This window comes from Triticum urartu, chromosome 4, assembly GCF_003073215.2.
Source record: "Triticum urartu cultivar G1812 chromosome 4, Tu2.1, whole genome shotgun sequence".
NCBI classification, from domain to species: Eukaryota; Viridiplantae; Streptophyta; class Magnoliopsida; order Poales; family Poaceae; genus Triticum; species Triticum urartu.
This window is the reverse complement of record NC_053025.1, coordinates 444,139,039-444,211,127: the sequence shown is the minus strand read 5'-3', so window position 1 is coordinate 444,211,127 and position 72,089 is coordinate 444,139,039.

Genomic DNA, 72,089 nt, shown 5'->3' with positions numbered 1-72,089 from the left:
AGAAAATATTTTTCAGGATCCCGTTTACGAGATCTATTCGGTGCGTCTTTTTCGATCAAAACTGTAAATTTAGTAGTTTAACCACTTTTTTGGGATTTACTAGACATGCTCTTAGAGCGTCTTCAGAAACAATCCCTAAACAAGGCACATATATAATTTTTTGGCTCTACATGTAAAAAAATGTCTCAGGCAGAGACCCTGTACGAGGCTATATATATAATATAATATAATGCTCTATTTGTTCCTAAATATAAGTTTTTTTAAATATCTAAAAAGACCTATATTTAGGAACGAAGGGAGTAGAAGGTATCAAAATTTTAACTGGGACGAAAAGTGTACTTTTGTTCACGAACTCAAATGCATCTTGAAGAGCAGTAAAACTTAGAAAACCAAATAAAAAATGATGATTTTGTTGGCATCAAATATTGGCTAGCTGTATACATATGTGCAATTTTTCATGAATAAAAAACACTTCTAAACATTCTGGGGAAAAACAAAAAGCAATGCTCCAAAATGCATTCAAAAAATATTTTTTTTGGAGAATCAGTTTTTACCCAGAGCATTTAGAAATGTTTTTCTTCACGAGAACGTGCACGTATGTAGACCAATTTATCTATTTGCTGCCAAAAAACAGATTTTTATGTTTTGTTTGCTTTTATATTTTGTTGTTCATGAAGGAGCATTCGACCTTGCTCACGAGCAGAAACTCAGTGTCCCACAGCGAGCCCCTTATCCTAATGGTGGAGAAGGAGGCCCCTTTCCACCGTTGCCAACTGCAGGAAGAAATTTCAGGTGCATGCACAGCCGCCCTCGCCCTCACCTTTCGACAATGCTGACGCTAGCAGCCCTCTCCGGCATTCCCTTGCAACTCCTCATAGTTGTGCCGCCCTCAGAAACACCTCTGCCCCTTGCACCTTCTCGCAATGGTTGTGTTGACGCTCAAAAGTGGCACAAGGAATAAAATAGTAAGGATCACATGGATTGGCTCGAACCCATAGGAACATGAGATCAATTTAAAGATTGGAGCTCACCATTGGATATCCCTCTCTGAGAAGATCAAGAATGATATAAGTGTAGTCCAAATAGGAGATCGGACGTAGAAGTCATGATAGGTTCATAGGGGTATGTGTAGAAATCAAATTATGGCACAATGAAACACCCCGGGAATCATGCAACAGTAATTTCTCTCTAATGGTGGCCATGTCATCATGGTTACTATGCAAATGGCCACTTGTCTAAAATCAAAGTAAATTTCAGATTTAAATTTCAAGTCAAATATTTATTTATTCAAAGTATAAAACTAAATTGTTCAAATTTTAGTATAAATTCCCCTGATCATTTAACATGTTGAACCTTGACTCACCAATTAATCCCTAGAAAATTAATAAATGCTCCAACAACAAATAAAATGCCCTTTTCAAAATAAACAATTATATAAACTTTTCCAAATAAAAATGAAACCTTGTGTGTAGCATCCAAAATATTCCATTTGAATTATATGTAAGATATCGTGTAGAACTAAATTGGTTTGGACACTGAGATAAATAGAAAGTAGTAGCTATCTTTTTACAGAAAAGTAAAAAACTAAAATTGCACTGTGCACATTTGGCCCACTATGAACAGGAGCTAGCCAGCCCAACCCACTTGGCCTATCCCTAACTTCCAGCTATAGAGGCACAGTCAGTGCGTGGCAGCCATCCGGCGGCGCCATGGCCGGATGGCCGACGCCTGGCTCTACGGGGCGCCTGGGAGGGGATAAGGGCATCTCCCTCGACCCCGAACGAACCTCCAGCCACTTCTCCCCCTCCTTTTGCCCCCCTCTCTTGAACTAGAGCTCGGGCGAACCGCAGCCACCACGACCGACCTCGCCCGTGCGCTCTTCGTCGTCCCCGCGCTCTAGGAGGTTGTCCACGAGCTCCGTCGTCGAACGCTACGCCCCCTACGCCAACGGACACGAGCTGGCCTCCACCAAAGTGCCAGAACGTCGTCTTCTTCAACCTCCGTCCACCTCAGATCACCGGAGCTTCACCGCTCCGTTCGTCGCCTCCCCTGTGCTACAAAGCCGTCAAGGGCTTTTCTTAGCCACGCGGTGAGCCGTCGTCCGCCCTCCTCTTCCCTCTACTCGTTTCACCGCCGTAGGTCGTTGTTCGCGCTGCCCGGTCTTCATCCAGTGGCCGCGGTCACCGCGACCGTGACCGCGTCCAGCCATGCGTCGCCGCTCGCCTACCTGTGCTCCTCACGGTCCTGTGTCCCGGCTCGTGCTTGCCCGCGTCATGTGCGCCCCACCATGCTCGGAGCCCGTGTGCTCGCTGTTGCGCCCGTGCCCACACACCCGCTGCATCAGCTCGTTTAATTAACCTTTTAAGTTTAATTAACCTGCTAACTAAACTAGGTTAAAGTGCTATTAGCTATTATGTGTATGACAGGGGGGCCCACCCCCTGTTAACCAGTCAAACGTTGACTGGTCAACTGGGACCCCCTGGACCCTTTGGTCAGCCCCTGGGTGCACTCTGGGTGCACTGCACCGGGTGCACTTAGCGTTTTTGCTTCTTTTTTTAATTTTGAATTAATATAAATTCAAGAAAATAGTTAAAACTTTGGAAATTCATATAAAATAAACCGTAAGTTGGATGAAAAAGTTATGTATATGAAAGTTGCTCAGAAAAATCCAACGAATTCGAATGCGTGGACCGTTCATCTGTCACATGCCCTTAGCATGCTGAACATGAAACTTTCCCTCTCTTTTTCTTTGTCCGGAAAACGCCGAACACCGGAAAACCTCTTCGGATGTTTTCCCTCTCCGTTTGCAACGCGTAGTACTGCGTTAGAACACCCCTAGTTCTGCTTTTCATCATGTCATGCTTAGTGGTACCTATGTTTGCTCTGTATTTACCATTTCTTCCCCCTGTTCTCTCCGGTAGACCTCGAGACCGATGATGCCTCCGTGATCGACTACATCACCAACGACCGTTCCTTTGCAGCAGAGCTTCCAGGCAAGCCCCCCTTTGATCATCCCGATATCGCCCATTCCATTCTCTCATGCTTACATTAGATTTTGCTACTGTTATTGTTTGCTCCTATTCTGATGCATAGCCTGTTTATTGTAACATGTTGTTGTTACCTACTTTCTTATCCTAAACTGTTTAGTATAGGTTGGGTAGAGACCCATCAGAGACCCCCACTTTGTCCCGACTGCCCCGCTGGATTATCAGAAGACCCGATCAACGGGATCAAAGACCAGGCCCCTGCACCGCACATCACTTTCCCCTTAGTTGCTCGACACTACTGGGTTAATATCGCGTGCCGAGGGTGAGACCTCTACAACACTTCTGATGTTAACCCTGTAGTGTAGATATTCGGTCATGGTCATCGAGGGTGATTCCGCCTTAACCACTTCCGATACGACTCTGTCGTGCAACCCCTCAAGTGTGAACCTCGGGGGTGGTTCCGCTTACGTTCACCTTGATGATTACATCGAGTGGAATTCACCGGGGGTGATTCCTCGGGTTTTCCCCTTGGTGTTAGACAGACAGTTACTATGGTTACTATGACTGTACACTGAACCATGTTACTAAAGACGGGTCGGCCCTGAGGGGTACCCGCGCGAGCTTAATAGCGAGTGATGTGGAGTCGGGTTGACCTGGAAGGTGCCCGCGACATACTTGCGAGGCGTGGCCGGGCATTCTTATCCCTTGCCGTAAGTACTCGAGATGGGGCAACAGGGTCACATCTTTCGTGAGTCTCTGCTCATGACCGCACTACCAACACACTAACGGTTTGGATATTTGATCTGAGGGGCCTCTGGCCTGATAGCACTAACCATCACGTGAGCATAGTATGGACGTTCTGCGTCGTATGCATCAGCCGAAGCTTAATAGACGCCAGCGACTGAGCGCCGTGCGCCGGGTTGGACTGGTAAGCTCCTGCCTTTTTAAGGAGGTAGCTAGGTCTGCTCACCGGCCGCCCACGCAACGTGCAGGAGTTCCCGGGCGATGGCCCAAGACCCCTGGGGGCATAGGCTTAGTCTGGCGTGCTGACCTCTCTATTAAGCCTAGGTCGGGTTGTGGCGTATTGTTTGGCCGAGGCCGGGCATGACCCAGGAAAGTGTGTCCGGCCGAGTTAATCGAGCGTGGTGGGTAAGTTGGTGCACCCCTGTAGGAAAGAAAACATCTATCGATAGTCTGTCCTACGGTAACGGAGACTTGGAGTTGTATCCCGGTCGATACAACTAGAACTGGATACGTGAGATGAGACATGGATATGAGAAATGGATAGTATGGCTCTGGTATTGCTTTCTCGCAGGGAGTCGAGAAAGGATCTCTGGTCGAGGTTGATAACACTACTATTACTTTACTTTATACTACTCTACTCCCTCCAATTGCTGCAAGATGGTGGTTTCCAGAAGATACTAGTCTTCGATAGGACTAGCTTCTCCCCCTCTTATTCTGGCGTTTCTACAACCCAGTTCACATATACAGCCTTCCTTTGATAATGTTGCATATGTAGTGTAGATCCTTGCTTGCGAGTACTTTGGATGAGTACTCACGGTTGCTTTGCTCCCCCTTTTCCCCCCTTTCTTCTTCTTTCCGGTTGATGCAACCAGATGTCGAAGCCCAGGAGCCAGACGACACCACTGATGACTACTACTACCCCGAGGGTGCCTACTACTATGTGATGGCCACTGATGACCTGGAGTAGTTAGGAGGCTCCCAGGCAGGAGGCCTTGCCTTTTCGATCAATGTTGCTTTTGTGCTAGCCTTCTTAAGGCAAAACTTGTCTAACTTATGTCTGTACTCAGATATTGTTGCTTCCACTGGCTCTTGTGTTTTCGAGATTATGTATTCGAGCCCTCGAGGCCCCTAGCTTGTAATATAAAGTTTGTATTATTTTTATTTGTGTCTAGAGTTGTGTTGTGATATCTTCCCGTGAGTCCTTGATCTTGATCGTACACATTTGCGTGTATAATTAGTGTACGATTGAATCGAGGGCGTCACAAGTTGGTATCAGAGCCGACTGCCTGTAGGTAGCCCCCTTTCCAACTCCTTGGCCGAAGTTGAGTCTAGTCACTACAAAAAGAAACTTGTACTAACATGGTTGTGTGTCTTACGGGCCCACGTCGCCATTGGGTGGTATTGGGATCTTTTATTCCTCTTCTTTACTCTGGGATTCTGATCTCTCTTCTACTCGGCTTAAAGATTTTACTAACTCTGACATTAGGTTCTCGTAACCACTTCACCCCGGAGATCCCCTTCACCACAGTTGATCGCCTGCTTCGCCAGAAGATTCCGAGGTTACTCTACGATGTTCTCCCGAGGCACTTGTACCCACTGCCTTTGCAAATTCCCTACCACTGTTATATCCTTATTGATAACTGCATACACATGCCATTCTTACATTCAATCCCATTGATCTTGTTATTACAAGATGCCCCGAACTGCTCTCCGTTGTTTCGAGAATCCTTTGAGCTTATTGCCTTGCAGTTCCTTGTCGCCTGAATACACTTGCAAATTAATCCTCACACATATCGAGGATTTGTTTCTCCCCAGTTGTTCATGTGCTTTACAAAATTCTTCGAAATGCTATTCGATCTTTCATGAATCCTCATCAGCCTTTTGCTCTTGAAATACTTGTCTGCTTGCATTATGGTTGCGTTCCATATGTCTAGCAATGTTCATTGGCATCTTTTGCCATTGTCAGTTTGAGCCTTTGATTCGGTATGTTTGCGAATGCCCGCAATCATCAGTTGATCCTTATAAATTATCCTTCTGGCTCAGGCGTCATTCCGGACATGAGCTGGTTCTCGGCAAATCAACCCTTGACTGATTGTCCATCAAAGTTTATTCAACTTACTTATCTTTTGATCAGAGCATCTGCTTTTGATTCTGCGATACGGAAATCACAATTCCTTTATAGTTAGACTTTGAATTATTCAGTTGTTTCTTAATCCAACGCCTTGCACTATTTCTTCTTCTGGTTGAGTACCGATACTCACATCAGATCTATTGTGGATCGCTAGATCCTTTGATGGATTATTATCCGACAGTGTCATTCATATTTAATCAACTTGTGAGTTCTTCCCTGATACATAATCCCTTTGGTAAATTGTATCCCCTACTTTTGCTCTGCTTCCGAGCTTGAGTTAATTACCTGTGAAGTTTTGGCATATGTTCCTAAGATGCCCCAATGGGTTGAACCAATGCCTTCTCTAACTTGTATGACCCCGAAAGATTTCATGGGTCATACTCATCTGGTATTTGACCAGGTAAAACTTCCAACACTAATGCCATTTCCAAAACGAGAAGTGAATGTAAGTTGTGCTTTGGAGAAGTGGGAGTCGACCTTGAACCTTGTGTTCATGCCCATGGACCCGATGTGGAACTTATCATGGAATCTTCTTGTAAAAATAATAATAATCCCCTTGTTATAAGTTCATATTGTATCTATGTTTGGTCCTTTGCAATCGTGGTTTCGACCATATTGTTCCTCTTTGATCCCATTTCTTGGACAAGTTAAAGTACTTGTCTTCTGCAGACCATTTCACCTGTCAAGCATCTATTCTACTCCACCTTTGAGTATTACCCTATGGTATCTCGAGAATAACAAAGAACCGTGTTGCTTCCTATGAGTCTTCATCTAGTATTACGTCTCATCGATTTCAGATTTCCTCGGGTTCTGAGTTACTAGTCACTCGAGGACACCGATAAGTGAATCGATTCCACACCCCGATTAAAAAAACTTGAAGTAATTTTTGTTGCTTACAAGTTTAACAATCCTTCAAGTCATTCCTAGCCTACTCGACTATATCATTATCGTGCTAATTTTAACTGTGCTACCTGGTCCTTACTCCCGGAGCACAACTTTTCGATGATGAGCAAAGCTTACGTCGATCTTCCTCATCTTATCATTCCACCTTGAACAACAAGCTTGAATCCGAGCTTGTGTCATATCCGTGGTTACAATAGCCTTCGCTTCATCATTCCTTTTGCTTGATGTCGTTGCTGCTCGATGGCATGTTCATAAAGCCTCTCGACAAATTTTGTCGTGATCACCATCAATATACTGCCTTGTTCTAAGATATCAATCGAATTCTTGAGGAGAAATACCATCCTTGCCCGTCGATGATTCGTGTTGTCATCGACACCATCCTTGACTTCCTGCCAATATAGTCTTGGTCATGTTTTGATTATATCTTACATTCCCTAACATTCTTGGAATTGTTCCTTTATACTTCTTGTGACCTTCAGATTCAATCTTGCTTGAAACACCATGGCAATGCTATCCCGAAGCATGTCTGTGGTACTCCGATCATCAAAAGAGAACATTGGAAGCACAATGCTAAATGTTACTTGATCTATTATCCAAACACTATTGTATGGGTAATATCATAATTCTTCGCTCGCCCCTTTATGTAAATGCTTTTGCACTTAATGCCCTATCATGTATATCATGTTCCACCTTTCCTTGGGAAGAATATACTCCCAATTCTTGTGTGAAACACATTTTCCTTTCCATTGTTCTGTTAAGTTTGATAGACACATTTTCCTTTCTGTTGGTCTGTTTAATCTGATAATTTCATTTTTCCTTTCCATTGGTTGTTTAACCTTTCTTGTGGTCTATATGACCTGAGAAATATTAATTCTCTTCCTATGAAAACACCTCGGCTACAACTCTGTCAGTGTGACCCTGTTATTATTGTTGATGACATTCTGGTAACCATCGATGGACGAGAACTTTGCCTAATGGTCCGCCTCGTTCAAACGAGCAGGAAAATGGTTCTCTTGGTCCCTCGCACTTGGTACCAATGTTGATGCCAACATAACTGGCAGACTGTCCTATGACATATCATATCCGTGCAAGATGCCGCCGCTCTCCCTACTCTGAACACACAAGGTGGGCCCATAACCCATAGTTCCACATGATTGAAATCTGACTCTCCTGTACATCCTTGTTTCCAAAGTTATTCCTCACGCTTGGCTTTGTAGGTAATTCACGAGCCACCTTCCTTGAGATGATCTATTCTAGTTTTAGCCAATACCTATTCCGTTGCTCTGAACCCCTCTCACACTCCGTTTCAGGCATCGAACGATTGTCTATCTGCTTGAAACTTCTTATTGTGCCTACTTATGTTGCTCTTGATGTTTTTCTTAAGTTCAATTCCAGAGATACTTCCTGTCACATTCACTAAACAATCTACCAGATAATCAACCTTATTAGGTCCGTTCTTCCGAAGTTAACCCTTATCCCTTCGTGAGTACGGTGAAGATCCGGAAGGAAGAACGACAACTTCTTCATGATGCATTTATGCAGAGAAATGAAGACATCAATATATTGGACCGACCTCTTCGAGAAGAGCAACCAAGACCGAGAAGATCCGTTAGAATTTCATAACCAGAACTTTCCCCCTTACTCCACCTTTTAAATCTCGGGACGAGATTTCTTATAGTGGAGGAGATTTGTAACACTCCGGGAATCATGCAACAGTAATCTCCCTCTAATGGTGGCCATGTCATCATGATTACTATGCAAATGGCCACTTGTCCAAAATCAAAGTAAAATTCAAATTTAAATTGCAAGTCAAATATTTATTTATTCAAACTATAAAACTAAAATGTTCAAATTTTAGTATAAATTCCCCTGATCATTTAACATGTTGAACCAACATCATTTGACTCACCAATTAATCCCTAGAAAATTAATAAATGCTCCAACAACAAATAAAATGCCCTTTTCAAAATAAACAATTATATAAACTTTTCCAAATAAAAATGAAACCTCGTGTGTAGCATCCAAAATATTCCATTTGAATTATATGTAAGATATCATGTAGAACTAAATTGGTTTGGACACTGAGATAAATAGAAAACAGTAGCTATCTTTTTACAGAAAAGTAAGAAACTGAAATTGCACTGTGCACATTTGGCCCACTGTGAACAGGAGCTAGCCAGCCCAACCCACTTGGCCTATCCCTAACTTCCAGCTACAGAGGCACAGCCTGTGCGTGGCAGCCATCCGGCGGCGCCATGGCCGGATGGCCGACGCCTGGCTCTACAGGGGCGCCTAGGAGGGGATAAGGGTGTCTCCCTCGACCCCGAGGGAACCCCCAGCCACTTCTCCCCCTCCTTTCGCCCCCTCTCTTGAACTCGAGCTCGGCCGAACCGCAGCCACCATGAACGACCTCGCCCGCGCGCTCTTCGTCGTCCCCGCGCCCTAGGAGGTTGTCCACGAGCTCCGTCGTCGAACGCTACGCCCCCTACTCCAAAGGACACGAGCTGGCCTCCACCACAGCGCCAGAACGCCGTCTTCTTCAACCTTCGTCCGCCTCGGATCACCGGAGCTTCACCGCTCCGTTCGTCGCCTCCCCTGCGCTACAAAGCCGTCAAGGGCTTTCTTAGCCGCGCGGTGAGCCGCTGTCCGTCCTCCTCTTCCCTCTCCTCGTTTCACTGCCGTAGGCCGTCGTTCGCGCTACCCGGTCTTCGTCCAGTGGCCGCGGTCACCGCAACCGTGACCGCGTCCAGCCCCGCGTCGCCGCTCGCCTACCTGTGCTCCTCGCGGTCCCGTGCCCCGGTTCGTGCTTGCCCGCGTCATGTGCGCCACGCCACGCTCGGAGCCCGTGTGCTCGCTGCTGCGCCCGTTCCCACACACCCGCCGCATCAGCTCGTCGCCGTCGCCGGTGTAGTCCACTACTGCACGGACCAGGACCACCACTGGACTCGCCGCACTCCAGGCTTTCGTAGTCCCCCATCCGCGAGTCCTCTCGTCGCCGGAAACGATCTGTCGGAGCACCTTCGTCGCGTCGGGAGGTCGCCGGAGTGCACCGCGCCTGCGTGCCCTGCCGCCCCCAGCCGCGCCAGCCATGCCCTGCCACACCCCGCGCGCCCGAGTTCCCCCGCGCACGCCTGCAGGCTCCAGTCACGCCCTGCTGCTTCCTGCTCCTACCCGCTCCTGCTTCCTGCCGCGGCTCTCTGCAGCTGCTGCCGCTATCTGCTACTGCCGCTGCTGCGCTACTCTGCTTCGCTGCCCCGCGCCGCGCTCCCCTTTCCTAACCCCGCCACCCTACTCCGGTTGTCGACCACGCGGGCCCTGGCCACCGGCGCCGACGCCCGGCTTTTCCTCGTCGCCCTGCCGGGCTATGCCCGCACCCCTGGGGCTCCGCCCCGTTTCGCCCACGCCCCGCTAAGGCCTATGGGCCACTGCGCAGTATGCCCCACCAATCCTTTTTTTAAAAATAGATTAAAAAATATATGTAAAAATATAATATAATATAATTAATTAATTGTTTACTTAATCTTGTTTAATTAACTTTTTAAGTTTAATTAACCTGCTAATTAAACTAGGTTAAAGTGCTATTAGCTATTATGTGTATGACAGAGGGCCCCACCCTCTATTGACCAGTTAAACGTTGACTGGTCAACTGGGACCCCCTGGACCCTTTGGTCAGCCCCTGGGTGCACTCTGGGTGCATTGCACCGGGTGCACTTAGCGTTTTTGCTTCTTTTTTTAAATTTTTGAATTAATATAAATTTCAGAAAATAGTTAAAACTTTGCAAATTCATATAAAATAAACCGTAAGTCGGATGAGAAAGTTTTATATATGAAAATTGCTCAAAAAAATCCAACGAATTCGAATACGCAGACCATTCATCTGTCACATGCCCCTAGCATACTGAACATGGAACTTTCCCTCTCTTTTCCTTTGTCCGGAAAACGCCAAGCACCGAAAAACCTCTTCAGATGTTTTCCCTCTCCGTCTGCAACGCGCAGTACTGCGTTAGAACACCCTAGTTCTGCTTTTCGTCATGTCATGCTTAGTGGTACCTCTGTTTGCTCTATATTTACTGTTTCTTCCCCCTGTTCTCTCTGGTAGACCTCGAGACCGATGATGCCTCCGTGATCGACTACGTCACCGACGATCGTTCCTTTGCAGCAGAGCTTCCAGGCAAGCCCCCCCTTTGATCATTCCGATATCGCCCATTCCATTCTCTCATGCTTGCATTAGATTTTGCTACTGTTATTGTTTGCTCCTATTCTGATGCATAGCCTGTTTATTGTAACCTGTTGTTGTTACCTACCTACTTATCCTAAACTGTTTAGTATAAGTTGGGTAGAGACCCATCAGAGACCCCCCACTTTGTCCCGACTGCCCCGCTGGATTATCAGAAGACCCGATCAACGGGGTCGAAGACCAGGCCCCGACATCGCACATCACTTTCCCCTTAGTTGCTCGACACTACTGGGTTAATATCGCGTGCCGAGGGTGAGACCTCTACATCCCTTCTGATGTTAACCCTGTAGTGTAGCTATTCGTCCGTGGTCATCGAGGGTGATTCCGCCTTAACCACTTCCGATACGACTCTGTCGTGCAGCCCCTCAAGTGTGAACCTCGGGGGTGGTTCCTCTTACGTTCACCTTGATGATTACATCGAGTGGAATTCACCGGGGGTGATTCCTCGGGTTTTCCCCTTGGTGTTAGACACACAATTACTATGGTTACTATGACTGTACACTGAACCATGTTACTAAAAACGGGTCGACCCTGAGGGGTACCCGCGCGAGCTTAATAGCGAGTGATGTGGAGTCGGGTTGACCTGGAAGGTGCCCGCGAGATACTTACGAGGCGTGGCCGGGCATTCTTAGCCCTTGCCACAAGTACTCGAGACGGGGCGACGGGGTCACATATTTCGTGAGTCTCTGCTCATGACCGCACTACCAACACACTAACGGTTTGGATATTTGATCCGAGGGGCCTCTGGCCTGATAGCACTAACGATCAGGTGGGCATAGTATGGGCGTTTTGCGTCGTATGCGTCAGCCGAAGCTTAATAGATGTCAGCGACTGAGCGGCGCGCGCCGGGTTGGACTGGTAAGCTCCTACCTTTTTAAGGAGGTATCTAGGTCTGCTCACCGGCCGCCCACGCAACGTGCAGGAGTTCCCGGGGCGATGGCCTAAGACCCCTGGGGGCATAGGCTTAGTCCCGCGTGCTGACCTCTCTATTAAGCCTAGGTCGGGTTGCGGCGTATTGTTTGGTCAAGACCGGGCATGAACCAGGAAAGTGTGTCCGGCCGGAGTTAATCAAGCGTGGCGGGTAAGTTGGTGCACCCCTGCAGGGAGGAAAACATCTATTGATAGCCTGTCCTACGGTAACAGACACTTGGAGTTGTATCCCGATCGATACAACTAGAACTGGATACTTGAGATGAGGCATGGATATGAGAAATGGATAGTATGGCTCTGGGATTGCTTTCTCGTAGGGAGTCGAGAAAGGATCTCTGGCCGAGGTTGATTACACTACTACTACTTTACTTTATACTACTCTACTCCCTCCTGTTGCTGCAAGATGGTGGTTTCCAGAAGATGCTAGTCTTCGATAGGACTAGCTTTTCCTCCTCTTATTCTGGCATTTCTGCAACCCAGTCCACATATACAACCTTCCTTTGATAATGTTGCATATGTAGTGTAGATCCTTGCTTGCGAGTACTTTGGATGAGTACTCACGGTTGCTTTGCTCCCCCTTTCCCCCCTTTCTTCTTCTTTCCAGTTGATGCAACCATATGTCGGAGCCCTGGAGCCAGACGACACCACTGATGACTACTACTACCCCGAGGGTGCCTACTACTACGTGATGGCCGCTGACGACCTGAAGTAGTTAGGAGGCTCCCAGGCAGGAGGCCTTGCCTTTTTGATCAATGTTGCTTTAATGCTAGTCTTGTTAAGGCAAAACTTGTCTAACTTATGTCTGTACTCGGATATTGTTGCTTCTGCTGGCTCTTGTGTTTTTGAGCTTATGTATTCGAGCCCTCGAGGCCCCTGGCTTGTAATATAGAGCTTGTATTATTTTAATTTGTGTCTAGAGTTGTGTTGTGATATCTTCTCGTGAGTCCTTGATCTTGATTGTACACATTTGCGTGTATGATTAGTGTACGATTGAATCGAGGGCGTCACACACAACACAAAACGTAATTAAATATTGCCTTAGATGGAAATGTGCTCCACATGAAAGTTGTTTGTATCATTGAAACAAACAACTTTAAATTTTTTGGTCATATTCATCCAAGATCGTATGCAACTTCTAAAACCAAAACAATCCGACCTAATGCTTAACATGAGATTATCTTTTAATAGTCTTGTATTACTAGCAAGACTAGCAAGGTGACGCCCTTGTTAGAATCGTTGTGGACACACGTGAAGTTTTATTTGTGTTGCAGCGCATTCAACTTTTGCAGGATACCGGTACCTTCACAAATTGATACCTAGTTTTTCAGTGAGGGAATTTTGTTGCATACTACAAAATCCTACGCTAGGGAGCCTAGGTGAGTTTATACTCAGTAGCAAGAGGCATGCCGTTCCTGGCAAACAAATAAGCACGTAGAGGCAACATATGGTGAGCAAAGACAATATATCGGGAAAAAGACAGAGGGGAACCAAACCTGAACCTCATCTAACAGGACGAACAAACATCGTGCATCCTGATACGTCTCCAACGTATCTATAAATTTTGTTTGTTCCATGCTATTATATTATCAACCTTGAATGTTTTATATGCATTTATATGCTATTTTATATGATTTTTGGGACTAACCTATTAACCTAGAGCCCAGTGCCAGTTTCTGTTTTTTTCCTTGTTTTAGAGTATCGCAGAAAAGGAAAATCAAACGGAGTCCAATTGACCTGAAACTTCACGGAACTTATTTTTGGAAGGAAAGCAACCTGAGAGACTTGGAGTCCACGTAAGGGACGCAACGAGGAAGCCACGAGGTAGGGGGCACGCCCACTCCCCTGGGCGCGCCCTCCACCCTCGTGGGCCCCTCGTGGATCCCATGACGTACTTCTTCCGCCTATATATCTCCATATACCATAAAACGATCGGGGAGCACAATAGATCGGGAGTTCCGCCGCCAGAAGCCTCTATAGCCACCGAAAACCAATCTAGACCCGTTCCGGCACCCTGCCGGAGGGGGAATCCCTCTCCGGTGGCCATCTTCATCATCCCGGTGCTCTCCGTGACGAGGAGGGAGTAGTTCTCCCTCGGGGCTGAGGGTATGTACCAGTAGCTATGTGTTTGATCTCTCTCTCTCTCTCGTGTTCTTGAGGTGATACGATCTTGATGTATCGCGAGCTTTGCTTTTATAGTTGGATCTTATGATGTTTTCTCCCCCCCTCTACTCTCTTGTAATGGATTGAGTTTCCCCTTTGAAGTTATCTTATCGGATTGAGTCTTTAAAGATTTGAGAACACTTGATGTATGTCTTATCGTGCGTATCTGTGGTGACAATGGGATATCACGTGTTTCACTTGATGTATGTTTTGGTGATCAACTTGCGGGTTCCGCCCATGAACCTATGCATAGGGGTTGGCACACGTTTTCGTCATGATTCTCCGGTATAAACTTTGGGGAACTCTTTGAGGTTCTATGTGTTGGTTGAATAGATGGATTTGAGATTGTGTGATGCATATCGTATAATCATACCCACAGATACTTGAGGTGACATTGGAGTATCTAGGTGACATTAGGGTTTTGGTTGATTTGTATCTTAAGGTGTTATTCTAGTACGAACTATAGGGCTGTTTGTGACACTTATAGGAATAGCCCAACGGATTGATTGGAAAGAATAACTTTGAGGTGGTTTCGTACCCTACCATAATCTCTTCGTTCGTTCTCCGCTATTAGTGACTTTGGAGTGACTCTTTGTTGCATGTTGAGGGATAGTTATGTGATCCAATTATGTTATTATTGTTGAGAGGACTTGCACTAGTTAAAGTATGAACCGTAGGCCTTGTTTCAACACATTGCAATACCGTTTACGCTCACTTTTATCATTAGTTACCTTGCTGTTTTTATATTTTCAGATTACAAAAACCTTTATCTACCATCCATATACCACTTGTATTACCATCTCTTCGCCGAACTAGTGCACCTATACAATTTACCATTGTATTGGGTGTGTTGGGGACATAAGAGACTCTTTGTTATTTGGTTGCAGGGTTGCTTGAGAGAGACCATCTTCATCCCACGCCTCCTACGGATTGATAAACCTTAGGTCATCCACTTGAGGGAAATTTGCTACTGTCCTACAAACCTCTGCACTTGGAGGCCCAACAACGTCTACAAGAAGAAGGTTGTGTAGTAGACATCGAGCTCTTTTCTGGCGCCGTTGCCGGGGAGGTTAGCGCTTGAAGGTATATATTTAGATCTTGCAATCGAATCTTTTTGTTTCTTGTTTTAGCACTAGTTTAGTTTATAAAAGAAAACTACAAAAAAATATGGAATTGAGTTTACCTCATACGCTTCATCTTTTTAATATCTTTCATGAGTATGATGGAAAGGAAAATTGTGCTAAAGTGTTAGAAGAAGAATGCATTAAAATGTTTGGCACTAAATATTTGAATGATGAGCATGATTGCAATGTTGTTAGTATGAATTCCTTGAATATCCATGATGCTATATGCAAAGCCACAAGCTTGGGGAAGCTATGTTTGATGAAGATGATATTTTTTGTCCCCCAAGCTTTGATGAGCAAATTTATTATGATGAGAGCATGCCCCCTATTTATGATTATTATTGTGATGACTTGTATGCTATAAATATTAATGATATTCATGAAACTTGTTATCATGATTTTAGTTTTCAATTGGATTATGCCTCACATGATAATTATTTTGTTGAGTTTGCTCCCACTACTATTCATGAGAAGAACTTTGCTTATGTGGAGAGTAATAAAAATTCTATGCTTATGCATCATGAAAATAATGCTTTATGTGATAGCTATATTGTTGAATTCATTCATGATGCTATTGAAATTTATTATGAGGGAGGAATATATTCTTGTAGTAATTGCAATAATATCAAGTTTCCTCTCTGTGTGCTTAAAATTTTGAAGTTATATTTGTTTTGCTTTCCTATGCAAGTTGATTCTTGTTCCCACAAGTTGTTTGCTCACAAAATCCCTATGCATAGGAAGTGGGTTAGACTTAAATGTTCTATTCATATTCTTCATGATGCTCTCTCTTATGTTTCAATTCTTATCTTTTATGTGAGCATCATTGAAATCATCGTGCCTAGCTAGAGGCGTTAAACGATAGCGCTTGTTGGGAGGCAACCCAACTTTATTTTTATTCCTTGATTTTTGTTCTTGTTTAGTAATAAATAATTCATCTAGCCTCTGTTTAGATGTGGTTTTATGCTTTTAATTAGTGTTTGTGCCAAGTAGAACCTTTGGGAAGACTTGGGGAAAGTCTTGTTGATCTTGCTGTAAAAAACAGAAACTTTAGCGCTCACGAGATTAGCTGCCATTTTTTATTGGAGGGTGCTATTTAGTTAATTATTTTTGAATATGATTAATAGAAAAATTCCTCACGTCCAGCAATTTATTTGAGAATTTTATGAGTTCCAGAAGTATACGTTTGATCCATATTACTACATACTGTTCTGTTTTTGACAGATTCTGTTTTCGATGTGTTGTTTGCTTATTTTGATGAATCTATAAGTAGTATCGGAGGGTATGAACCATAGAGAAGTTGGAATACAGTAGATATTACACCAATATGAATTTAGAATGAGTCCACAACATTACGTAAGTGGTGATTTATTTTCTTATACTAACGGAGCTTACGAGTTTTCTGTTAAGTTTTGTGTTGTGAAGTTTTCAAGTTTTGGGTAAAGATTCGATGGACTATGGAATAAGGAGTGGAAAGAGCCTAAACTTGGGGATTCCCAAGGCATCCCAAGGTAATATTCAAGGACAACCAATAGCCTAAGCTTGGGGATGCCCCGGAAGGCATCCCCTCTTTCGTCTTCGTTCATCGGTAACTTTACTTGGAGCTATATTTTTATTTACCACATGATATGTGTTTTGCTTGGAGCGTCATTTTATTTTATTTAGTTTTGCTTGCTGTTTGAATAAAATACCAAGATCTGAAATTTTTAAATGTTAGAGAGTCTTCATATAGTTGCATAATTATTCGACTACTCATTGATCTTCACTTATATCTTTCGGAGTAGTTTGTTGTTGCTCTAGTGCTTCACTTATATCTTTTTAGAGCACGGTGGTGGTTTTATTTTATAGAAATTAATGAACTCCCATGCTTCACTTATATCATTTTGAGAGTCTTTATAACAGCATGGTAGTTTGCTTTGGTTATGCAACTAGTCCTAATATGATGTGCATCCAAGAGGGATATAATAAAAACTTTCATATAAAGTGCATTGAATACTATGAGAAGTTTGATACTTGATAATTGTTTTGAGATATGAAGATGGTGATATTAGAGTCATGCTAGTTGAGTAATTGTGAATTTGAGAAATACTTGTGTTGAAGTTTGTGATTCCCGTAGCATGCACGTATGGTGAACCGTTATGTGATGAAGTCGGAGCATGATTTATTTATTGATTGCCTTCCTTATGAGTGGAGGTCGGGGACGAGCGATGGTCTTTTCCTACCAATCTATCCCCCTAGGAGCATGCGCGTAGTACTTTGTTTCGATAACTAATAGATTTTTGCAATAAGTATGTGAGTTCTTTATGACTAATGTTGAGTCCATGGATTATACGCACTCTCACCCTTCCACCATTGCTAGCCTCTCTAGTACCGCGCAACTTTCGCCGGTACCATAAACCCACCATATATCTTCCTCAAAACAGCCACCATACCTACCTATTATGGCATTTCCATAGCCATTCCGAGATATATTGCCATGCAACTTTCCACCGTTCCGTTTATTATGACACACTTCATCATTGTCATATTGCTTTGCATGATCATGTAGTTGACATCGTATTTGTGGCAAAGCCACCATTCATAATTCTTTCATACATGTCACTCATGAATCATTGCACATCCCGGTACACCGCCGGAGGCATTCATATAGAGTCATATCTTGTTCTAAGTATCGAGTTGTAATTCTTGAGTTGTAAGTAAATAAAAGTGTGATGATCATCATTATTAGAGCATTGTCCCAGTGAGGAAAGGATGATGGAGACTATGATTCCCCCACAAGTCGGGATGAGACTCTGGACGAAAATAAATAAATAAAAGAGGCCAAAGAAGGCTAAATAAAAAAAGGAGAAAAGAGGCCATAAAAAAAGAGAAGGCCCAAATAAAAAAATAAAAAAAATAAAAAAAATGAGAGAAAAAGAGAGAAGGGTCAATGCTACTATCCTTTTACCACACTTGTGCTTCAAAGTAGCACCATGATCTTCATGATAGAGAGTCTCCTATGATGTCACTTTCACATACTAGTGGGAATCTTTCATTATAGAACTTGGCTTGTATATTCCATTGATGGGATTCCTCAAAATGCCCTAGGTCTTCTTGAGCAAGCGAGTTGGATGCACACCCACTAGTTTCTTTTGTTGAGCTTTCATACACTTATAGCTCTAGTGCTGTAGCGCCCCGAGACCGATGTGCCAGGTGTCCTCCAGTTATTCGCTGTTGTTGCCTTGTCATTTGCTTGCATGTCATGCATCTCATATCATGTCATCATGTGCATTCCATTTGCATACGTGTTCGTCTCATGCATCCGAGCATTTTCCCCGTTGTCCGTTTTGCATTCCGGCGCTCCTATGTCCTCCGGTGTCCCTTTCTACCTCTTTTCGTGTGCGGGTGTTAAACGGTTTCGGATTGGACCGAGACTTGTCATGCGGCCTTGGTTTACTACCGGTAGACTGCCTGTCAAGTTTCGTGCCATTTGGACTTCGTTTGATACTCCAACGGTTAACTGAGGACCGAAAGGCCTCGTGTGTGTTGCAGCCCAACATCTCTCCAAAGTGGCCCAAAACCCACCTAAACACCCTCCATCCTCTCGGTCGTTCAATCACGATCGCGTGGCCGAAAACCGCACCTCATTTGGACTCTCCTAGCTCCCTCTACCTATAAATAGGTGGCTCCCTCCGAAATCCGCGGTGCAAACCCTAACCTTCCTCCTCTCTGTGCCACCGGACAATTTCCTCACCGGTCGGACATGTCCGCCGCCTCCCGCGGCCACTCAGAGGCTGCCAAGTGTCCCACCGGAGTCCTCCCGCCGCCGCGGCCCGCGGAGCCCATCGCGGGCCCGCGCGAGCCCGGATCCGCCCGCCGCCGCCCGAGAGCGCCACCGCCCGCGCCCGGCTCGCCGGAGTTCTCCGCCCGCCGTGCGCCGCCGCCGCCCTCGCCGTCCGGCCGCCGCCACCACACCGCGCCTCGCCGCCGACCTCGTCGCGCCGCCTCCTCGCGCCTGCGCCGCCGCCTTCGCCCTGCTCCGCCAACCGCCGCCCCGCGCTTCTACCTCTCCGCCTCGCGCCACCGAGTTTGCCGCCGGCGACCCACGCCTGCTCCGGCACCCCGGCGTGGCGCCGCGCCACGGCCCTACCTCATCGCCCGTCGCCTCCCGGTCGAGCTCTAGCCCGGATCCGGCGAGATCCGATGGAGGAAGCCCCGGATCCGACTGCCCCGACCTCCTCGGGCAGCATCTCCGGCGATCTCCGGCAAACATTGTTTTCCGCGCCGACCAGATCCAGATCCAGATTCGGATCGGGTTGACTTTTGCCCTATTCTCTGTTAATTTTTGCATTCTTCACAGCATCATAACTTCCTCATCGTTGCTCCAATTCGTGCGTGTGGCATATCAAAATGTTCGTCTCGACGAGTACATCATTTCATCTCATTGCATCATTTTCATTTGAGCTCATCTTGATGCCCGAAATGTCGTTGGAAGAGGGCTATGTGATGATAGTTTCAGATCTGTTTCAGCAAATGCACTTTTGTCATTTTTGCCATGATTAATGTGTGCATGCTATGATCCTGAGCTCTCCATGTGTTTTGTAATATGCCATGCCATCTTTACAGGTGTGTATGCCATGTATTTTTGTTATCTCTGTGGTGACTAGCACAAGCATGTAAAGTAGCTTACTCAGTGATGCTGATTTCAGGGACTTAGAATTTCTCTAAGTCCTTGTCCTGTTATTGTTTTTATGCCATATGTTCATGTTGTTTCCTAGCGATCCGTGCCTCTTTTGACCATGATCAGTAAGGATGTTTTGTAGATGATGTTGTGCTCTATCCATCCATTTCTTTGTTTGCAATTATGGAGCACCCTAGCTTGAGTCAATCGAGCTCTGCTTTTGCTATAAAATGTTCCTGGCAGATTGTTAACATGTATTGCAATTTTGCCAAGCTTGTTGTTGTTGATCCGTGCATGCTATGTTGTTGTTCTTGCCATGTCTAGCTTCTATGCCATGTCTATTTGATGGGTGTATGCTTAGTTTATCATGCTATGTTTTGTAGTGAGTGCATCGAGCTCGTAAACATGCCTACTCGTTATCTGTTTTGCCATGCTCCAGTTTTTCACTAAGTCTGAATCTGTTTATGTTTTTGCCATGTTCACTATGCTTGCAATTGTAGTTTCTGATCCCTTTTGGCTTATGGTTACTAAGGGACTTTTGTTATATGCTTTGAGTATCTTCATGCCATGCCTTGCTTTGCCATGATATGTTCCTGTAGCATGTAGTTTTCATGCTCTAAAGATTGCTTCCTGATGATAAATTCCTCACTTGTGTTATTTTCTCTAAGTCTGTAACCTGTTATCATTTGCACCTTTTCCCTGCTTGTTTGAGCTTGCTAATGAGTGAATTAGCCGTAGCTCAGTGTTAATCTTTTGTCAAGCATCATGAGTGGATCCCTTCCATGTATTTTGTTGCCATGTTTGAGTGATGTAGCATGTTGTTCTTGATGCATTTAGGTGGTCTCGTGCTGATTATCGCAGACTGGTGCCATATTTGTTTTGCTTGCCATTTCCAAACCATGCATCCGATTCCGGTGATCTTTATATCGATTTCGACTGAAATCAACTCCTCTTTCCAGTGGCACTCTTGGTTTTCCAAGTTGAGGCCAGGTTCAATCATTCCTTTCCAAATCATGCATATGCATCGCATACCGCATCCCGCATATCATACCATGTTCATGTGTTGGTTGTTTACTATGTTGTGTGCTTTATTTCCGGTGTTGCTTCTTCGGGTCGGTTCCGATATCATCGTGTTTGTGAGGATTCGTTCGACTTCGTCCATTTGTCTTCTTCATGGACTCGTTCTTCTTCCTTGCGGGATTTCAGGCAAGATGACCATACCCTCGAAATCACTTCTATCTTTGCTTGCTAGTTGCTCGTTCTTTTGCTATGCCTATGCCGCGATACCTACGACTTGCTTATCATGCCTCCTATATTGTTGAGCCAAGCCTCTAACCCACCTTGTCCTAGCAAACTGTTGTTTGGCTATGTTACCGCTTTGCTTAGCCCCTCTTATAGCGTTGATAGTTGCAGGTGAAGATTGGAGTTTGTTCCTTGTTGGAACATGGATATTTTGTTGGGATATCACACTATCTCTTATTTAATTAATGCATCTATATACTTGGTAAAGGGTGGAAGGCTCGTCCTTATGCCTGGTGTTTTGTTCCACTCTTGCCGCCCTAGTTTCCGTCATATCGGTATTATGTTCCCAGATTTTGCGTTCCTTACACGGTTGGGTTATAATGGGAACCCCTTGACAGTTCGCCTTGAATAAAACTCCTCCAGCAATGCCCAACATTGGTTTTACCATTCGCCACCTAGCCTTTTCTTTCCCTTGGGTTCTGCAGACTCAAGGGTCATCTTTATTTAAACCCCCTGGGCCAGTGCTCCTCTGAGTGTTGGTCCGACCGAGTAGACTGCGGGGCCACCTCGGGGCAACTTGAGGGTTGGTTTTACTCGTAGGATGTCTCATCTGAGTGTTCCCTGAGAACAAGATATGTGCAGCTCCTATCGGGATTTGTCGGCACATTCGGGCAGTGTTGCTGGACTTGTTTTACCATTGTCGAGGATGTCTTGTAACCGGGATGCCGAGTCTGATCGGATTGTCTTGGGAGAAGGAATATTCTTCGTTGACCGTGAGAGCTTGTGATGGGCTAAGTTGGGACACCCCTGCAGGGATTGAACTTTCGAAAGCTGTGCCCGCGGTTATGAGCAGATGAGAATTTGTTAATGTCCGGTTGTAGAAAACCTGAAGTTGAACTTAATTAAAATGCACCAACCGCGTGTGTAACCGTGATGGTCTCTTCTCGGCGGAGTCTGGGAAGTGAACATGGTGCTGGAGTTATGCTTGACGTAGGTTGTTCTAGGATCACTTCTTGATCATAGTTTCTCGACCGTGCTTTGCCTTCTCTTCTCGCTCTCATTTGCGTATGTTAGCCACCATATATGCTAGTCGCTTGCAGTAGCTCCACCTCATACCTTTTACCCTTCCTATAAGCTTAAATAGTCTTGATCGCGAGGGTGTGAGATTGCTGAGTCCCCGTGACTCACAGATACTTCCAAAACCAGCTTGCAGGTGCCGATGATACCGTGCAGGTGACGCAACCGAGCTCAAGGAGGAGCTCGATGAGAATCGTGTTCGTTATGTTGTCCCGTTTCCAGTTGATCAGTAGTGGAGCCCACTTGGGACGATCAGGGATTTGTGTAGCTTTTGGGGTAGTCTTCTTTTATTTTGGGTTCCGTAGTCGGACCTTGTTTGTATCTGGATGTTGTAATGCTTTATTCATGTAATTGTGTGAAGTGGCAATTGTAAGTCAACTATGTATCTCTTTCCCTTATGTATTACATGGGTTGTGTGAAGATTACCTCACTTGCGACATTGCTTTCAATGCGGTTATGCCTCTAAGTCGTGCTTCGACGCGTGGGAGATATAGCCGCATCGAGGGCGTTACAAGTTGGTAATCAGAGCCTTCCCCGACTTTAGGAGCCCCCTGCTTGATCGAATCATTGGCATTGTTGAGTCTAGAAAAAAAAGTTTTGAGTCATTTAGGATTATATATATCGGAGAGTTAGGAATTCTTTTTACTCCTCAGTCCCTTCGTCGCTCTGATAAGGCATCCTGACGTAGAGTTTTGACTCTTCTCTTCTCAAATTTCACTAATTTTTTTAGGAACTCGCGGGTATCTTGGAATCGTTCCAACGGTTTTGTGACGAGAACATTGTTCTTGGTGCCTCCTGACATTTAGGGGTTGTGGCAGTGTCCCGGGGAGTTGAGCTCCGAGGTGTTGTCGTCACAATTTTATCGTTGCAGTTCTGGAATACCTGAGTTCGCCGACATCGAAAATCTCTTTTATGCAGTTGTTGCTGAGATAACCTCGACGCCACCCAGTACTGGGGCGGGAGTTCGGGAATATTGCCATAACTCATATAACGGATGCTTTTCGAAGGTTGAGGTAAACGATTTCCGAAGGTTTCTTGGTTATGTGTTGAAGGATGGATACAGATGGATGTAGGATTTGCTAGCTTTGGGTGAGATATTATGCTTCCCCTGTATCCCCAACACCTGATTGCATAACCGGAAAATTTTGGGAGTTTATAATTGGGAATTCAAGTAGCTCTTAGGATATCTTACCGACAGATGTATGATATGAAATTGGGGTTTGACGCCTAGTGGTCTGCCTATTCATGGTTGGTTTTACAGTGGTCTCGTTGTGTCTTAAAGAGTCCTTGGCTATGCCGACTCGGGGACGCTTCGTATGTCATGTGCACTGCCTTGTACATCACCACGAAAACTTCGGACGAAATCTCTATCATATGTTTGTTTCCGGCTTATTCTGCAAGCCAATCCTTTGTTTTGTTTTGGTTTGTGGTATTCGAGTTGCTTCGAAGTCAAATGTTGATTCCATACCTTCCCCAAGCGGAGTTCTCATACTCCTATGCGAATTCTAATCCTTCTTGATAAATCAAGATTGTTATGCCAATCTTGTTCAACCGGTGTGTCTCTCTTCAAGTGGATCCGATCACGTCAACATTCGCAAGATCAAGTATCAGTTTTCTTCTGAACGGTGTTTGTTTCATCCATCTCTAAGTTTCCTTTGTTTTTTCTCGCCCTCCCTCCCTTGCTTTTCTCCGAGGACTCATATATCTCAATCAAGTATCATTTTATTGATGTGAATTCTCTTCTTTCTTTCCTTTCAATGTTCTTATCCGGTGATTCTCAAGAAGATACTAACGGAGCTTCAAGTTATCATTATTCGTTCCTTTTCTTCTCCGGTGGATTCAAGACAAGCTTTGTTGATCATATCCTTTCCTCGTTTCAAATGCCTTCTCATACCGGTGCACCTCATAATAATTCACTTCTCGCTATTCATTTGTTCCGGAGTGCTCAAGATATCTCAAAAGGCTCGTCTTGTCATTCAAGATCCGTTCAACCTATCTCGAGGTTGTTATCTCTTTCAAGCCATCTAATGTAACTGGTGCATTCCCTCTTTTAAATCGTTCTACGGTGTTTCTTTTGAGTGGGCCCTAACCCATAGGTCTTTTTCCAAGGTCTTACCTGACTCTTCTAATTTTACGGGAGCTATTCTCAAATCTTTTATAGCTTGGCGTGAATAAGAATTATCATTAGTCAAATGTCTTCTCCAAGATCTGTCAAAATCTTTTCATCGTTGGCTTAACCTCTTCGCTTTTGATTCTTCCGGAGTGTCTAAACAATTCTTGGTGATGTTCCTCATCGTCATTCTTTGCATTTGAAGACCGAAGAAGATTTTTCTCTCAATCTTTCCCCATTCTCTTCAAGATTTATGGTGCTAGCCTTATGACATCCTCTCATAATTGTTTTTAATCATGAGAATTCTTTTCACCTATCCGGAGCAATTCAAGATTCTGTTCAGTTTGATTATCCGGAGCCCATCATCTAAGATTTATTCATTCTCAGTTGTCAGTTATCATTCTCCAATCTTATCGGTGCATCGTTCAAGTATTCCCTAATCAACTCGGGATCTCTTCGTTCACTTGTATCTAAATCCCTTCAAGTATCTTCATTCATTCTTTAATTCTTCCCGGTGTTTCTTTATTTTACTTTCTTCGTTCTTTTTCTATTCTTACGGTGGTTTGTTCAAGAGTTCTCTTCCTTCGTTATCATATAGATGCATTTGTGCTTTCCAAATCCTACTGGTGGTCCATTGAGTTTGTGCTATATCTCTCTTAATATTTTCTACGAAAATAAGTAGTATGCCAAATCCGTTGGTTGTCATCAATTTAAATTGGTGAAGGATAAGCATAATGTAATTCTCATTCTTGTTTCATCAAGTGAACTCATTTCCCTAATCCGGAGGCTCATCAAATTCCTGATTTTCAATTGTTCATCTTTGCTTTTTCCCAGAGTTCCAACCTTTTTCAACTATTTCACCACGGAGATTCATCTAAATCGGTACAAGGATTCACCTTGTGTTTTCAATTTCTCTTTCCTTCCGTTTGATCATTCTTTTGTTTACCGGAGTTCTTCATCAAGGTTCTACATGATGGTTCATCAATGATTTAATTTCCTTCTCGAAGTGTTCATCAAGATTCTTTTCAAAGGAGCTCAAGTTTCTTCATCTTGCAATCCAGAGCGCAATTCTTTCTTCCATATCATTGGAGGTGGTATTATGTCATTCTTGATAATTTGAGTTCATGTTTCATTATTCACAGGTTATTAAGAATGGGGTATTTTAAATCCATCAACCTCTTCGTTGGAGTTATCTTGGGTTATATTTCACCTAAAGCCTTCCCTAAGGATTGTTGCTATCTATGGTGCTTATCAAGGATCCAAGTCATTCATTTATCCTCCCGGTGAGACAAGTTTCTCGTCTCCTTGTTCAGATCAATCCAATCTATCGTTTCCGTTAGGGCAAGAATTTCACCTCATAGCTTTGAGATGTTTTCTATAAGTCCACTACAACTTTGTTCTTTTCGTTGTTGGTTTTCCAACAACTCCGTTCGACCCTTCTCTTAAGGATGCCTTTTTAAGTTCTTTGTGACAGAAGTTGACATTTTCTTCTCCATTCTTTTCTTTCAATTATCTATCTTCTATTCCTTCCTTCCGGAGGCATTGTGATGTTGCTCTCTTCAACCCATATTCTGGTCTTGTCAGGATCGTGTTTGATTCGTGCTTATCCTTTCAACCAGAGTGTTACCTAAATCGGTTCTTTCTTATTCCTCTTTCTTAACGGAGTGTTTTCAACTCTGTTCATCTTCGTTGTATTCTTTCTTTCAAATTTGTTCAACCTCTCAAGGTTCGTGGTTTCAATCATTGGTCAAAGAAGCAACTTAGTTTTACCTCTTCTCTTTCTCTTCCGTTTTCCCTCCGGTGCCATTCTAGATCTCGGGACGACATCCTCTCGTAGTGGTGGAGTGTTGTAGCGCCTCGAGACTGATGTGCCAGGTGTCCTCCAGTTATTCGCTGTTGTTGCCTTGTCATTTTCTTGCGTGTCATGCATCTCATATCATGTCATCATGTGCATTGCATTTGCATACGTGTTCGTCTCATGCATCCGAGCATTTTCCCCGTTGTCTGTTTTGCATTCCGGCGCTCCTATGTCCTCCGGTGTCCCTTTCTACCTCTTTTCGTGTGCGGGTGTTAAACGGTTTCGGATTGGACCGGGACTTGTCATGCGGCCTTGGTTTACTACCGGTAGACCGCCTGTCAAGTTTCATGCCATTTGGACTTTGTTTGATACTCCAACGGTTAACCGAGGGACCGAAAGGCCTCGTGTGTGTTGCAGCCCAACATCTCTCCAAAGTAGCCCAAAACCCACCTAAACCCCCTCCATCCTCTCGGTCGTTCGATCACGATCGCGTGACCGAAAACCGCACCTCATTTGGACTCTCCTAGCTCCCTCTACCTATAAATAGGTGGCTCCCTCCGAAATTCGCGGTGCAAACCCTAACCTTCCTCCTCTCTGCGCCGCCGGACAATTTCCTCACCGATTGGACATGTCCGCCGCCTCCCGCAGCCACTCAGAGGCTGCCAAGTGTCCCACCGGAGTCCTCCCGCCGCCGCGGCCCGCGGAGCCCATCGCGGGCCCGCGCGAGCCCGGATCCGCCCGCCGCCGCCCGAGAGCGCCACCGCCCGCGCCCGGCTCGCCGGAGTTCTCCGCCCGCCGTGCGCCGCCGCCGCCCTCGCCGTTCGGCCGCCGCCACCGCACCGCGCCTCGCCGCCGACCTCGCCGCGCCGCCTCCTCGCGCCTGCGCCGCCGCCTTCGCCCTGCTCCGCCAACCGCCGCCCCGCGCTTCTACCTCGCCGCCCGCGCCATCGAGTTCGCCGCCGGCAACCCGCGCCTGCTCTGGCACCCCGGCGTGGCGCCGCCCCACGCCCCTACCTCGTCGCCCGTCGCCTCCCGGCCGAGCACCAGCCCGGATCCGGCGAGATCCGGTGGAGGAAGCCCTGGATCCGGCTGCCCCGACCTCCTCCGGCAGCATCTCCGACGATCTCCGGCGAACATCATTTTCTGCGCCGGCCAGATCCAGATCCAGATTCGGACCGGGTTGACTTTTTCCCTAATCTCCGTTAATTTTTGCATTCTTCACAGCATCATAACTTCCTCATCGTTGCTCCGATTCATGCGTGTAGCATATCAAAATGTTCGTCTCGACGAGTACATCATTTCATCTCATTGCATCATTTTCATTTGAGCTCATCTTGATGCCCAAAATGTCGTTGGAAGAGGGCTATGTGATGATAGTTTCAGATCTGTTTCAGCAAATGCACTTTTGTCATTTTTGCCATGATTAATGTGTGCATGCTATGATCCTGAGCTCTCCATGTGTTTTGTAATATGCCATGCCATCTTTACAGGGGTGTATGCCATGTATTTTTGTGATCTCTGTGGTGACTAGCACAAGCATGCAAAATAGCTTACTCAGTGATGCTGATTTCAGGGACTTAGAATTTCTCTAAGTCCTTGTCCTGTTATTGTTTTTATGCCATATGTTCATGTTGTTTCCTAGCGATTCGTGCCTCTTTTGAGCATGATCAGTAAGGATGTTTTGTAGATGATGTTGTGCTCTATCCATCCATTTCTTTGTTTGCAATTATGGAGCACCCTAGCTTGAGTCAATCGAGCTCTACTTTTGCTATAAAATGTTCCTGGCAGATTGTTAACATGTTTTGCAATTTTGCCAAGCTTGTTGTTGTTGATCCGTGCATGCTATGTTGTTGTTCTTGCCATGTCTAGCTTCTATGCCATGTCTATTTGATGGGTGTATGCTTAGTTTATCATGCCATGTTTTGTAGTGAGTGCATCGAGCTCGTAAACATGCCTACTCGTTATCTGTTTTGCCATGCTCCAGTTTTTCACTAAGTCTGAATCTGTTTATGTTTTTGCCATGTTCACCATGCTTGCAATTGTAGTTTCTGATCCCTTTTGGCTTATGGTCACTAAGGGACTTTGGTTATATGCTTTGAGTATCTTCATGCCATGCCTTGCTTTGCCATGATATGTTCCTGTAGCATGTAGTTTTCATGCTCTAAAGATTGCTTCCTGATGATAAATTCCTGACTTGTGTTATTTTCTCTAAGTCTGTAACCTGTTATCATTTGCACTTTTTCCCTGCTTGTTTGAGCTTGCTAATGAGTGAATTAGCCGTAGCTCAGTGTTAATCTTTTGTCAAGCATCATGAGTGGATCCCTTCCATGTATTTTGTTGCCATGTTTGAGTGCTGTAGCATGTTGTTCTTAATGCATTTAGGTGGTCTCGTGCTGATTATCGCAGATCGGTGCCATATTTGTTTTGCTTGCCATCCAAACCATGCATCCGATTCCGGTGATCTTTATATCGATTTCGACCGAAATAAACTCCTCTTTCCAGTGGCACTCTTGGTTTTCCAAGTTGAGGCCAGGTTCAATCATTCCTTTCCAAATCATGCATATGCACCGCATCCCGCATATCATACCATGTTCATGTGTTGGCTGTTTACTATGTTGTGTGCTTTCTTTCCGGTGTTGCTTCTTCGGGTCGGTTCTGATATCGTCGCGTTTGTGAGGATTCGTTCGACTTTGTCCGTTTTTCTTCTTCATGGACTTGTTCTTCTTCCTTGCGGGATTTCAGGCAAGATGACCATACCCTCGAAATCACTTCTATCTTTGCTTGCTAGTTGCTCGCTCTTTTGCTATGCCTATGCTGCGATACCTACCACTTGCTTATCATGCCTCCTATATTTTTGAGCCAAGCCTCTAACCCACCTTTTCCTAGCAAACCGTTGTTTGGCTATGTTACAGCTTTGCTTAGCCCCTCTTATAGCGTTGATAGTTGCAGGTGAAGATTGGAGTTTGTTCCTTGTTGGAACATGGATATTTTGTTGGGATATCACAATATCTCTTATTTAATAAATGCATCTATATACTTGGTAAAGGATGGAAGGCTCGGCCTTATGCCTGGTGTTTTGTTCCACTCTTGCCGCCCTAGTTTCCGTCATATCGGTATTATGTTCCCGGATTTTGCGTTCCTTACACGGTTGGGTTATAATGGGAACCCCTTGACAGTTCGCCTTGAATAAAACTCCTCCAGCAATGCCCAACATTGATTTTACCATTCGCCACCTAGCCTTTTCTTTCCCTTGGGTTCTGCAGACTCAAGGGTCATCTTTATTTAAACCCCCATGGGTCAGTGCTCCTCTGAGTGTTGGTCCGACCGAGTAGACTGCGGGGCCCCCTCGGGGCAACTTGAGGGTTGGTTTTACTCGTAGGATGTCTCATCTGAGTGTGCCCTGAGAATGAGATATGTGCAGCTCCTATCGGGATTTGTCGGCACATTCGGGCGGTGTTGCTGGACTTGTTTTACCATTGTCGAGGATGTCTTGTAACCGGGATGCCGAGTCTGATCGGATTGTCTTGGGAGAAGGAATATCCTTCGTTGACCGTGAGAGCTTGTGATGGGCTAAGTTGGGACACCCCTGCAGGGATTGAACTTCTGAAAGCCGTGCCCGCGGTTATGAGCAGATGGGAATTTGTTAATGTCCGGTTGTAGAAAACCTGAAGTTGAACTTAATTAAAATGCACCAACCGCGTGTGTAACCGTGATGGTCTCTTCTCGGCGGAGTCCGGGAAGTGAACACGGTGTTGGAGTTATGCTTGACGTAGGTTGTTCTAGGATCACTTCTTGATTATAGTTTCTCGACCGTGCTTTGTCTTCTCTTCTCGCTCTCATTTGCATATGTTAGCCACCATATATGCTAGTCGCTTGCAGCAGCTCCACCTTATACCTTTTACCCTTCATATAGGCTTAAATAGTCTTGATCGCGAGGGTGTGAGATTGCTGAGTCCCCGTGACTCACAGATACTTCCAAAACCAGCTTGCAGGTGCCGATGATACCGTGCAGGTGACGCAACCGAGCTCAAGGAGGAGCTCGATGAGGATCGTGTTCGTTATGTTGTCCCGTTTCCAGTTGATCAGTAGTGGAGCCCAGTTGGGACGATCAGGGATCTGTGTAGCTTTTGGGGAAGTCTTCTTTTATTTTGGGTTCCATAGTCGGACCTTGTTTGTATCTGGATGTTGTAATGCTTTATTCATGTAATTGTGTGAAGTGGTGATTGCAAGCCAACTATGTATCTCTTTCCCTTATGTATTACATGGGTTGTGTGAAGATCACCTCAATTGCGACATTACTTTCAATGCGGTTGTGCCTCTAAGTTGTGCTTAGACACATGTGAGATATAGCCGCATCGAGGGCGTTACAAGTGCATCCGTTGCATGGCAATCCCTACTCACTCACAATGATATCTATTAATGGGCATCTCCATAGCCCGTTGATACGCCTAGTTAATGTGAGACTATCTTCTCCCTTTTTGTCTTCTCCACAACCACCATTCTATTCCACCTATAGTGCTATGTCCATGGCTCACGCTCATGTATTGCGTGAAGATTGAAAAAGTTTGAGAACGTCAAAAGTATGTAACAATTGCTTGGCTTGTCATCGGGGTTGTGTATGATTTAAATATTTTGTGTGGTGAAGATAGAGGATAGCGAGACTATATGATTTTGTAGGGATAGCTTTCTTTGGCCATGTTATTTTGAGAAGACATGATTACTTGGTTAGTATGCTTGAAGTATTATTATTTTTATGTCAATATTAAACTTTTGTCTTGAATCTTATGGATCTGAATATTTTTGCTACAATAAAGAGAAATACATGATGAATATGTTAGGTAGCATTCCACATCAAAAATTCCGTTTTTTCATTTACCTACTCGAGGATGAGCAGGAATTAAGCTTGGGGATGCTGATACGTCTCCAACGTATCTATAATTTTTGATTGTTCCATGCTATTATATTATCAACCTTGGATGTTTTATATGCATTTATATGCTATTTTATATGATTTTTGGGACTGACCTATTAACCTAGAGCCAAGTGCCAGTTTCTGTTTTTTCCTTGTTTTAGAGTATCACAGAAAAGGAAAATCAAACAGAGTCCAATTGACCTGAAACTTCATGGAACTTATTTTTGGAAGGAAAGCAACCCGGGAGACTTGGAGTCCACGTAAGGGAAGCAACGAGGCAGGGGGGCGCGCCCACCCCCTGGGCGCGCCCTCCACCCTCGTGGGCCCCTCGTGGCTCCCCTGACGTACTTCTTCCGCCTATATATCTCCATATACCCTAAAACGACCGGGGAGCACAATAGATCGGGAGTTCCGCCGCCAGAAGCCTCCGTAGCCACCGAAAACCAATCTAGACCTGTTCCGGCACCCTGCCGAAGGGGGAATCCCTCTCCGGTGGCCATCTTCATCATCCCGGTGCTCTCCATGACGAGGAGGGAGTAGTTCTCCCTCGAGGCTAAGGGTATGTACCAGTAGCTATGTGTTTGATCTCTCTCTCTCTCTCTCGTGTTCTTGAGGTGATACGATCTTGATGTATCGCGAGCTTTGCTATTATAGTTGGATCTTATGATGTTTTCTCCCCCCTCTACTCTATTGTAATGGATTGAGTTTCCCCTTTGAAGTTATCTTATCGGATTGAGTCTTTAAAGATTTGAGAACACTTGATGTATGTCTTGCCGTGTGTATCTGTGGTGACAATGGGATATCACGTGTTTCACTTGATGTATGTTTTGGTGATCAACTTGCGGGTTCCGCCCATGAACCTATGCATAGGGGTTGGCACACGTTTTCGTCGTGATTCTCCGGTAAAAACTTTGGGGCACTCTTTGAGGTTCTATGTGTTGGTTGAATGGATGAATTTGAGATTGTGTGATGCATATCGTATAATCATACCCACGGATACTTGAGGTGACATTGGAGTATCTAGGTGACATTAGGGTTTTGGTTGATTTGTGTCTTAAGGTGTTATTCTAGTACGAACTATAGGGCTGTTTGTGACACTTATAGGAATAGCCCAACGGATTGATTGGAAAGAATAACTTTGAGGTGGTTTCGTACCCTACCATAATCTCTTCGTTCATTCTCCGCTATTAGTGACTTTGGAGTGACTCTTTGTTGCATGTTGAGGGATAGTTATGTGATCCAATTATGTTATTATTGTTGAGAGGACTTGCACTAGTGAAAGTATGAACCCTAAGCCTTGTTTCAACACATTGCAATAATGTTTACGCTCACTTTTATCATTAGTTACCTTGCTGTTTTTATATTTCAGATTACAAAAACCTTTATCTACCATCCATATACCACTTGTATTACCATCTCTTCGCCGAACTAGTGCACCTATACAATTTACCATTATATTGGGTGTGTTGGGGACACAAGAGACTCTTTGTTATTTGGTTGCAGGGTTGCTTGAGAGAGACCATCTTCATCCTGCGCCTCCTATGGATTGATAAACCTTAGGTCATCCACTTGAGGGAAATTTGCTACTGTCCTACAAACCTCTGCACTTGGAGGCCCAACAACGTCTACAAGAAGAAGGTTGTGTAGTAGACATCACATCCAAGAATAACCTAGCACAAACATGTGTAGAAAAAGGAGGAAAAAGTGCTTGAAGAAACCTTTTTGGTCGACCGAAGCAGCGGGGCGGAAGGTGCGAAGTGATAGTCGTGGATGGAAGCGTTGCACAAAGAAGAAAATGATATGTGGAAAGAGATAGGACTAAAGGATGGCATTACCGTCGTAGCACATCATGAATGCACGACACGTGGGACTGGACAAGCAACAGTGGGCAAGGAACCAAGAAGCAATAGTTGGTGAGTCGCTAACCCGTGGGGCCAGGAATATAAGGGGCGAGAAACAACAACAGGGAATCTGGCACAACCAAGAAAATGAAGGGCGAGCCCAACAAAGGTAGTATTGTCTGGCACAGAGAGGGAGGAAATATGAATATCGTCCCCCGCCAGCCTCACCCCTCATGGATGCAACCATTGTCTATGGTTTGGCCCTGCAACGACCTCACACGCACCGGCACGAACCCAAGTACTGCGAGTATAAGCTTTTTCCCAACGGATTAGATAGAAAATGGCCCCAACCAATGGCAGTATGAAGAAAGTGTGCACAGAAACCACAAGACCAAAGAAAATGCCCCCCATAAGGATGCGATCGAGCCCCTGAACGGCACGGCACCAAGAATGGCACTGACACCCTTAGTAGCAAGAGCATATAGCACCACGACGTAATGGCGCAAGAGCAAAAAAGGAAGAACACCCGCCCATCACAAACCAAGCCGAGAACCGCATCGACACCGTTAGTAGCAAGATAATACAACACCACTGCATAACGACACAAGGGCAAAAAACTAAGAACACTCACACATCACAAACCAAGATGAATGGAATTTAAAAACCAGCCCAAATGTAATACAAGAGGAAGAAATGGGCATGTACAACATCAAATGGAATGGTCACATCGGCAAGAAAGAGAAGAGCACATGGTCAAAACTGATCCAGGTTCAACAAATGCGCCGTCTGGAAACAGCGGGGTAAGACTAGCGGCATGCCACTCCATAATGCATCGACCAACACCCGGGGCGAGAATAGCTGAAAACCCAAAACGAGGCATATACTCCCACCCGTCACCACATGGGCAAAAAGGAACCAAGCAAACCGAACAGACGATCCACGAGTCGTTGTTGTCGTGCCACAACCGGACACCCACCCAAGACGACACACGCAAAAGGGATCCAAGTGAAACGATCAACTGATCAAGGGGGGAGTGCGACTAGAGGGCACATGCAGCACACACATACAAAGAACATGCCAGACGTCCACACTACGCCATCTAAAAGACGGGCAGACATTCCAAAACATGACATCCAACCAGGGGTCAGCAAGAGGCTGGGTAGCCAAAGCCCCTCCACATCCGAATGGGACCAATGGGTGAAAGCGCCCCACAGGGACCAAAACATGCTAGGCGACTAGGACAACATGAGGCCAGGTAGACAAAGCTCCTCCGCATCCTAACGAGACCAACGAGCGAAAGTGCGCCACATCGCCCCCATCAGACCCCCATCACCCCAGAGAAGGAACACAAGGACGCCCTCACCCGGCGGTCGACATGCCGACCAAGCTCATCCGGCACATGTACAACAAAGAACCTGCATGGATGGCGAGGGGAAAGGCTGGTAGACAGGGCGGCCCTGGGCACTGCCTCAGCCCACGTGTTAGGGCCCCCCAAAGACGCCGGATCGGCAGGGAACGCTCGGGTACGATCAGACAAGGGGCGGGCGCCATGTAGGCATCGATGCGAGGCGCACGCGCAAGCACAGATGCCCCTTGGAGGCGGGTACTACAGCATCCTTTATAGGAGTAGTAGTCCAAGATGTAATTAACATACCCTCAAGACCAATACTTTGACTGTCCATACAAGATAAGCTCCAAGGCAATTGGCCGAACATATTGAGACCCACTAGTGTTTACTTTCTGATGGAGTGGAATCAATCATTTTTATATTTATTTTTTAAGCACCATCAATATGACATGGGGAAATGACACAAAAACTCAACCCCCTACAATTGTAAAAATTCTATTTTACAGGTACACATGATGCAGATTTTCACTATACAAGTCGTCAGGCAGCTAAATATGTTGGGGAACGTAATAATTCAAAAAAAATTCCTACTATTATGCAAGATCTAACTAGTAGATGCATAGCAACGAGAGGGGAGAGTATGTCCACATACCCTCGTAGACCGAAAGCGGAAGCGTTTAGTAACGTGGTTGATGTAGTCGAACGTCTTCACGATCCAACCGATTCAAGCACCGAACGTACGGCACCTCCGTGTTCAGCACACGTTCAGCACGATGATGTCCCTCGAGCTCTTGATCTAGTTGAGGACGAGGGAGAGTTCCGTCAGCATGACCGTGTGGAAACGGTGATGATGATGTTACCGATGTAGGGCTTCACCTAAGCACTACGACGATATGACCGAGGTGATGAACTGTGGAGGGGGGCACCGCATACGGCTAAAAGATTGTCTGTTGTGATCTTGGGGTGCCCCCTGACCACGTATATAAAGGAGGGAGGGAGAGAGGAGGCCGACCAGGAGGGGCGCAAAAAGGGGGGAGTCCTACTTGGACTCCTAGTCCAAGTAGGATTCGCCCCCCTCTCGTTTCTTCCACCAGAGGGAAAGGAAGGAGGGGAGAAGGAGAAGGAAGGAGGGGGCTGCGCCCCCACCCCTTGTCCAATTCGGTTTGGGCAGGGGGGAGGCGCGCGTCACATCATGACCCTTCTTCCCTCTCTCCACTAAAGCCCACTAAGGCCCATTAACTTCCCCGGGGGGGTCCGGTAACCTCCCTGTACTCCGGAAAAATGCCCGAACCACTCGGAACCATTTCGATGTCCAAATGCAACCTTCCAATATATGAATCTTTACCTCTCGACCATTTCGAGACTCCTCGTCATGTTTGTGATCTCATCCGGGACTCCGAACAAACTTCGGTCATCTAATCACATAGCTCATAATACAAATCGTCATCGAAACGTTAAGCATGCGGACCCTACGGGTTCGAGAACTATGCAGACATGACCGAGACACATCTCCGGTCAATAACCAATAGCGGAACCTGGATGCTCATATTGGCTCCTACATATTCTACAAAGATCTTTATCAGTCAAACCGCATAACAACATACGTTATTCCCTTTGTTATCGGTATGTTACTTGCCCAAGATTCGATCATCGGTATCTTCATACCTAGTTCAATCTCGTCACCGGCAAGTCTCTGTACTCGTTCCGTAATGCATCATCCCATAACTAACTCATTAGTCACATTTCTTGCAAGTTTTATAGTGATGTGCATTACCGAGAGGGCCCAGAGATACCTCTCCGATACACGGAATGACAAATTCTAATCTCGATCTATGCCAACTCAACAAACACCATCAGAAACACCTGTAGAGCATCTTTATAATCACCTAGTTACGTTGTGATGTTTGATAGCACATAAGGTGTTCCTCCGGTATACTGGAGTTACACAATCTCATAGTCAAAGGAACATGTTTAAATCATGAAGAAAGCAATAGCAATAAAACTAAACAATCATTATGCTAAGCTAATGGATGGGTCTTGTCCATCACATCATTCTCTAATGATGTGATCCCGTTCATCAAATTACACGCACATGTCTATCGTCAGGAAACTTAACCATCTTTGATTAACGAGCTAGTCAAGTAGAGGCATACTAGGGACACTCTGTTTGTCTATGTATTCACACATGTACCAAGTTTCCGGTTAATACAATTCTAGCATGAATAATAAACATTTATCATGATATAAGGAAATATAAATAACAACTTCATTATTGCCTCTAGGGCATATTTCCTTCAGTCTCCCACTTGCAGTAGAGTCAATATTCTAGATTACATAATAATGATTCTAACACCCATGGAGTCTTGGTGTTGATCATATTTTGCTCGTGACAGAGGCTTAGTCAACGGGTCTGCAACATTCAGATTCATATGTATCTTGCAAATCTCTATGTCTCCCTCCTTGACTTGATCACAGATGGAATTGAAGCGTCTCTTGATGTGCTTTCTTCTCTTGTGAAATCTGGATTCCTTCGCCAAGGCAATTGCTCCAGTATTGTCACAAAAGATTTTCATTGGACCCGATGCACTAGGTATTACACCTAGATCAGATATGAACTCCTTCATCCAGACTCCTTCATTTGCTGCTTCCGAAGCAGTTATGAACTCTACTTCACACGTAGATCCCGCCATGACGCTCTGCTTGGAACTGCACCAACTGACAGCTCCACCATTCAATATAAATACGTATCCAGTTTGTGACTTAGATTCATCCAGATCAGTGTCAAAGCTTGCATCGACGTAACCATTTATGACGAGTTCTTTGTCACCTCCATAAACGAGAAACATATCCTTAGTCCTTTTCAGGTATTTCAGGATGTTCTTGACCATTGTCCAGTGATCCACTCCTGGATTACTTTGGTACCTCCCTGCTAAACTTATAGCAAGGCACACATCAGGTCTGGTACACAACATTGCATACATGATAGAACCTATGGCTGAGGCATAGGGAATGACTTTCATTTTCTCTCTATCTTCTGATGTGGTCGGGCATTGAGTCTGACTCAACTTCACACCTTGTAACACAGGCAAGAACCCTTTCTTTGACTGATCCATTTTGAACTTCTTCAAAACTTTATCAAGGTATGTGCTTTGTGAAAGTCCAATCAAGCGCCTTGATCTATCTCTATAGATCTTGATGCCCAATATCTAAGCAGCCACACTCGGTTCAACTAAAGTTGGAGAAACTGACACCCGCTAGTCACCTGTGTGCATAGCACGGCGGTAAAACCAGTCTTGCGTAAGCGTACGCGTAATGTCGGTCCGGGCCGCTTCATCCAACAATACTGCCGAACCAAAGTATGACATGCTGGTAAGCAGTATGACTTATATCGCCCACAACTCACTTGTGTTCTACTCGTGCATATAACATCAACGCATAAAACCTGGCTCGGATGCCACTGTAGGGGAACGTAGTAATTTCAAAAAAATTCCTACGCACACGCAAGATCATGGTGATGCATAGCAACGAGAGGGGAGAGTGTAGTCCACGTACCCTCATAGACCGAAAGCGGAAGCGTTAGCACAACGCGGTTGATGTAGTCGTACGTCTTCACGATCCGACCAATCAAGTACCGAACGCACGACACCTCTGAGTTCTGCACACGTTCAACTCGATGACGTCCCTCGAACTCCGATCCAGCCGAGCTTTGAGGGAGAGTTCCGTCAGCACGACGGGGTGGTGATGATGATGATGGTCTACCGACGCAGGGCTTCGCCTAAGCACCGCTACGATATGACCGAGGTGGATTATGGTGGAGAGGGGCACCGCACACGGCTAAGAGATCAAGAGATCAATTGTTGTGTCTTTGGGGTGCCCCCTGCCCCCGTATATGAAGGAGTGGAGGAGGGGGAGGGACGGCCCTCTCTATGGCGCGCCCTAGGGGAGTCCTACTCCCACCGGGAGTAGGATTCCCCCTTTCCTAGTAGAACTAGGAGCCCTTCCAAGTAGTAGGAGTAGGAGGGAAGGAAAGGGAAGGGAAAAGGAGAAGGAAGGAAGGGGGCGCCCCCCTCCCTAGTCCAATTCGGACCAGCCCATGGGGAGGGGTGCGGCCACCCTTTGAGGCCTTTCTCTCCTTTCCCGTATGGCCCATTAAGGCCCAATATGAATTCCCGTAACTCCCCGGTACTCCCGAAAATACCTGAATCATTCGGAACCTTTCCGATGTCCGAATATAGTTGTCCAATATATCGATCTTTATGTCTCAACCATTTCGAGACTCCTCGTCATGTCCCCGATCTCATCCGGGACTCCGAACTCCTTCGGTACATCAAAACACATAAACTCATAATATAACCGTCATCGAACTTTAAGCGTGCGGACCCTACGGGTTCGAGAACTATGTAGACATGACCGAGACACGTCTCCGGTCAATAACCAACAGCGGAACCTGGATGCTCATATTGGTTCCTACATATTCTACGAAGATCTTTATCGGTCAAACCGCATAACAACATACGTTGTTCCCTTTGTCATCGGTATGTTACTTGCCCGAGATTCGATCGTCGATATCTCAATACCTAGTTCAATCTCGTTACCGGCAAGTCTCTTTACTCGTTCCGTAACACATCATCCCGCAACTAACTCATTAGTTGCAATGCTTGCAAGGCTTATAGTGATGTGCATTACCGAGTGGGCCCAGAGATACCTCTCCGACAATCGGAGTGACAAATCCTAATCTCGAAATACGCCAACCCAACAAGTACCTTCGGAGACACCTGTAGAGCACCTTTATAATCACCCAGTTACGTTGTGACATTTGGTAGCACACAAAGTGTTCCTCCGGTAAACGGGAGTTGCATAATCTCATAGTCATAGGAACATGTATAAGTCATGAAGAAAGCAATAGCAACAAACTAAACGATCAAGTGCTATGCTAACGAAATGGGTCAAGTCAATCACATCATTCTCTAATGATGTGATCCCATTAATCAAATGACAACTCATGTCTATGGCTAGGAAACATAACCATCTTTGATCAACGAGCTAGTCAAGTAGAGGCATACTAGTGACACTCTATTTGTCTATGTATTCACACATGTATTATGTTTCCGGTTAATACAATTCTAGCATGAATAATAAACATTTATCATGATATAAGGAAATAAATAATAACTTTATTATTTCCTCTAGGGCATATTTCCTTCAGTCTCCCACTTGCACTAGAGTCAATAATCTAGTTCACATCGCCATGTGATTTAATACCAATAGTTCACATCACCATGTGATTAACACCCATAGTTCACATCGACATGTGACCAACACCCAAAAGGTTTACTAGAGTCAATAATCTAGTTCGGATCGCTATGTGATTAACACCCAAAGAGTACTAAGGTGTGATCATGTTTTGCTTGTGAGAGAAGTTTAGTCAACGGGTCTGCCACATTCAGATCCGTAAGTATTTTGCAAATTTCTATGTCAACAATGCTCTGCACGGAGCTACTCTAGCTAATTGCTCCCACTTTCAATATGTATCCAGATTGAGATTTAGAGTCATCTGGATCAGTGTCAAAATTTGCATCGACGTAACCCTTTACGACAAACCTTTTTTGTCACCTCCATAATCGAGAAACATATCCTTATTCCACTAAGGATAATTTTGACCGTTGTCTAGTGATCTACTCCTAGATCACTATTATACTCCCTTGCCAAAAATAGTGTAGGGTATACAATAGATTTGGTACACAACATGGCATACTTTATAGAACCTATGGCCAAGGCATAGGGAATGACTTTCATTCTCTCTCTATCTTCTGCCGTGGTAGGGTTTTGAGTCTTACTCAACTTCACACCTTGTAACACAGGCAAGAACTCCTTCTTTGACTGTTCCATTTGGAACTACTTCAAAATCTTGTCAAGGTATGTACTCATTGAAAAACTTATCAAGCGTCTTGATCTATCTCTATAGATCTTGATGCTCAATATGTAAGCAGCTTCACCGAGGTCTTTCTTTGAAAAACTCCTTTCAAACATTCCTTTATGCTTTGCAGAATAATTCTACATTATCTATGATCAACAATATGTCATTCACATATACTTATCAGAAATGCTGTAGTGCTCCCACTCACTTTCTTGTAAATACAGGCTTCGCCGCAAGTCTGTATAAAACAATATGCTTTGATCAACTTATCAAAGCGTATATTCCAACTCCTAGATGCTTGCACCAGTCCATAGATGGATCGCTGGAGCTTGCATATTTTGTTAGTACCCTTAGGATTGACAAAACCTTCTGGTTGCATCATATACAGTTCTTCTTTAATAAATCCATTAAGGAATGCAGTTTTGTTTATCTTTGCCAGATTTCATAAAATGCGGCAATTGCTAACATGATTCGGACAGACTTAAGCATAGATACGAGTGAGAAACTCTCATCGTAGTCAACACCTTGAACTTGTCGAAAACCTTTTTGCGACAATTCTAGCTTTGTAGATAGTAACACTACTATCAACGTCTGTCTTCCTCTTGAAGATCCATTTAATCACAATGGCTCACCGATCAATGGGTAAGTTAATCAAAGTCCATACTTTGTTCTCATACATGGATCTCATCTCAGATTTCATGGCCTCAAACCATTTCGCGGAATCTGGGCTCACCATCGCTTCCTCATAGTTCGTAGGCTCATCATGGTCAAGTAACATGACCTCCAGAATAGGATTACCGTACCACTCTGGTGCAGATCTCACTTTGGTTTACCTACGAGGTTCGGTAGCAACTTGATCTGAAGTTACATGATCATCATCATTAGCTTCCTCACTAATTGGTGTAGTAGTCACAGGAACATATTTCTGTGATGAACTACATTCCAATAAGGGAGAAGGTACAGTTACCTCATCAAGTTCTACTTTCCTCCCACTCACTTCTTTCGAGAGAAACTCCTTCTCTAGAAAGGATCCATTCTCAGCAACGAATATCTTGCCTTAGGATCTGTGATAGAAGGTGTACCCAACATTTTCTTTTTGGGTATCCTATGAAGACGCACTACTCCGATTTGGGTTTGAGCGTATCAGGTTGAAACTTTTTCACATGAGCATTGCAACCTCAAACTTTAAGAAACGACAGCTTAGGTTTCTTGCCAAACCATAGTTCGTGTCGTCTCAACGGATTTAGATAGTGCCCTATTTAACGTGAATGCAACTGTCTCTAATGCATAACCCCAAAACAATAGTGGTAGATCGGTAAGAGACATCATAGATCGCACCATATCTAATAAAGTACTGTTATGACGGTCGGACACACCATTACATTGTGGTGTTCCAGGTGGCGTGAGTAGTGAAACTATTTCACATTGTTTTAACTGAAGGCCAAACTCTTAACTCAAATATTTTACCTCTGCGATCATATCGTAGAAACTTTTATTTTCTTGTTACGATGATTCTCCACTTCACTCTGAAATTCTTTGAACTTTTCAAATGTTTCAGACTTGTGTTTCATTAAGTAGATATACCCATATCTGCTCAAATCATCTGTGAAGGTCAGAAAATAATGATACTTGCCGTGAGCCTTAACACTCATCGGACCGCATACATCAGTATGTATTATTTCCAATAAGTCAGTTGCTCGCTCCATTGTTCCGGAGAACGGAGTCTTAGTCATCTTGCCCATGAGGCATGGTTCGCAAGCATCAAGTGATTCATAATCAAGTGATTCCAAAAGTCCATCAGCATGGAGTTTCTTCATGCGCTTTACACCAATATGACCTAAACAACAGTGCCACAAATAAGTTGCACTATCATTATTAACTTTGCATCTTTTGGTTTCAATATTATGAATATGTGTATCACTATGATCGAGATCCAACGAACCATTTTCATTGGGTGTGTAACCATATAAGGTTTTATTCATGTCAACAGAACAACAATTTATTCTCTTACTTAAATGAATAACCGTATTGCAATAAACATGATCAAATCATATTCATGCTCAACGCAAACACCAAATAACACTTATTTAGGTTCAACACTAATCCCGAAAGTATAGAGAGTGTGCGATGATGATCATATCAATCTTGGAACCACTTCCAACACACATCGTCACTTCACCCTTAACTAGTCTCTGTTCATTCTGCAACTCCCGTTTTGAGTTACTACTCTTAGCAACTGAACCAGTATCAAATACCGAGGGGTTGCTACGAACACTAGTAAAATACACATCAATAATCTGTATATCAAATATACCTTTGTTCACTTTGCCATCCTTCTTATCCGCCAAATACTTGGGGCAGTTCCGCTTCCAGTGACCAGTCCCTTTGTAGGGGAAGCACTTAGTGAGGGAGTCCTAGATTAGGGGGTGTTCGGGTAGCCGGACTATACCTTCAGCCGGACTCCAGGACTATGAAGATACAAGATTGAAGACTTCGTCCCGTGTCCGGATGGGACTTTCCTTGGCGTGGAAGGCAAGCTTGGCGATGCGGATATTCAAGATCTCCTACCATTGTAACCGACTTTGTGTAACCCTAACCCTCTCCGGTGTCTATATAAACCGGAGGGTTTTAGTCCGTAGGACAACTTCATCATACAACAATCATACCATAGGCTAGCTTCTAGGGTTTAGCCTCCTTGATCTCGTGGTAGATCTACTCTTATACTACCCATATCATCAATATTAATCAAGCAGGACGTAGGGTTTTACATCCATCAAGAGGGCCCGAACCTGGGTAAAACATCGTGTTCCTTGCCCCCTGTTACCATCCGGCCTAGACGCACAGTTCGGGACCCCCTACCCGAGATCCGCCAGTTTTGACACCGACATTGGTGCTTTCATTGAGAGTTCCTCCGTGTCGTCGCTTTTAGGCCCGATGGCTCCTTCGATCATCAACAGCGATGCGGTCCAGGGTGAGACTTTTCTCCCCGGACAGATCTTCGTCTTCGGCGGCTTCGCACTGCGGGCCAATTCGCTTGGCTACCTTGAGCAGATCGAAAGCTACGCCCCTGGCCATCAGGTCAGGTTTGGAAGCCTAAACTACATGGCTGACATCCGCGGGGACTTGATCTTCAACGGATTCGAGCCACAGCCAAGCGCGCCGCACTGTCTGGATGGGCATGATATAGCTCTACCGCCGAACAGCGCTTTGGAGGCCGCACACGCACCGGTTCCGACCATTGATTCGGAGCCTACTGCGCCGATCGAGGATCAGCGGTTGGACGCTGCCTCAGAGGCTGCGATCTCAGAGGCGATCGAGCCGAACTCCAGCCCCGCACTTCGCATGGCCCGTGACTCCGAGGAGCCGGATTCCTCTCCGAACTCCGAGCCCCCCGCGCCCCTACCGATCGAATCCGATTGGGTGCCGATAATGGAGTTCACCGCCGTGGACATCTTTCAGCACTCGCCCTTCGGCGACATCCTGAATTCTCTAAAGTCTCTCTCTTTATCAGGAGAGCCCTGGCCGGACTACGGTCAGCAAGGTTGGGATACGGACGATGAAGAAATTCAAAACCCACCCACCACCCACTTCGTAGCCACTGTCGATGACTTAACCGGCATGCTTGACTTCGACTCCGAAGACATCAACGGCATGGACGACGATGCAGGAGACGAACAAGAACCAGCACCTGTAGGGCGCTGGAAGGCCACCTCGTCATATGACATATATATTGTGGACACTCCAAAGGATGGAGATGGCGATGGAACAGCGGGGGACGATACCTCTAAGAAACAGCCCAAGCGCCGGCGTCAGCGACGCCGCTCTAAATCTCGCCAAAGCAAAAACAGTGATTCCGGCACGGGAGATAATACTACTCCGGATAGCGCCGAAGAACACCCCCTCCAGCAAGATTCAGCACAGGAGGACAGAGAAGCCAGCCCTCATGAGAGGGTGACGGACCAAGAGGTTGAGGACGATAATTATACGCCTCCCTCCGAAGACGAGTCAAGCCTCGACGACGACGAGTTCGTCGTGCCAGAGGATCTCGCCGAACAAGAGCGTTTTAAACACAGGCTTATGGCCACGACAAGCAGCCTCAAGAAAAAGCAGCAACAACTTAGAGCTGATCAGGATTTGCTAGCTGACAGATGGACTGAAGTCCTTGCGGCCGAAGAGTATGAACTCGAACGCCCCTCCAAGAGTTACCCAAAGCGCAGGCTGCTACCCCGACTAGAGGAGGAAGCACCTACATCACCAGCGCATGACATGGCCGACCGGCCACCTCGTGGCCGCGACAGAGAGGCCTCTTGGCCCTCCACTCAAGCCATGCCCCGATGCCGCGTCAAGCATACTAAGGCACGGGAAAATGCGCCCGACCTGCGCGACATACTGGAGGACAAGGCAAGGCAAACAAGATCGATCTACGGATCGCGCAGGCGCCCCACGGCACGTGATGGTGATCGTCACTCCGGATGCAATAAATCCGGCTGGGCCGAACTCAACAGACAAAGCTCCTTCGAGCTACGTCGTGATATAGCCCAATACAGAGGCTCCGCACACCCACTATGCTTCACAGATGAAGTAATGGATCATAAAATCCCCGAGGGCTTCAAACCCGTAAACATCGAATCGTATGATGGCACAACAGATCCTGCGGTATGGATCGAGGATTATCTCCTTCATATCCACATGGCCCGCGGTGATGATCTACACGCCATCAAATACCTCCCACTCAAACTTAAGGGACCGGCCCGGCATTGGCTTAACAGCTTGCCAGCAGAATCAATCGGTTCTTGGGAGGACCTGGAAGCCGCATTCCTTGACAACTTCCAGGGCACTTATGTGCGACCACCGGACGCCGATGACCTAAGCCACATAATTCAGCAGCCAGAGGAATCGGCCAGGCAATTCTGGACACGGTTCCTAACAAAGAAAAACCAGATAGTCGACTGTCCGGACGCAGAGGCCTTAGCGGCCTTCAAGCATAATATCCGTGACGAGTGGCTTGCCCGGCACCTGGGACAGGAAAAGCCGAAATCTATGGCAGCCCTCACGACACTCATGACCCGCTTTTGTGCGGGAGAAGACAGCTGGCTAGCTCACAGCAACAATTTAACCAAGAACCCTGGTAATTCGAATACCAAGGACAAAAGCGATAGGTCGCGTCGGAACAAACAAAAGCGCCACGTTAACAGCGACAACAACGAGGATACGGCAGTTAATGTCGGATTCCGGGGCTACAAACCGGTCAACAGAAAAAGCCATTCAAAAGAAATACTCAGGGCCCGTCTAGTTTGGACTGAATACTCGACCATTTGTGCCAGATACATGGCACCCCCGAAAAGCCAGCCAATCACACCAACAGGGATTGTTGGGTGTTCAAGCAGGCAGGCAACTTAAGAGCCGAAAACAAAGACAAGGGGCTGCATAGCGACAACGAGGAGGAGCCCAGGCCGCCGAACAACAGTGGACAGAAGGGATTTCCCCTGCAAGTGCGGACGGTGAACATGATATACGCAACCCACATCCCCAAGAGGGAGCGGAAGCGTGCGTTACGGGACGTATATGCGATGGAGCCAGTCGCCCCAAAGTTCAACCCATGGTCCTCCTGCCCGATCACCTTTGATCGAAGGGACCACCCCACTAGCATCCGTCACGGCGGCTTCGCCGCATTGGTTCTAGACCCAATCATTGACGGATTTCATCTCACAAGAGTCCTCATGGACGGCGGCAGCAGCCTGAACCTGCTTTACCAGGATACAGTGCGAAAAATGGGCATAGATCCCTCGAGGATCAAGCCCACCAAAACGACCTTTAAAGGCGTCATACCAGGTGTAGAAGCCAACTGTACAGGCTCAGTCACACTGGAAGTGGTCTTCGGATCTCCGGATAACTTCCGAAGCGAGGAGTTAATCTTCGACATAGTCCCGTTCCGTAGTGGCTATCACGCACTGCTCGGGCGAACCGCATTCGCAAAATTCAACGCAGTACCGCACTATGCATACCTCAAGATCAAGATGCCAGGCCCTAGAGGAGTAATCACGGTCAATGGAAACACCGAACGCTCCCTCCGAACGGAGGAGCACACGGCAGCACTCATAGCAGAAGTACAAAGTAGCCTCTCTAGGCAGTTCTCCAGTTCGGCCTTCAAAAAGCCGGACACTATCAAGCGTGCCCGAAGTACCCTACAACAAGACCGCCTGGCACGTTCTGAGCTAGCATAGCAATGCGGCCCCAACCCTAGCCCTCGCGATATAGCGAAACCAGTGCTTCGTGTACATAACTACGCTCTTGAAATACCATGGGCACAGGGGAAGGGGCACTATCATGGCACGCCCGAAAAACGGCTTAAACCGCACCAGGGGCTGCCGGATTCCTTGTTTTCTTTTTTTCTCTTACTCTCAGGACTCCATACTTCGGACGACCCGTTCGGCAATTCAACTGCCGCACAAACGATGCAAGATCCAGGAACGCAGACAAGCCACGCCGCATTATGGAACTTCCAGGTGGTCTCTATTGCGAGCATTATACCTGTTTTTTAATACAATTCCGCGGCCTGCCCCTGGCCAGGACATGTTAAATAGTCCAATTTCTTTTGCTTATCGCACTATTTGTATCGTTCCGCTTTCATAGCAGCCTTTCTATAAACAATGCATAGCTTTTTGTCTATTTTTTGCATTATCCTCTTTTTATATATATGTTTATTAATAACATGTTGCATCCGTACACTGTGGTACGCAAAAATACGCCAGGGGCTTCAGTACCCATCAATATGGCGTGAGAAGTCCGTACACTTTCACAAGTGCGGCACCCCGAACTTATAGCACTATATGCATCGGCTCCGAATCATGATTTGGGTCAATAGTTGGGTTTGCCCGGCTCCTATGTTTTGGTGCCTTACGTTCCGCTATATCGGCTAAGGTAGCACTAGGAGAACTACTGCGATTGTGCCCCGGTTGAGCTGGGCTGAGCACCTCAGTAGAGAAAGCTAAAACTGACTATCATGATGAGGCGAGAGACCGGTCGCTGTTCGAGAGGTCTTTCGAGTCCTTAAAGACTTATGCCGCTTCGAGCGAGGAACCGGCTTTGTCCGGCCAAGGCGTGGATAGCGCCCCGAACTTGGTCTTCCGAATACTAGGGGCTTCGCCGAAATTTAAAATTATAGAGTTCTATGGCTAAGTGAGAGTGTTCAAGCATTATAGTCCGATTGCCTTGTTCATTGTGCTGAGCGCCTCCCTCGACGGACCCAATCATGGGAAAAAGAGCGCTCAGGTTTATCCCGAACACCCCAGCACTAGTGGCATGGGGGCAGAAGCCGACGACAGGCCATCTCTCAATTTTTTGATAAACGGCCGCACAGAAAGTAATATTTTAAATTCAAGCATTGCTTAGCGCATATGAACAAGTTTTCAGCGCACAGGATAACACGAGCGAGTTCATTCAAAAATTACATCCTTGGTACATTCATCCGCCATAAGGCGGGCACCAGCCAGAACATCCTTGTAATAGTTCTCGGGCTTGCGATGCTCCTTCCCCGGCGGCGGCCCGTCCCTCACTAGCTTCTCACCCTCCAGCTTACCCCAGTGCACCTTTGCACGGGCAAGGGCCCTACGGGCTCCTTTGATGCAGACGGAGTGCTTGATGACCTCGAGCCTGGGACAAGCCTCCACCAGCCGCCGCACCAGCCCGAAGTAGCTCCCAGGCAGGGCCTCTCCAGGCCACAGCCGAACTATGAAGCCCTTCACGGCCTGTTCGGCCGCCTTGTGGAGCTCGACCAGCTGCTTCAGCTGGTCGCTCAAGGGCACAGGGTGTCCGGCCTCAGCGTACTGAGACCAAAACACCTTCTCCGTCGAGCTGCCTTCCTCGGCTCGGTAGAATGCGGCGGCATCGGATACACTGCGGGGAAGATCTGCGAATGCCCCTGGAGAGCTTCGGATTCGGGTAAGTAACAAGTAGTTTACTTTTATATGTTTGCTTTGCATAGAGAATGCCTTACCCGCCGCTATCTTTTTCACCGCATCCAATTCCTGGAGGGCCTTCTGGGCTTCGGCCTTGGCAGACTTGGTAGTTTTAAGGGCCGCAGCAAGCTCGGACGCTCGCATCTTCGAGTCAAGCTCCAAACTCTCATGTTTTTTCATGAGAGCCTGAAGCTCTTGCTGCACCTCGCCGACCTACGCCTCAAATTTCTCCCACTCGGTGCGCTCCGTGGCCGCTTTCTTCTCGACCTCGGACAGTGCCTGCTTGAGGGTCGCCACCTCAGTTGTGGCCCCTACAAATAAGCAGTATACTCCTGTCATTTTTTGCAATTGCGTCTTCTTATAGGCATTTTTCTATAAGGTATCTCTTACCTTCTTTCTCCTCGAGCTGCCGTTTGGCAAGGCCGAGCTCTTGCTCGGTCCGCTCGAGGCCCTGCTTCAGGGCACCCACCTCCGCAGTCAGTGCGGTGGTGGCCAGCAGCGAAGCCTGCATACGTATATTGACTCCTTTTTAGTTAGACTCCTGCGATATTTAATAGATCCTCTATTCGGCTTTTCTTTCCGAACGCCAAACAAAGCATCAGGGGCTACTGTCTATGCGGTAATATTTTTACATATTTTTACTTACCTCGAAGCCTGTTAGAAGGCTAGCACAAGCTTCAGTCAGTCCGCTTTTGGCGGACCGAACCTTCTGGACCACCGTACTCATAATGGTACGGTGCTCCTCGTCGATGGAGGCGCCCTTAAGCTCCTCCAGCAGATTGTCCGGCGCCTCCGGTTGGGTGGAGGATGCCGGCTCAATAGGCTTGCTCCTCTTGGCAGGAGTTCGCCTGCCGCGGTTCGGAATCGTTGATGATTCCGGCGCGGTGTCCGGCTTAAAGCCGGACTTGGAGCCCTGGGGGGTCTTGTCCCCTTTACTCCTGGAGTCCGGGAGGTCGCCTCGCGGCTCCTCCTGGAAAACCTCCTCTTGCCCCGGAGCTTGTCGCGACGCCACTTCAGCGTCATCCGCAGCACAGGGGGAGGCAGCGGGCGGAACTGAATTCACGTCCGATGAATCCAGGGAGCCGCTCGACGACTCGTCGAGCCTGTCCTTGGGCGGGCTGCATGATTATATTCGACATTAGGGAAAGCTGTGCAACAAAAGGAATATCATGAGTTACTCTGGTATCCGAACACTTACGATTTCGCTGGACGCTTGGCCCTGTCCGGCCACTCCTCTTCGTCCTCGTCGGTGTCGGGGGCGTAGTCCGGCGGAGGGGTTTTCCTCTTCTTCGACCCCTCGGCCTCCCCTACTGGGGTGGCCTTCCTCTTCTTTCCTCCCCCCGCTGGAGGGGGAGAGGTTTCTTATTCCTCCTCGTCTTCACGGGAGGAGTGCGTCTCGGACTCGTCGGACGACGAGTCCGACACCACCATATGCCGGGAACTCTTTCGAGTCCCCGTGGCCTTCTTCTTATTGGCCTTCTTCTCCGGCACCACATAAGGTGCCGGAACCAGCAGCTTCATTAGGAGAGCAGGGGCTGGGTCTTCGGGCAAGGGAGCTGGACAGTTAATCAGTCCGGACTTTGCCTGCCAATCCTGTCAAAGGTGAGGGAGTTTAGATCCCGCATAGAGTCAAACTATGAAGAAAACTTAACATCCTGTAAAAGATGAAAATATTTTACCTCGCCAGCAGGACGCTGCAAGCTGAATCCGCGGTCTTTGGAGGCGGATGTGGGAGCCTCGGCGCCTTTGGTTAGCCCCTTCCAGACATCTTCGTACGTCGTGTCGAAGAGCCTGCTCAGAGTTCGGTGCCGCGCCGGGTTGAAATCCCACAAATTGAAGTCCCGTTCTTGACACGGAAGGATCCGGCGGACGAGCATGACCTGGACTACGTTGACAAGCTTGAGCTGCTTGTTCACCAGGGACTGGATGCATTTTTGCAGTCCGGTCACCTCTTCTTCGTCGCCCCACGACAAGCCCGTCTCCTTCCAGGACGTGAGCCGCGTAGGGGGTCCGGATCGGAATTCAGGAGCTGCGATCCACTTCGGATCGCGTGGCTCGGTGATGTAAAACCACCCTGACTGCCACCCCTTCAAGGTCTCCACAAAGGAGCCCTCGAGCCATAGGACGTTGGCTATTTTGCCCGCCATGGCACCTCCGCACTCCGCCTGGTTGCCGCGCACCACCTTTGGCTTGATGTTGAAGGTCTTGAGCCAGAGGCCGAAATGGGGGCGGATGCAGAGGAAAGCCTCGCACACGATGATAAACGCCGAGGTATTGAGGATGAAGTTCGGGGCCAGATCGTGGAAATCTAGGCCATAGTAGAACATGAGCCCGTGGACAAATGGGTGGATAGGAAAACCCAGTCCGCGGAGGAAGTGGGGAAGAAATACTACCCTCTCATGGGGCCTTGGGGTGGGGAGAAGCTGCCCCTCCTCAGGAAGCCGGTGCGCGATGTCTTTGGACAGGTATCCACCCTTCCTTAGCCTTTTGACATGGCCCTCCGTGACGGAGGAGACCATCCACTTGCCTCCCGCTCCGGACATTGTTGGAGAAGGTTGAGGTAGGAAGTGCGGGCTTGGGCGCTGGAGCTCGGGTGCGCAGAAGATGGATAGGCAAAGGAGGAAGAAGGCGTAGGTAAAAAGGTGGATCCTTATCCCCTTATATGAGCGGATGCGACTATGCGTCCCCACCAGCCTAGTAAAACTCGCTTGCCTCCCAAGCGCCGTGATAAATGGCGCGGTTGGGTTACCCACGTCCGTATTGATGAGAATCCCGTAAATGGGGGACACAATCTCTGCTTTGACAAGACGTGCCAAGGAAACCGCCTCGCAAAACACGCTGAGGTGGAAAAGCGAAAACGATTCGAATAAAGGCTTGGCCGTAGTGTGATGTCACGCTGCAGAATACGTCAGCAGATTAGATTTGTGTTAATATTATTCTCTCTATGGCAAATACGTGGAAACTTATTTTGCAGAGCCAGACACTACTCTCGGTGTTTACAAACTTTTATGAAGAATTTGGAGGAGGAACCTGCCTTGCAATGCCGAAGACAATCTACGCGCTGGACTCGTCGTCATTGAAGCCTGGTTCAGGGGCTACTGAGGGAGTCCTGGATTAGGGGGTGTTCAGGTAGCCGGACTATACCTTCAGCCGGACTCCAGGACTATGAAGATACAAGATTGAAGACTTCGTCCCGTGTCCGGATGGGACTTTCCTTGGCGTGGAAGGCAAGCTTGGCGATGCGGATATTCAAGATCTCCTACCATTGTAACCGACCTTGTGTAACCCTAACCCTCTCCAGTGTCTATATAAACCGGAGGGTTTTAGTCCGTAGGACAACTTCATCATACAACAATCATACCATAGGCTAGCTTCTAGGGTTTAGCCTCCTTGATCTCGTGGTAGATCTACTCTTGTACTACCCATATCATCAATATTAATCAAGCAGGACATAGGGTTTTACCTCCATCAAGAGGGCCCGAACCTGGGTAAAATATCATGTTCCTTCCCCCTGTTACCATCCGGCCTAGACGCACAGTTCGGGACCCCCTACCCGAGATCCGCCGGTTTTGACACCGACACTTAGTCTCAGGCTTAGGACCATACTTGGGCTTCTTCACTTGAGTAGCAACTTGCTTGCCGTTCTTCTTGAAGTTCCCTTTCTTCCCTTTGCCCTTTTTGAAACTAGTGGTCTTTGTCAACCATTAACACTTGATGCTTTTCTTGATTTCTACCTTCATCGATTTCAGCATCACGAAGAGCTTGGGAATTACTTTTGTCATCCCTTGCATATTATAGTTCATCACTAAGTTCTAGTAACTTGGTGATAGTGACTAGAGAACTTTGTCAATTACTCTCTTATCTGGAAGATTAACTCCCACTTGATTCAAGCAATTGTAGTACTCAGACAATCTGAGCACATGCTCACTGGTTGAGCTATTCTCCTCCATCTTATAGGCAAAGTACTGTCAGAGGTCTCATACCTCTCGACACGGGCATGAGTATGAAATACCAATTTCAACTCTTGGAACATCTTATATGCTCCTGGGCGTTCAAAATGTCTTTGAAGCCCCGATTCTAAGCCGTTAAGCATGGTGCACTAAACTATCAAGTAGTCATCATATTGAGCTAGCCAAACGTTCATAACGTCTGCATATGCTCCTGCAATAAGTCTGCCACCTAGTGGTGCATTAAGGACATAATTCTTCTATGCAGCAATGAGGATAAACCTCAGATCACGAACCCAGTCCGCATCATTGCTACTATCATCTTTCAACTTAGTTTTCTCTAGGAACATATCTAAAATATAGGGAAGCAATAACGCGAGCTATTGATCTAAAACATAGATATGCAAATACTACCAGGACTAAGTTCATGATAAATTTAAGTTCAATTAATCATATTACTTAAGAACTCCCACTTAGAAAGACATCCCTCTAATCTTGTAAGTGATCATGTGATCCAAATCAACTAAACCATAACCGATCATCACGTGAAATCGAGTAGTTTTCAATGGTAAACATCATTATGTTGATCATATCTACTATATGATTCACGCTCGACCTTTCGGTCTCCAGTGTTCCGAGGCCATATCTGCATATGCTAGGCTCGTCAAGTTTAACCCGAGTATTTCTGCGTGTGCAAAACTGGCTTGCACCCGTTGTAGATGGACATAGAGCTTATCACACCCGATCATCACGTGGTGTCTGGGCACGACGAACTTTGGCAACGGTGCGTACTCAGGGAGAACACTTTTATGTTGAAATTTAGCGAGAGATCATCTTATAATGCTACCGTCATAACTAAGCAAAGTAAGATGTATAAAAGATAAACATCACATGCAATCAAAATATGTGACATGATATGGCCATCATCATCTTGTGCCTTTGATCTCTATCTCCAAAGCATCGTCATGATCTCCATCGTCACCGGCATGACACCATGATCTCCATCATCTTGATCTATATCAATGTGTCGTCACATGGTCGTCTCGCCAACTATTGCTCTTGCAACTATTGCTATCGCATAGCGATAAAGTAAAGCAATTATTTGGCACTTGCATCTTATGAAATAAAGAGACAACCATAAGGCTTCTGCCAATTGCCGATAACTTCAACTAAACATGATCATATCATACAACAACTTATATCTCATCACGTCTTGACCATATCACATCACAACATGCCCTGCAAAAACAAGTTAGACATCCTCTACTTTGTTGTTGCAAGTTTTACGTGGCTGCTACGGGCTGAGCAAGAACCGTTCTTACCTACGCATCAAAACCACAACGATAGTTTGTCAAGTTGGTGCTGTTTTAACCTTCTCAAGGACCGGGCATAGCCACACTCGATTCAACTAAACTTGGAGAAACTGACACCCGCTAGTCACCTGTGTGCATAGCACGGCGGTAAAACCAGTCTCGCGTAAGCGTACGCGTAATGTCGGTCCAGGCCGCTTCATCCAACAATACCGCCGAACCAAAGTATGACATGCTGGTAAGCAGTATGACTTATATCGCCCACAACTCACTTGTGTTCTACTTGTGCATATAACATCAACGCATAAAACCTGGCTCGGATGCCATTGTAGGGGAACGTAGTAATTTCAAAAAAAATTCCTACGCACACGCAAGATCATGGTGATGCATAGCAACGAGAGGGGAGAGTGTAGTCCATGTACCCTCGTAGACCGAAAGCAGAAGCGTTAGCACAACGCGGTTGATGTAGTCATACGTCTTCATGATCCGACTGATCAAGTACCGAACGCACGTCACCTCCGAGTTCTGCACACGTTCAACTCGATGACGTCCCTCGAACTCCGATCCAGCCGAGCATTGAGGGAGAGTTCCGTCAGCACGACGGCGTGGTGATGATGATGATGTTCTACCGACACAGGGCTTCGCCTAATGTAACGCCCTCGATGCGGCTATATCTCCCACGTGTCGAAGCACGACTTAGAGGCATAACCGCATTGAAAGCAATGTCGCAAGTGAGGTAATCTTCGCAAACAACCCATGTAATACAATAGGGGAAAAGATACATAGTTGGCTTTCAATCGCCACTTCACACAATTACATGAATAAAGCATTACATCAACCAGATGCAATCAAGGTCCGACTACGAAACCAAAATAAAAGAAGACTACCCCAAATGCTACACAGATCCCCGATCGTCCCGACTGGGCTCCACTACTGATAAACTAGAACGAAACAACACAAAGGACAAGATCTTCATTGAGCTCCTCCTTGAGCTTGGTTGCGTCATCTGCACGGTTCAACAGCACCTGCAAGCTGGTTTTGGAAGTATCTATGAGTCATGGGGACTCAGCAATCATACACCCTCGCGATCAAGACTATTTAAGCTTATGGGTAAGGTAAATGTATGAGGTGGAGCTGCAGCAAGAGACTAGCATTTATGGTGGCTAACATATGCAAATGAGAGCGAGAAGAGAAGGCAAAGCACGAACGAGAAACTATGATCAAGAAGTGATCCTAGAACAACCTACGTCAAGCATTACTCCAACACCGTGTTCACTTCCCGGACCCCGCCGAGAAGAGACCATCACGGTAACACACGCGGTTGATGTATTTTAATTAAGGTCAACTTCAGGTTTTCTACAACCGGACATTAACAAATTCCCATATGCCCATAACCGCGGGCACGGCTTTCGAAAGTTCAAATCCCTGTAAGGGTGTCCCAACTTAGCCCATCACAAGCTCTCGCGGTCAACGAAGGATATTCCTTCTAGCAGGAAGACCCGATCAGACTTGGAATCCCGGTTACAAGACATCCTCGACAATGGTAAAACAAGTCCAGGAAGACCACCCGCTGCGCCGACAAATCCCGATAGGAGCTGCACATATCTCGTTCTCAGGGCACACCGGATAAGCTAAGCGTACGGGAGCCAACGTAACCCAAGTTGCCAAGGGACGGCCCCGCACGGTGCTCTAGGTTGGACCAACACTTAGAGAAGCACTGGCCCGGGGGGGTTAAAATAAGATGACCCTTGGGCTGGCCGACCCAAGGGAAAGAAAAGGCTAGGTGGCAAATGGTAAAACCAATGTTGGGCCTTGCTGGAGGAGTTTTATTCAAGGCGAACTGTCAAGGGGTTCCCATTATAACCCAACCGCGTAAGGAACGCAAAGTCCAGGAACATAACACCGATATGACGGAAACTAGGGCGGCAAGAGTGGAACAAAACACCAGGCATAAGGCCGAGCCTTCCACCCTTTACCAAGTATATAGATGCATTAATTAAATAAGAGATATTGTGATATCCCAACAAGTAAACATGTTCCAACAAGGAACAAACTTCAATCTTCACCTGCAACTAACAACGCTATAAGAGGGGCTGAGCAAAGCGGTAACATAGCCAAACAATGGTTTGCTAGGACAAGGTGGGTTAGAGGCTTGGTTCAACAATATGGGAGGCAGGATAAGCAAGTGGTAGGTATCGCAGCATAGGCATAGCAAAAGAGCGAGCAACTAGCAAGCAAAGATAGAAGTGATTTCGAGGGTATGGTCATCTTGGCTGAGATCCCACAAGGAAGAAGAACGAGTCCATGAAGAAGACAAACGGACGTAGTCAAACAAATCCTCACAAACGCGACGTTATCGGAACCAGCCCGAAGAAGCACACTGGAAAGAAGCAAACAACATAGCAAACAACCCTCACATAATCATGGCATGATGCACAAACAAGTATGATGCATGTCCGGATTAAAGAGGCATGGCATGGCAAAGTGCACAAGCAATCCTACAAATTAAGTGGAGCTCAATATGCAACTCCGTTGCATATTGACGGAACACCGCATCAATTATTTAGTTCACTCTCGGTTAGGTACTCAACAATATTAAATGTTGGTTAACATGGCAAGAGGTGAAGCATAACAAAACTATACCATTTAAACAATTTAAATGGGGCCAGATATAACAAACAACAAATCCAGTAAATCCCCATATGCATTAGCAATTTATTGCAACAACAATTTTAAACATCTTAAAGTTGTTAACATGATGCGGATGACATGTTCAAGTTTATGCAATTTTTATTAAAAGTTGACAAGAGCATTAAGAAACATTTGTCACCGTGGTGGAAAGAAAGGGAGTGCCACGACAACGATAACGGTTCTGGTAGCTCATGGAAATACCGGTGCAAAAGGAAAAGTGACAGGATCATGCAAAAGATGGTGGGGTGCTCCCGGATACCGGGTCCCCACAGGTTAGCGGCAAAAGAGGAGGACCGAGCAACACACGGGCATCTCATACATCACACAAGCATTCGTTCACGGGCGGTCGTCTCGGCGGTTATACCTTCGAAGCATGCGTTATCGGAGGGGTTCAAGTTCAAAGCGGTGTAGGGGAAGTAGACGTTCTCGGGACACCGAGGGAAGTAGTGGTTCATGTCCGTAGATGTTCGGGGTCACGACATGGAACTTGACGTCCACGGGGTCTCCAATGATGGTCGTGGTACATGTTCCGTAGACGTTAGGGCGGCGTAGTGGTACACATTTTGGAGGGGAAGTAGAGGTTCTCGTTTCATAGTCGTTCGGGGTCGCCAATAGTTGTACACGGTCGTTGTTGGACTTGACGGATCCGATGCCGCCGGGCGTAGTGGTACAGGTTCGTTTTTCGGAGAGGTACTTGGTGTTCTGCTACCCGGGTTTTTGGCGACGGTCGTTGTACACATGACGTTGGGGTACTTTTCGCATCATCGGTTGTAGTGGTACATGATGGTCTTGACGAATCTGAAGGGTACTTGACGGGTCCGGTCTTGGCGGTCTATGTGGTCATCGATGTTGTGGTACTTGGGGTCTTCGGACTTGCCGGTCCCGTTCTTGCGGTGGTAGTCGTTCACGTTTGTTCGGAGGGGTACTTGATGACTCCAATGTCTTCGGGGTGACGGTAGTGGTACACACGAGTCACCATATAGTCGTACACTTGTCGGAGAGGATCTTGGCGCCTCCAAAGCGAAGCAGCAAAAAAAGGCCTCGGTTCTCGGCGTGTCCAAAACGTAACAGAACAGCGGTCTCGGTTACGGTCATGAAGGGGCTGCTCAAGGCAGCAGGAGAAGATGGCCGGGGCGGGTGCTCGTGAGCAGGCAGCGAAACAAACTGCTGCTGCTCGAAGAAGGCGGCGACGCGCTTGTGGCTGAACGGAGGGAGGAAGCGGCGCGGGCACGAAGCGACGAAGCAGCAGCTGCAAGGGCAGAGCGAGGTCAGCGCTGCGGCGCAGCTCGACGGCGGCAAGGCGGCAGGGGGAACCGGGCAGGAGGAAGGAGAGGCCGGCGGTTGCGGTACAAGAAGCAACCGAGGCGCGGCTTCGGGCCATGGTGACAGCGAGGCGGCGGCGAACTTGGAGGCGGGGTGGCGTCGGGCGCGCAGGTGGCTGTGGCCGGATGGCATCGCCATGGGAACGGAGGAGGCGCGAGCGAGGAGATAAGGACGGCGCTCCTGCTCGGGGTCCTGGGCGCGCGAGGCTGCAGCAGAGGATGGAGGAAGAGCGAGGGAGAGATGGAGGATCGAGGGCGCAGCCCTATGCGTGTGGAACTCTCCCTCCTTCTCTGATTGCAGGGCGGCGCAGGAGGAGGATGAAGGCTCCTACGTGCGAGGGGAAAGGTCGATGGGGAGAGATGGGATCGGGCTCGGTCCTCCCTGGCGACGCAAGGGGAAAGCGAGGGGGAGAGACCAGGGAGATGGGATCGAAGGAAACGGGCAGGAGGGAGATGGCGGCGCGAGGGGAAGGTATCGAGGGAGAAGGGAGTCGGGCTCCCTGGGTCTAGGGTTGCGGCACTAGTGGGTTGCAAGCAAGGGTTAGGTGGGCCTAAAGGGCTGGCCTAGCATAGGTTGTAGCTGGGCTGGGCTCTCTCTCTCTCACTCTAAAGAACAGAAAAAAAAACAGAGAAGAAAAACAAGAAAGAAAGAAAGAAAAGAGAGAAAAGAAGATGGTAGGAGAAAGAATATATTCTCAAACTCATAAAAATGAGTCTAATCCAAGAAAATAGGAGTGGGCATGGATGCAAGGTTTAGATTCAAAAACAGTTGAATTAAATTCAAATGGGTGAATAGGAAGTGGAGGTTTGGAAGGTCCAAAATGTTCGGTTTTTAGAGGAACCTCGATAAAAGAGATACATAATTGTGGACAAGATTTGAAGGTCAAACTCGAAGTGGAAATAGGCATGAGGATTATTTTTGCATGTGTGTTATGGTGAATATCAAATTAAAGAAATATTAAATATAGCTCCCTACTATCGGGAGGATAGGCTATAAAGAGAAACCACCATGTGAGTTCCCTCGGTTTAAATGGATCAAAGATCCATGCCATTTATTTAATTGAGTTAAGAAAAAGAAATGACATGATGGCATGATGACATGATGCAATGCACACGATGTAAATATGAATGCAATAGACGAAACAAAACACACAACGAAACCCGAAAACCCTGGAAGGCATCTGAAGCTCAGCACCGCTACAATATGACCGAGGTGGATTATGGTGGAGAGGGACACCGCACATGGCTAAGAGATCAAGAGATAAATTGTTGTGTATTTGGGGTGCCCCCTGCCCCCATATATAAAGGAGTGGAGGAGGGGAAGGGTCGCCCCTCTCTATGGCGCGCCCTAGGGGAGTCCTACTCCCACCGGGAGTAGGATTCCCCCTTTCCTAGTAGAACTAGGAGCCCTTCCAAGTAGTAGGAGTAGGAGGGAAGGAAAGGGAAGGGAAAAGGAGAAGGAAGGAAGGGGGCGCCCCCCTCCCTAGTCCAATTCGGACCAGCCCATGGGGAGGGGTGCGGCCACCCTTTGAGGCCTTTCTCTCCTTTCCCGTATGGCCCATTAAGGGCCAATACGAATTCGAGCTCGGTACCCGGGGATCCTCTAGAGTCGACCTGCAGGCATGCAAGCTTGAGTATTCTATAGTCTCACCTAAATAGCTTGGCGTAATCATGGTCATAGCTGTTTCCTGTGTGAAATTGTTATCCGCTCACAATTCCACACAACATACGAGCCGGAAGCATAAAGTGTAAAGCCTGGGGTGCCTCATGAGTGATAAACTCATAATATAACCGTCATCGAACTTTAAGCGTGCGGACCCTACGGGTTCGAGAACTATGTAGACATGACCGAGACACGTCTATGGTCAATAACCAATAGCGGAACCTGGATGCTCATATTGGCTCCTACATATTCTACGAAGATCTTTATCGGTCAAACCGCATAACAACATACGTTGTTCCCTTTGTCATCGGTATGTTACTTGCCCGAGATTCAATCGTCGGTATCTCAATACCTAGTTCAATCTCGTTACCGGCAAGTCTCTTTACTCGTTCCGTAACACATCATCCCGCAACTAACTCATTAGTTGCAATGCTTGCAAGGCTTATAGTGATGTGCATTACCGAGTGGGCCCAGAGATACCTCTCCGACAATCGGAGTGACAAATCCTAATCTCGAAATATGCCAACCCAACAAGTACCTTCGGAGAAACCTATAGAGCACCTTTATAATCACCCAATTACGTTGTGACGTTTGGTAGCACACAAAGTGTTCCTTCGGTAAACGGGAGTTGCATAATCTCATAGTCATAGGAACATGTATAAGTCATGAAGAAAGCAATAGCAACAAACTAAACGATCAAGTGCTATGCTAACGAAATGGGTCAAGTCAATCACATCATTCTCTAATGATGTGATCCCATTAATCAAATGAAAACTCATGCCTATGGCTAGGAAACATAACCATCTTTGATCAACGAGCTAGTCAAGTAGAGGCATACTAGTGACACTCTGTTTGTCTATGTATTCACACATGTATTATGTTTCCGGTTAATACAATTCTAGCATGAATAATAAACATTTATCATGATATAAGGAAATAAATAATAACTTTATTATTGCCTCTAGGGCATATTTCCTTCAGTCTCCCACTTGCACTAGAGTCAATAATCTAGTTCACATCGCCATGTGATTTAACATCATAGTTCACATCACCATGTGATTAACACTCATAGTTCACATCGTCATGTGACCAACACCCAAAGGGTTTACTAGAGTCAATAATCTAGTTCACATCGCTATGTGATTAACACCCAAAGAGTACTAAGGTGTGATCATGTTTTGCTTGTGAGAGAAGTTTAGTCAACGGGTCTGCCACATTCAGATCCGTAAGTATTTTGCAAATTTCTATGTCAACAATGCTCTGCACGGAGCTACTCTAGCTAATTGCTCCCACTTTCAATATGTATCCAGATTGAGACTTTGAGTCATCTGGATCAGTGTCAAAACTTGCATCGACGTAACCCTTTACGACGAACCTTTTGTCACCTCCATAATCGAGAAACATATCCTTATTCCACTAAGGATAATTTTGACCAATGTCTAGTGATCTACTCCTAGATCACTATTGTACTCCCTTGCCAAACTCAGGGCAGGGTATACAATAGGTCTGGTACACAGCATGGCATACTTTATAGAACCTATGGCTGAGGCATAGGGAATGACTTTCATTCTCTCTCTATCTTCTGCCTGGTCGGGTTTTGAGTCTTACTCAACTTCACACCTTGTAACACAGGCAAGAACTCCTTCTTTGACTGTTCCATTTTGAACTACTTCAAAATCTTGTCCAAGGTATGTACTCATTGAAAAAACTTATCAAGCATCTTGATCTATCTCTATTGATCTTGATGCTCAATATGTAAGCAGCTTCAGTGAGGTCTTTCTTTGAAAAACTCCTTTCAAACATTCCTTTATGCTTTGCAGAATAATTCTACATTATCTCCGATCAATAATATGTCTTTCACATATACTTATAAGAAATGCTGTAGTGCTCCCACTCACTTTCTTGTAAATACAGGCTTTGCCGCAAGTCTGTATAAAACTATATGGTTGATCAACTTATCAAAGTGTATATTCCAACTCCGAGATGTTTGCACCAGTCCATGGATGGATCGCTGGAGCTTGCATATTTTGTTAGTACCTTTAGGATTGACAAAACCTTCTGGTTGCATCATATACAACTCTTCTTTAATAAATCCATTAAGGAATGCAGTTTTTGTTTATCCATTTGCCAGATTTCATAAAATGCGGCAATTGCTAACATGATTTGGACAGACTTAAGCATAGATACGAGTGAGAAACTCTCATCGTAGTTAACACCTTGAACTTGTCGAAAACCTTTTTGCGACAATTCTAGCTTTGTAGATAGTAACACTACTATCAGCGTCCGTCTTCCTCTTGAAGATCCATTTAATCTCAATGGCTCACCGATCATTGGGCAAGTCAATCAAAGTCCATACTTTGTTCTCATACATGGATCTCATCTCAGATTTCATGGCCTCAAGCCATTTCGCGGAATCTGGGCTCATCATCGCTTCCTCATAGTTCGTAGGCTCGTCATGGTCAAGTAACATGACCTCCAGAACAGGATTACCATACCACTCTAGTGCGGATCTCACTCTGGTTTACCTACGAGGTTCGGTAGTAACTTGATCTGAAGTTACATGATCATCATCATTAGCTTCCTCACTAATCGGTGTAGTAGTCACAGGAACAGATTTCTGTGATGAACTACTTTCCAATAAGGGAGCAGGTACAGTTACCTCATCAAGTTCTACTTTCCTCCCACTCACTTCTTTCAAGAGAAACTCCTTCTCTAGAAAGGATCCATTCTCAGCAACGAATATATTGCCTTCGGATCTGTGATAGAAGGTGTACCCAACATTTTCTTTTGGGTATCCTATGAAGACGCACTTCTCCGATTTGGGTTAGAGCTTATCAGGTTGAAACTTTTTCACATAAGCATTGCAACCTCAAACTTTAAGAAACGACAGCTTAGATTTCTTGCTAAACCATAGTTCATACGGTGTCGTCTCAACGGATTTAGATGGTGCCCTATTTAACGTGAATGTAGCTGTCTCTAATGCATAACCCCAAAACGATAGCAGTAAATCTGTAAGAGACATCATAGATCGCACCATATCAAGTATAGTACAATTACGACGTTCGGACACACCATTACACTGTGGTGTTCCAGGTGGCGTGAGTAGTGAAACTATTTCACATTGTTTTAACTGAAGGCAAAACTCGTAACTCAAATATTTTACTTCTGTGATCATATCATAGAAACTTTTATTTTTGTTACGATGATTCTCCACTTCACTCTGAAATTCTTTGAACTTTTCAAATATTTCAGACTTGTGTTTCATCAAGTAGATATACTCATATCTGCTCAAATCATCTGTGAAGATCAGAAAATAATGATACCTGCTGCGAGCTTCAATATTCATCGGACCACATACATCAATATGCATGATTTCCAACAAATCTGTTGCTTGCTGCATTGTTCCGGAGAACGGAGTCTTAGTCATCTTGCCCATGAGGCATGGTTCGTAAGCATCAACTAATTCATAATCAAGTTATTCCAAAAGTCCATCAGCATGGAGTTTCTTCATGCGCTTTACACCAATATGACCTGAACGGCAGTGCCACAAATAAGTTGCACTATCATTATTAACTTTGCATCTTTTGGTTTCAATATTATGAATATGTGTATCACTACGATCGAGATCCAACGAACCATTTTCATTGGGTGTGTAACCATATATGTAAACAGAACAACAATTTATTCTCTTACTTAAATGAATAACCGTATTGCAATAAACATGATCAAATCATATTCATGCTCAACGCAAACACCAAATAACACTTATTTAGGTTCAACACTAATCCCGAAAGTATAGGGAGTGTGCGATGATGATCATATCAATCTTGGAACCACATCCAACACACATTGTCACTTCACCCTTAACTAGTCTTTGTTCATTCTGCAACTCCCGTTTCGAGTTACTACTCTTAGCAACTGAACTAGTATCAAATACTGAGGGGTTGCTATAAACACTAGTAAAGTACACATCAATAACATGTATATCAAATATTCCTATGTTCACTTTGCCATCCTTCTTATCCGCCAATTACTTGGGGTAGTTCCGCTTCCAGTGACCAGTCCCTTTGCAGTACAAGCACTCAGTTTCAGGCTTAGGTCCAGACTTGGGTTTTTCCACTTGGGCAGCAACTTGCTTGCCGTTCTTCTTGAAGTTCCCCTTTCTTCCCTTTGTCCCTTTACTTGAAACTAGTGGTTTTGTCTACCATCAACACTTGATATTTTTCTTGATTTCTACCTTCGTTGATTTCATCATCATGAAAAGCTCGGGAATCGTTTTCATCATCCCTTGCATACTATAATTCATCACGAAGTTCTACTAACTTGGTGATGGTGACTAGAGAATTCTGTCAATCACTATTTTATCAGGAAGATTAACTCCCACTTGATTCAAGCGATTGTAGTACCCAGACAATCTGAGCACATGCTCACTGCTTGAGCTATTCTCCTCCATCTTTTTAGCTATAGAACTTGTTGGAGACTTCATATCTCTCAACTCGGGTATTTGCTTGAAATATTAACTTCAACTCCTGGAACATCTCATATGGTCCATGACATTCAAAACGTCTTTGAAGTCCCGATTCTAAGCTGTTAAGCATGGTGCACTAAACTATCAAGTAGTCATCATATTGAGCTAGCCAAACGTTCATAACGTCTGCATCTGCTCCTGCAATAGGTCCATCACCTAGCGGTGCATCAAGGACATAATTCTTCTATGCAGCAATGAGGATAAACCTCAGATCACGGATCCAATCTGCATCATTGCTACTAACATTTTTCAACTTAGTTTTCTCTAGGAACATATATATATATATAACATAGGGAAGCAACAACGCGAGCTATTGATCTACAACATAGATATGCTAATACTACCAGGACTAAGTTCATGATAAATTAAATTTAAATTAATCATATTACTTAAGAACTCCCACTTAGAAAGATATCCCTCTAATCCTCTAAGTGATCACGTGATCCAAATCAACTAAACCATGTCCGATCATCACGTGAGATGGAGTAGTATCAATGGTGAACATCAATATGTTGATCATATCTACTATATGATTCACGCTCGACCTTTCGGTCTCCGTGTTCCGAGGCCATATCTGTTATATGCTAGGCCCGTCAAGTTTAACCTAAGTATTCCGCGTGTGCAACTGTTTTGCACCCGTTGTATTTGAACGTAGAGCCTATCACACCCGATCATCACGTGGTGTCTCAGCACGAAGAACTTTCGCAACGGTGCATACTCAGGGAGAACACTTGTACCTTGATAATTAGTGAGAGATCATCTTATAAAGCTACCGTCGAACTAAGCAAAATAAGATGTATAAAAGATAAACATCACATGCAATCAAAATATGTGACATGATATGGCCATCATCATCTTGTGCCTTTGATCTCCATCTCCAAAGCATCATCATGATCTCCATCGTCACCGGCATGACACCATGATCTCCATCGTCTTGATCTATATCAATGTGTCGTCACATGGTCGTCTCGCCAACAATTGCTCTTGCAACTATTGCTATCGCATAGCGATAAAGTAAAGCAATTATTTGGCGCTTGCATCTTATGCAATAGAGAGATAACCATAAGGCTTTTGCCAGTTGCCGATAACTTCAACAAAACATGATCATCTCATACAACAACTTATATCTCATCACGTCTTGACCATATCACATCACAACATGCCCTGCGAAAACAAGTTAAATGTCCTCACGGGCTGAGCAAGAACCGTTCTTACCTATGCATCAAAACCGCAACGATAGTTTGTCAAGTTGGTGCTGTTTTAACCTTCCCCTAGAGGCAATAATAAAGTTATTATTTATTTCCTTATATCATGATAAATGTTTATTATTCATGCTAGAATTGTATTAACCGGAAATCATTTGATTAATGGGATCACATCATTAGAGAATGATGTGATTGACTTGACCCATTTCGTTAGCATAGCACTTGATCGTTTAGTTTGTTGCTATTGCTTTCTTCATGACTTATACATTATTCGCCCACAACTCACTTGTGTTCTACTCGTGCATAACATCAACGCATAAAACCTAGGCTCGGATGCCACTATTGGTGAACGTAGTAATTTCAAAAAAATTCTTACGCACACACAAGATCATGGTGATGCATAGCAACGAGAGGGGAGAGTGTTGTCTACGTACCCTCGTAGACCGGAAGTGGAAGCGTTAGCACAACGCGGTTGATGTAGTCGTACGTCTTCACGGCCCGACCAATCAAGCACCGAAACTACGACACCTCCTAGTTCTAGCACACGTTCAGCTCGATGACGATCCCCGGACTCCGATCCAACAGAATGTCGCGGAAGAGTTCCGTCAGCACGATGGTGTGGTGACGATCTTGATGTTCTACCGTCGCTGGGCTTCGCCTAAGCACCGCTACAATATTATCGAGGATTATGGTGGAGGAGGGCACCGCACACGGCTAATAGATCTCAAGGATCAATTGTTGTGTCTATGAGGTGCCCCCTGGCCACGTATATAAAGGAGTGGAGGAGGGGGGAGAGGGCCGGCCCCTATTGCGCGCCCTGGAGGAGTCTTACTCCCACCGGGAGTAGGATTCCCCCCTTTCCAAGTAGTAGGAGTAGGAGTCAAGGCAAGGGAAGAGAGAAGAGAAGGAAGGAGGGGGCGCAGCCCCTCCCCCTAGTCCAATTCAGAATAGGCCTTGGGGGGCACCCAACCTCTCCTCTCTCTTTCCCCTAAAGCCCAATAAGGCCCATATACTGCGAATTCCCGTAACTCTCTGGTACTCCGAAAAATACCCGAATCACTCGGAACCTTTCCGATGTCTGAATATAGTCGTCCAATATATCGATCTTTACGTCTCGGCCATTTCGAGACTCCTCTTCATGTCCCCGATCTCATCCGAGACTCTGAACTCCTTCGGTACATCAAAACTCATAATATAACTGTCATCGAAACCTTAAGCGTGCGGACCCTACGGGTTCGAGAACAATGTAGACATGACCGAGACACGTCTCCAGTCAATAACCAATAGCGGAACCTGGGTGCTCATATTGGCTCCCACATATTCTACGAAGATCTTTATCGGTCAGACCGCATAACAACATATGTTGTTCCCTTTGTCATCGGTATGTTACTTGCCCGAGATTCGATCGTCGGTATCTCAATACCTAGTTCAATATCATTACCGGCAAGTCTCTTTGCTCGTTCCGTAATACATCATCCTGCAACTAACTCATTAGTTGCAATGCTAGCAAGGCTTAAGTGATGTGCATTACCGAGAGGGCCCAGAGATACCTCTCTGACAATCGGAATGACAAATCCTAATCTTGAAATACGCCAACCCAACAAGTACCTTCGGAGACACCTGTAGAGAACCTTTGTAATCACCCAGTTACGTTGTGACGTTTGGTGGCACACAAAGTGTTCCTCCGGTAAACGGGAGTTGCATAATCTCATAGTCATAGGAACATGTATAAGTCATGAAGAAAGCAATATCAACAAACTAAATGATCAAGTGCTATGCCAACGGATGGTCAAGTCAATCACATCATTCTCCTAATGATGTGATCCCGTTAATCAAATGACAACTCATGTCTATGGTTAGGAAACGTAACCATCTTTGATCAACGAGCTAGTCAAGTAGAGGTATACTAGTGACACTCTGTTTGTCTATGTATTCACACATGTATTATGTTTCCGGTTAATACAATTCTAGCATGAATAATAAACATTTATCATGATATAAGGAAATAAATAATAACTTTATTATTGCCTCTAGGGCATATTTCCTTCAGTAGGAATTTTATTTTCTTGTTATGATGATTTTCAGCTTCACTCTGAAATTCTTTGAACTTTTCAAATGTTTCAGACTTATGTTTCATTAAGTAGATATACCCATATCTGCTTAAGTCATCTGTGAAGGTGAGAAAATAACGATATCCGCCACGAGCCTCAACATTCATCGGACCACATACATCTGCATGTATGATTTCCAACAAATCTGTTGCTCTCTCCATAGTACCGGAGAACGGTGTTTTGGTCATCTTGCCCATAAGGCACGGTTCGCAAGTACCAAGTGATTCATAATCAAGTGGTTCCAAAAGTCCATCAGTATGGAGTTTCTTCATGGGCTTTATACCGATATGACCTAAACGGCAGTGCCACAAATAAGTTGCACTATCATTATCAACTCTGCATCTTTTGGTTTCAACATTATGAATATGTGTGTCACTACTATCGATATTTAATAGGAATAGACCACTCTTCAAGGGTGCATGACCATAAAAGATATTACTCATATAAATAGAACAACCATTATTCTCTGATTTAAATGAATAACCGTCTCGCATCAAACAAGATCCAGATATAATGTTCATGCTCAACGGTGGCACCAAATAACAATTATTTAGGTCTAATACTAATCCCGAAGGTAGATGTAGAGGTAGCGTTCCGACCGCGATCACATCGACTTTGGAACCATTTTCCATGCGCATTGTCACCTCGTCCTTAGCCAATCTTCGCTTAATTCATAGTCCCTGTTTCGAGTTGCAAATATTGGCAACAGAACCAGTATCAAATACCCAGGTGCTACTGCGAGCATTAGTAAGGTACGCATCAATAACATGTATATCACATATACTTTTGTTCACCTTGCCATCCTTCTTATCCGCCAAATACTTGGGGCAGTTCTGCTTCCAGTGACCAGTCTGCTTGCAGTAGAAGCACTCAGTTTCAGGCTTAGGTCCAGATTTGGGTTTCTTCTCCTGAGAAGCAACTTGCTTGCTGTTCTTTTTGAAGTTCCCATTCTTCTTCCCTTTGCCCTTTTTCTTGAAACTAGTGGTCTTGTTGACCATCAACACTTGATGCTCCTTTTTGATTTCTACCTCCGCAGCTTTCAGCATTGCGAAGAGCTCGGGAATTGTCTTATTCATCCCTTGCATATTATAGTTCATCACGAAGCTCTTGTAGCTAGGTGGAAGTGATTGGAGAATTCTGTCAATGACGCAATCATCTGGAAGATTAACTCCCAATTGAATCAAGTGATTATTATACCCAGACATTTTGAGTATATGCTCACTGACAGAACTGTTCTCCTCCATCTTGCAGCTATAGAACTTATTGGAGACTTCATATCTCTCAATCCGGGCATTTGCTTGAAATATTAACTTCAACTCCTGGAACATCTCATATGCTCCATGACGTTCAAAACGTCGTTGAAGTCCCTATTCTAAGCCGTAAAGCATGGCACACTGAACTATCGAGTAGTCATCAGCTTTGCTTTGCCAGACGTTCATAACATCTGGTGTTGCTCCAGCAGCAGGCCTGGCACCCAGCGGTGCTTCTAGGACGTAATTCTTCTGTGCAACAATGAGGATAATCCTCAAGTTACGGACCCAGTCCTTGTAATTGCTACCATCATCTTTCAACTTTGCTTTCTCAAGGAACACATTAAAATTCAACGGAACAACAGCACGGGCCATCTATCTACAATCAAACATAAACAAGCAAGATACTATCAGGTACTAAGTTCATGATAAATTTAAGTTTAATTAATCATATTACTAAAGAACTCCCACTTAGATAGACATCCCTCTAATCCTCTAAGTGATCACGTGATCCAAATCAACTAAACCATGTCCGATCATCACGTGAGATGGAGTAGTTTCATTGGTGAACATCACTATGTTGATCACATCTACTATATGATTCACGCTCGACCTTTCGGTCTCCGTGTTCCGAGGCCATATCTGTATATGCTTGGCTCGTCAAGTATAACCTGAGTATTCCTGAAAAGGACTAAGGATATGTTTCTCACATATGGAGGTGACAAAGAGCTCATCGTAAATGGTTACGTTGATGCAATCTTTGACACTGATCCGGACGATTCTAAATCGCAAACCGGATACGTGTTTACATTAAACGGTGGAGCTGTCAGTTGGTGCAGTTCTAAACAAAGCGTTGTGGCGGGATCTACATGTGAAGTGGAGTACATAGCTGCTTCGGAAGCAGCAAACAAAGGAGTCTGGATGAAGGAGTTCATATCCGATCTAGGTGTCATACCTAGTGCATCGGGTCCAATGAAAATCTTTTGTGACAATACTGGTGCAATTGCCTTGGCAAAGGAATCCAGATTTCACAAGAGAACCAAGCACATCAAGAGACGCTTTAATTCCGTCCGGGATCTAGTCCAGGTGGGAGACATAGAGATTTGCAAGATACATACGGATCTGAATGTAGCAGACCCGTTGACTAAGCCTCTTCCATGAGCAAAACATGATCAACACCAAAGCTCCATGAGTGTTAGAATCATTACTATGTAATCTAGATTATTGACTCTAGTGCAAGTGGGAGTCTGAAGGAAATATGCCCTAGAGGCAATAATAAATTTATTATTTTATTTTCTTATATCATGATATAAGGAAATAAAATAACAACTTTATTATTGCCTCTAATACCACTGTTGGGGAACGTAGTAATTTCAAAAAAATTCCTACGCACACGCAAGATCATGGTGATGCATAGCAATGAGAGGGGAGAGTGTTGTCTACGTACCCTCGTAGACCGATAGCGGAAGCGTTATGATAACGCGGTTGATGTAGTCATACGTCTTCACGGCCCGACCGATCAAGCACCGAAACTATGGCACCTCCGAGTTTTAACACACGTTCAGCTCGATGACGATCCCCGGACTCCGATCCAGCAAAGTGTCGGGGAAGAGTTCCGTCAGCACGACGGCGTGGTGACGATCTTGATGTTCTACTGTCGCAGGGCTTCGCCTAAGCACCGCTACAATATTATCGAGGAATATGGTGGAAGGAGGCACCGCACACGGCTAAGAAAACGAACACGAGGATCAACTTGTGTGTCTAGAGGTGCCCCCTGCCCCCGTATATAAAGGATCAAAGGGGGGTGCGGCCGGCCCTAGGAGGAGGCGCGCCGGAGGAGTCCTACCACCTTTCCCTAGTTGGATTAGGACTTGGGGGGAAGGAGGAGAGGGAAGAAAGGAAAGGGGGGCGCCGCCCCCCCTCCTTGTCCAATTCGAACTTGGGGGGGGGGGGAGGGGCGCGCGGCAGCCCCTAGGCCTCCTCTCCTATTCCTCCACTAGGCCCATTAAGGCCCATTAGGTTACCGGGGGGGGGGTTCCGGTAACCTCCCGGTACTCCGGTAAAATGCCGATCTCACCCGGAACACTTCCGATGTCCAAACATAGGCTTCCAATATATCAATCTTTATGTCTCGACCATTTCGAGACTGCTCGTCATGTCCGTGATCACATCCGGGACTCCGAACAAACTTCGGTACATCAAAATATATAAACTCATAATGAAACTTTCATGGTAACGTTAAGCGTGCGGACCCTACGGGTTCGAGAACAATGTAGACATGACCGAGACATGTCTCCGGTCAATAACCAATAGCGGAACCTGGATGCTCATATTGGCTCCCACATATTCTACGAAGATCTTTATCGGTCAGACCGCATAACAACATACTTTGTTCCCTTTGTCATCGGTATGTTACTTGCCCGAGATTCGATCGTCAGTATCCCAATACCTAGTTCAATCTCGTTACCGGCAAGTCTCTTTACTCATTTCATAATACATCATCTCGCAACTAAGTCATTAATTGCAATGCTTGCAAGGCTTATGTCATGTGCATTACCGAGAGGGCCCAGAGATACCTCTCCGACAATCAGAGTGACAAATCCTAATCTCGAAATACGCCAACCCAACATGTACCTTTGGAGACACATGTAGAGCTCCTTTATAATCACCCAGTTACGTTGTGACGGTTGGTAGCACACAAAGTGTTCCTCCGGCAAACGGGAGTTGCATAATCTCATAGTCATAGGAACATGTATAAGTCATGAAGAAAGCAATAGCAACATACTAAACGATCCGGTGCTAAGCTAATGGAATGGGTCATGTCAATCACATCATTCTCCTAATGATGTGATCCCGTTAATCCAATGACAGCACATGTCTATGGTTAGGAAACATAACCATCTTTGATTAACGAGCTAGTAAAGTAGTGGGACACTAGTGACGTTTAGTTTGTCTATGTATTCACACAAGTATTATGTTTTCGGATAATACAATTCTAGCATGAATAATATAAAATGTGGCAATTGCTAACATGATTCGGACAGACTTAAGCATCACTACGGGTGAGAAGGTCTCATGGTAGTCAACTCCTTGAACTTGTCAAAAACCTTTCACAACAAGCGTTTAGTAACGTGGTTGATGATGATGAGGACGAGGGAGAGTTCCGTCAGCACGACGGCGTGGCAACGGTGATGATGATGTTACCGGCGTAGGGCTTCACCTAAGCACTACGACGATATGACCGAGCTGTTGAACTATGGAGGGGGCACCGCATACGGCTAAAAGATTGTCTGTTGTGCTATTGGGGTGCCCCCTGGCCATGTATATAAAGGAGGGAGGGAGAGAGGAGGCCGTCCAGGAGGGGTGCGAAAAGGGGGGAGTCCTACTTGGACTCCTAGTCCAAGTAGGATTCGCCCCCCTCTCCTTTCTTCCATCGGAGGGAAAGGAAGGAGGGGAGAAGGAGAAGGAAGGAGGGGGCTGCGCCCCCACCCCTTGTCCAATTCGGTTTGGGCAGGGGGGAGGCGCGCGCCACCTCATGACCCTTCTTCCCTCTCCACACTAAAGCCCACTAAGGCCCATTAACTTCCCCGGGGGGTTCCGGTAACCTCCCGGTACTCCGGAAAAATGCCCGAACCACTCGGAACCATTTCGATGTCCAAATGCAACCTTCCAATATATGAATCTTTACCTCTCAACCATTTCGAGACTCCTCGTCATGTTCGTGATCTCATCTGGGACTCCGAACAAACTTCGGTCATCTAATCACATAACTCATAATACAAATCGTCATCGGAATGTTAAGCATGCGGACCCTACGGGTTCGAGAACTATGTAGACATGATCGAGATACATCTCCGGTCAATAACCAATAGCGGAACCTAGATGCTCATATTGGCTCCTACATATTCTACGAAGATCTTTATCGGTCAAACCGCATAACAACATACGTTATTCCCTTTGTCATCGGTATGACTTGCCCAAGATTC